Source organism: Lolium perenne, chromosome 5, assembly GCF_019359855.2.
Source record: "Lolium perenne isolate Kyuss_39 chromosome 5, Kyuss_2.0, whole genome shotgun sequence".
Lineage (NCBI taxonomy): Eukaryota > Viridiplantae > Streptophyta > Magnoliopsida > Poales > Poaceae > Lolium > Lolium perenne.
In genome coordinates, this window is record NC_067248.2 from 185,987,710 (window position 1) to 186,059,798 (window position 72,089).

The window sequence follows — 72,089 nt, forward strand, 5'->3', positions numbered from 1 at the left end:
TCCGTTCAGGAATCTCTCCTTCCTCTTTTCAACGGTGTCGGTCTCATCAGGGGCATACCTTTACAGTGTGAGAAACTTGTCGTGGTATTCTACCACCGTCATGCGACCTTGTTTCAGTTCACGGAACTCATCCCTCATCTTTTTGATAAGACCCGGGGGTACATGGTACTTGCTGAACTTTAGCTTGAAATCCTCCCAAGTCATGAACTGACCTCCGTTCATGGCATGGGTGCTTGTCCACCAAGCGCGGGCTGGTCCAGCGAGATAGTGGGTTGCAAACAAGACCTTCTTGTTGGCCTCCACTCCGGCTACCTCCAGATTGTTCTCCATAGTCTGGAGCCAGTCGTCGGCATCGAGGGGTTCCTCGGTCTTGCTAAACACCGGAGGGTTGGTGTTCTGGAAGTTCTTGAGCTTGGATCCAGGGTGGTCATGATTTCCATGGCCTTGATTGGCAATGTTCTCCAAGGCGTTGAGGTTGGCTTGGCGTTCAGCTCTTTCTGTCTCCCTGTCGGCAAGCAAGGTTTGCAACAGTTGCATCATCGCGTCGTTGGTGCGATTGGGAGGGGCCATCTGAAGATATAGAAGATCATGAGATAAGAGGGAACATTCTATGGTTCATTTTGGTTATGTTTGAAAACATTTGAAAACTTGTAATCTTTTCATGACAAACATAACATTCATTCATTCATTCAACACATAATACAAACTAACACACACATACTCCAATGGTTTTAAGAACCATTCTCATGCTACGATACAAGGGACGGGATACAACTCACACCTACATAAGTGAAACTAGTGCAACTACTCCTCATCCTCGACATCGATCGGGACGTAGTCATCGGGTCCTGCATCTAGGAACTCGTAGTCCTCCTCCTCGGTGAACTCGTCCTACTCAAAGTCTTCGTCGTCGCTGATACGTCCAAAACGTATCTACTTTCCCGAACACTTTTGCTATTGTTTTGCCTCTAATTTGTGTATTTTGGATACAACTAACACGGACTAACGCTGTTTTCAGCAGAACTGCTCTGGTGTCTCGTTTTTGTGCAGAAATCCAACTTTCGGGAAAAACCTCGGAATTTATGCAGAAGGCCCTATTTTCCCAGGAAACTAACGGAGCCAGAAGGGAAATTGAAGTGGAGGCCCGAGGGCCCCACACCATAGGGCGGCGCGGCCCAGGGGGGGCCCGCGCGGCCCTGTGGTGTGGCCCCCTCGGCCGGCCTCCGACGCCCTCCTTCGGACTATTTATCGGCCTCGACCTAAAAACGCACGGGGAGAAGTCGAAGTTGCCAGAAACCCTCCAGAACGCCGCCACATCGCGAAACTCCGTCGCGGGAGCCAGAAGTCTCCGTTCTGGCACTCACTGGACGGGGAATTGGAGGAGATCATCACCGCCATCACCGCCAACGCCTCTACATCAACCAGCCATGTTTCCCCCATCCATGTGTGAGTAATTCCCCCACTGTAGGCCGAAGGGGATGGTAGGGATTGGATGAGATTGGTCATGTAATAGCATAAGATTGTTAGGGCATAGTGCCTAGTGTCCGTAGTTGGTACTTTGATGATATTGTTGCAACTTGTTATGCTTAATGCTTGTCACTAGGGCCCGAGTGCCATGATCTCAGATCTGAACATGTTATTGTTTCATCATGATATTCATTGTTTATGGTCTTACCTATAAGTTGTATACACATGTCGCTGTCCGGAACCGATGGCCCCGAAGTGACAGAAATCGGGACAACCGGAGGGAATGGTAGCGATGTGAGGATCACATGTGTTCACGGAGTGTTAATGCTTTGCTCCGGTACTCTATTAAAAGGAGTACCTTAATATCCAGTAGTTTCCCTTGAGGCCCAGCTGCCACCGGCTGGTAGGACAAAAGATGTTGTGCAAGTTTCTCATTGCGAGCACGCACGACTATATATGGAACACATGCCTATTGATTGCTTTGTACTTGGACACCGTTTTATTATTATCTGCAAATGCCCTGCTATGATTGTTACATGAGTTTCTCTCATCCATGCAACGCCCGTCATCCGTCCCCGTGCCTACAGTATTTTAATCCTGCTGTTTACTAAAATCACTACTGCTGTCTCGTTACTCGCTGCCGTTATTTCACTACTCTATCTGCTATAAAACTGTTACTACTGATAAACTCTTGCGAGCAAGTCTGTTTCCAGGTGCAACTGAATTGACAACTCCGTTGTTAAGGCTTCCAAGTGTTCTTTGTCTCCCCTTGTGTCGAATCAATAAATTGGGTTTTACTTCCCTCGAAGACTGTTGCGATCCCCTATACTTGTGGGTCATCAAGACTATTTTCTCGGCGCCGTTGCCGGGGAGCATAGCTTTATTTGGAAGTTCACTTGGATTAATATTGTTCGCTGCAAATTCTCCATCATGGGTAAACCTCGCGATACTAAGATCGCCATATTACCATCCACTACAAGAAAAGGTACAATTCTGAATACCTCTGCTGCTCTTGATTCACCATCTGTGATTGATAAACTTGTTTCACCGCCACATGCTTCGCATGCGGGTACATCTGCTGAATCTGAACACTCTCATAATATTGATAATGTTTCTGCTTTGCTTGATGATAGTGGTTCATTGGGATCTTTTTTAGATGCTACAATTGCTAGGTCTAGACAAATTGAAAATACCGAAACTCCTAATGCTACTACACCTGTTAGTTCACCTGAACTTGGTTATTTTAGTGATGATCCTGAGGAAGATTATGTGGAGCTTAATGATGATTTTATTGAAAAATGCAATGCTAGTACTGATGCAAGAAAAATTAAAAAGTTGCTTGCGTAACATGCCGTTAGATATAAACTGTCTCTCGATCCTAAGTTTGCCACATCTCCTATAAACATTAGGGATAAAGATTATGATTTTTCTCTTGATCTATCTCATATAGCTATTGTTGAGAAAACACCCTTTTGTGGTACTGAAAAAGAAAGTGCTGTTGAACACATGACTGAGCTATCTACTCTTAGTAGCTTGTTTTCTGATGATGTTAAGATGCGTACTTACTTTGTTGCTAAAATATTTCCATTCTCATTAAAGGATGACGCTAAAACTTGGTATAATAATTTGCCACCTAATTCTATTAAAAGTCCGAAAGAATTGCTTGATGTTTTCTTCCGCAAATACTTTCCTGCTAGTGCTCAACATATTGCTTTGCAGAGAATTTATAATTTTAATCAGGGAGATGAAGAGAAATTGCCTGAGGCTTGGTCGAGATTCTGCTCTCTTATTAGAGCTCGACATGAGCATGATTTGGAAAAGCATGATTTACTTGATATATTTTATAGTGGACTAACCATTGAGTCTAGGGCATACCTGGATAGTTGTGCTGGTTGTGTTTTCAGGAAAAGAACTCCAGACGACGCTGAAGAATTATTGGCTAAAATAAGCCGGAATCATGATGATTGGACTACGCTTTGAACCGACTCCAACTCCAATATTGAAGAAGCGGGGTTTAATTAAATTGAATGATGAAGATATGAGGGAAGCCAAGAAGTCTCTCAAGGAGAAAGGTATTAAATCTGAAGATGTGAAGAATCTACCTCCTATTGAAGATATATGTGAGATAATTCCCCCTTCATCCATGATTGAGGTAAACTCCCTTCAACGCTTTACTAGGGAAGATATTCCGTATTCGAAACCTCCTGCACAATGCTTAGATGAGTTTGATAATTATATTGTTAAGCAAGAAAATTTTAATATGAGAGTAGAGAATCATTTAATGGAAAATTCTCAAGCTATTAGTGAATTGCATGATATTGTGGAGAGAACCTCCAATGATGTTAAGATGCTTGTTAAACATTTTCAAATGATTCAAACTCAAATTGATCAACTCACTAAAGTGCAAAATGACTTGTTAGGGAATAATTCTAAAGAGAAACATGCTTATGAAGTAACAACTAGAGGTGGTGTCTCTACCCAGGATCCTCTATATCCTGAAGGGCATCCCAAAAGAGTTGAACAAGATTCTCAACGCATTGAACCTAGTGCTCATTCTAGGAAGAAAAAGAAGAAGAAACATAAAAATGTTGTAGAATCCTCTGAACCTGTTAATGATCCTAATAGTATTTCTATTTCTGATGCTGAAACTGAAAGTGGTAATGAACATGATAATGATAATGATAATGATAAGAGTGATACTCCTGATAAAGAAGAGGTTGAAGAAGAACCTGAAAAGAATGCTAAAAATAAAAAGTACACTAAAGAAGATTTTATTGCTGAGAAACATGGTAATGAAAGAGAACCTTGGGTGCAAAAGCAAATGCCTTTTCCTGCTAAGAAATTAAAATCAAAGGAAGAAGAACACTATAATAAATTTTGCGATTGGATGAAACCTTTATTCTTGCAAATCCCTTTGACTGATGCTATTAAATTGCCACCTTATTAAAAGTATATGAAAGATATTGTTACTAACAAAAGGAAAATCCCCAATGAGGAAATTTCCACTATGCTTGCTAATTACTCTTTCAATGGAAAAATTCCAAAGAAGTTGGGCGACCCAGGTATACCTACTATTCCTTGTTCTATTAAGAATAATTATGTTAAAACTGCTCTATGTGACTTGGGAGCCGGTGTTAGTGTTATGCCTTTTTCTCTTTATAAGAGACTTTACTTAGATAAGTTGATACCTACTGATATATCTTTGCAAATGGCTGATAAATCTACTGCTATTCCTGTTGGTATATGTGAGAATGTTCCTGTTCAAGTTACTAATAACTGCTTAATATTAACTGATTTTGTTGTGTTGGAAATGCCTGAAGATGATAATATGTCTATTATTCTTGGGAGACCTTTTCTTAACACCGCAGGGGCTGTTATTGATTGCAATAAAGGAAAGGTTACTTTCAATGTTGATGATAGGGAGCATACCGTTTATTTTCCTAAGAAGATTGAGAAAGCGTGTGGAGTTAATACTATTTCTAATGTGAGAACTATCAAAGTGGGAACTATTGATTGTCCTATATATGAGCCTAAGGAAGAATATCAAATTCTCGTGATTGGATCCATATCAATACAATTCAAGGTAACATGATTGATTTGAGGTTTATTTCTTCTTATGCTATGTAAAATTTATTTGGTGACAAGACTTGATCAACCTTGTTAACGGATACTTTTTATATGCATAGAGGAGGTAAACAACATATCTTTCTTCCTCCACTTGCTCTAGTTGCTGTAGCACTTTTAATTTGCAAAGTTCTTTAGTTATTTGAAGATTTCGAAATTTTTCCTGGCCAGTAATAATAAACTAAATACCCAGAAATGTGCGTTTTTCAAAGTTTTCAAAAATTCACAAAAATTATACCGTTGGTCCTATTTTTCGACGAGGCACCTGGGAGCACCAGAGGATGACCTGTGGGGCACCAGAGGGCGCCAAACCACAGGCCGGCGCGGCCAAGGAGGTGGCCGCGCCACCATGTGGTGTGGGTCCCCCTCTGCCCCACTTTGTCATCTCTTTCGCCCAGAACAGTCTCTCTCCCGAAAAAACTCGTACCAAGTTCCTCTCACTCGCGTTTTTGCTCCAGAGCTCCGGATTTTTCGATCTCTTTGCTCAGCCCAGACTTCTGTCTGAAATTTGGCACATTTGCTCTTCGGTATGTGACTCCTCCACCCATCCAAGTAGAATTTCGTTTGGTTGAGTACATCTTGAATATTTTGCTACTGTAGGTAACATGTTTAGTGAGCTTGCATGCTTGTTCTAAGTGGTAGAAACTAGTTTTGATGCATGATTAGTACTCTAGCAAGTTCCTATGGTAGTTTCCCTCAATTATATGTCACCAAATCAAAAATTTTTATGTCATTTGTTGAAAATTTCAGAGAAGCTATGAAGAAGTTTAGCTTTGGAGAGTTGTTCAAGAAGGGGACAACCAGCACCGGGAGGCCTTCTAGGGCCGCCACCCGGATTAGGCAATCATATAATGAAGATATCCTCGCGCTTAGCTTCGCGCCTGAAGAGGACAACGGTCCTCCTAATGCTTCTACTTTTCCATGTTATGATTTTCTAAGGAATGCAGGGATACTGGAGGATTTCTTAACCCTTGTCAACAGGGCAGGGTTAACCACTTATATGGGCAATGAAAGGGAGCAATACTACTTGCTCACCAAAATCTTCGTCGAGAGTTTCCAGTTCAACAACAAACACTATGAGCCAACAGTTGCGTTCAGGATTTATGGTAATACTGTAACTATGCCATTGAAGGATTTTTGTTGTGCCTTGGATATTGCCCCTGTAGGTACAGCAAGTAGGATTGATGACAACCCCCGGGACTTGCTGGAGCTCTACCGTGGGATCACCGACGATGATTGTCGCACCATTCAGCGGGGCAAGATAAGGAACATTCAACTCCCCGCCATTAAATATTTTGCATACTACATTGCTACTAGCATTCTTGGTAGGGAGAACACTAGTAATATCTCTAGCTACCATCTTGCTTTCCTGAATATTGCACTTACTGGTCAAACCTCCTATCACCTTGGTGCTCTTATTGCTCGCCGCTTTGACTACCGGGGGGCCTATTTTGGAGGAACCATTGCATGCGCGTTTTAACATATCTTAATCTTCCTATTGATCCTAATGATGTGCCATTGGCCCCTAGGAGACTTGATATTACTGCTATGAAGAGTCATCATTTTGTTACTACTGACTCTACTTTAGATAGTATTGTGTATAGAATGTTGTTTTCTGACGGGGAGGAGAAGGAAATCCCTCTTCCCCAACCTAGTTTGTTGAGTATTGACAGGCAGTCATGGTCGTGCACTAAGGAGGAGGTGGATGAACATTTGAAGATAAGAGACTTCCACCAGCAACATGACTCCGAGGACGTCGGGACCTCCTACGACCACACCGTCACATATCCGGGTGCTTCTTCTAGCACATACCCGGAATACGACCCATCTTCATATTACGGAGACACTACTTCATGGGATCGATGGGATTGAACTCCACTTAGGCCAAAAGCCTAAGCTTGGGGGGAGGTATACCGGCATCACTCATTCTTTGCATATTATGGTTGCTGGATACTCGCACATACTTGTTTTGTTCGTTTGAGTGGTTTTCTAATGAGAGGAAGATGATATTTGGGGAAATGCTGCCTGAAAACAGATTCTGGAACGTTACTGTAAAAATCGTCAAAAATAGCCAGAGCGTCATTTTGAGCTGCAAATTTTTGTGTAGGTTCCCCAGGTTGTTATCTAACTTTCATTAGTTGAACACTTTTCGATCTGAGCAACGTAAGATTTTTGTTAAAATCGATTTCTGTACTGCTGTCAGGTTTTGGCAGATTTCTGCCATTTCGCTTTTCTGTGTTTCTTTTAGTTTGCTATTTCTTGATTTCGCTTTGTTTCCTTCCCAAAACACAAAAAGACCAAAAATATTTCTGTTATTTCTCTTCACCATTTGTTTGCTTTAGTTTCTTGCATTTGTTTCACTTTATTTGCTATTGCTAGTTTGCTATAAGAAAACCCAAAAAGATTTTGCTTTGTTTGTTTCTTTCCTCTTGTTCTTATTTGCAATTTGAAAACACCAAAAATATTTGCTGTTCTTCTCTGGTTTGTAAAGTTCTTTATGAGTTCAATGGTCTTCGGTGGCTGGAGCGTGGTTTTCATTTCATATTATCCAAGCTGCACAAGTGAAAAGGCAATAATGACGATCTACGACAATCTGATTGTGGTGAGAGGCTGGTATGAACTCTATTTGTTTTCATTTTTGTACATATACTCATCCATGTGAGCATGCTTAGTTGGTTCATGTGAGGTATATGTTATTTGAGAAAGTCTAGTAGTTCATGATCTCTCATGTTTAGCTCCAATTTATTAATATGAGTAGCATGTCATGTATGTTTGTTTGCATTGTTTTATTCATAAGTAAGTATGGCATTGTGGTATCCTCCTCTGAATAATTCATTTATATCGACTTGGCACATGCTCACGCATGCATATGACTGAACAAAAAGTCAATTAAGCCTCGATGATTTATATTGCTTCAGAGTTCTTGTATCACTTTTATGCCTCCGTTAATTTATTTTGCCGCAAGCATAATTATGACAGTTACTGCTCTCTTGATTTGTCGCTCCCTAGTCTATTGCTAGCCTTCACTTGTACTGAGCGGGAACGCTGCTCGTACTTCCAAACACATGAAAACCAAGTTATTCCAGAGTGTCCACCATAAATACCTATGCATGGCATTTCAAACCATTCCAAGTAAATTCTCATGCGCTACCTTTAAAACCTTCAAAATGCTTCTCAATTTGTGTTTATGTTTCATAGCTCATGAGGAAGTATGTGGTGTTTAGCTTTCAACCTTGTCATTTACTTTTGACGGACTCTCATATGGACTAGTGGCACATCCGCTTATCCAATAATTTTGCAAAAAGAGCTGGCAATGGGATTCCCAGTCCCGAATTAATTAACTTAATTAGACACTCCTCCATGGTTTGTGATTGTTGGACGGCACCCGAAGGATTCGGTTAGCCATGGCTTGTGTAAGCAAAGGTTGGGGGGAGTGTCATCATCATAATAAAACTAAAATAAAAAAGGCACTCCTTCATGGTATGAGATTGTTGGCAGGCACCCGAGGATTCGGTTAGCCATGGTTTGTGAAAGAAAGGTTGGAAGGAGTGCCAAATAAATATGCAATAATTCATGGGAGCCGCTCTTGAAAGTCCGGTTAGTGAGGTAGTTAGTGTACCCATTACCATTCGTTGACAACAACAAACACCTCTCAAAATAATTTTACTCCTATCTTTATAAAAATGAAAATCTCTAGCGCATGTTAATCCCTGCTTCCCTCTGCGAAGGGTCAATCTTTTACTTTTATGTTGTGTCTCCATTATTTCTTTGAGCACTATCTTGAGAGCACAACTGTCATTCTTAGTATAATATGCTTGTCTCAAAATATGATTGATTGTGGTATAACTTTGATGCATTTATCTTTTGACAATCACTACTTCTAGTCTTTCTATGAACTCCAGAGGTGCCCGGGCATTTATGTTTTGCCAACCAAATACAGGCAAGCGAGATACCACTTTATCATGCTCTCTTATGAACATTACAATTTTGCTTATACACATGATTCATGATGCTTCTTATTAATTGTTGGTACCTCTCCATGATTGACATAGCTGTTAGATGATCTTATTTGCATATATCTCATTATGAACTGCTCGAGTATTAGCCATAGCATGAGAATATATACATCATATGAGCAAATGTGTTCGTGAAAGTTCTTTTATCGCTCAGTTGTTAACTGAATTGCTTGAGGACAAGCAATAAGCTAAGCTTGGGGGGAGTTGATACGTCCAAAACGTATCTACTTTCCCGAACACTTTTGCTATTGTTTTGCCTCTAATTTGTGTATTTTGGATACAACTAACACGGACTAACGCTGTTTTCAGCAGAACTGCTCTGGTGTCTCGTTTTTGTGCAGAAATCCAACTTTCGGGAAAAACCTCGGAATTTATGTAGAAGGCCCTATTTTCCCAGGAAACTAACGGAGCCAGAAGGGAAATTGAAGTGGAGGCCCGAGGGCCCCACACCATAGGGCGGCGCGGCCCAGGGGGGCCCGCGCGGCCCTGTGGTGTGGCCCCCTCGGCCGGCCTCCGACGCCCTCCTTCGGACTATTTATCGGCCTCGACCTAAAAACGCACGGAGAAGTCGAAGTCGCCGAAACCCTCCGTAACGCCGCCACATCGCGAAACTCCGTCGCGGGAGCCGAAGTCTCCGTTCGGCACTCCGCCGGACGGGGAATTGGAGGAGATCATCACCGCCATCACCGCCAACGCCTCTACATCAACCAGCCATGTTTCCCCCATCCATGTGTGAGTAATTCCCCCGCTGTAGGCCGAAGGGGATGGTAGGGATTGGATGAGATTGGTCATGTAATAGCATAAGATTGTTAGGGCATAGTGCCTAGTGTCCGTAGTTGGTACTTTGATGATATTGTTGCAACTTGTTATGCTTAATGCTTGTCACTAGGGCCCGAGTGCCATGATCTCAGATCTGAACATGTTATTGTTTCATCATGATATTCATTGTTTATGGTCTTACCTATAAGTTGTATACACATGTCGCTGTCCGGAACCGATGGCCCCGAAGTGACAGAAATCGGGACAACCGGAGGGAATGGTAGCGATGTGAGGATCACATGTGTTCACGGAGTGTTAATGCTTTGCTCCGGTACTCTATTAAAAGGAGTACCTTAATATCCAGTAGTTTCCCTTGAGGCCCGGCTGCCACCGGCTGGTAGGACAAAAGATGTTGTGCAAGTTTCTCATTGCGAGCACGCACGACTATATATGGAACACATGCCTATTGATTGCTTTGTACTTGGACACCGTTTTATTATTATCTGCAAATGCCCTGCTATGATTGTTACATGAGTTTCTCTCATCCATGCAACGCCCGTCATCCGTCCCCGTGCCTACAGTATTTTAATCCTGCTGTTTACTAAAATCACTACTGCTGTCTCTGTTACTCTGCTGCCGTTATTTCACTATCTGCATCGCTATAAAACTGTTACTACTGATAAACTCTTGCGAGCAAGTCTGTTTCCAGGTGCAACTGAATTGACAACTCCGTTGTTAAGGCTTCCAAGTGTTCTTTGTCTCCCCTTGTGTCGAATCAATAAATTGGGTTTTACTTCCCTCGAAGACTGTTGCGATCCCCTATACTTGTGGGTCATCAGTCGCTCAGGAAGGCTCCTCCTCCCTGAAGGTCGATGCCTCCATCGTCATCCTCCAGCTCTCTGATTTGATCCTCCTGGGGCTTGACAGTGGCCTCGAGTGACGCGATCTTGGCGCGAAGGTGCACAATCGTAGCGTCCTTCTTGGCACGCTGCTGGCGAAGGCTCTTGCGGTCGTCGTTGAGTAGCTTGATCGCCTCACCCTGCTCAATGATGTGAGCATGGGTCTGGTTCGCGTAAGCGCGAGTGGCGTCGAGGTCCTTCTGAGTCTGGTAGAGCATGAAGTCCAGGTGCTCAGCATGGTGCCTTAACTCCGGGTGCGGCTGCAGCTCCATGGGCACTCCCATGGCATCACGCCTCACAAGATGCGCGAAGCGCGAAGCGAGGATGCGCACCACGTTCTGTCCACAGAGGTGCGCAAGTGCCTCCTGAAGGCCACGTGCGAGTCCGTCGAGCCAGTTGCTCTCGCGGAAGGAGAAGAGGATCCTCTCCGAGGTGGGAGGCTCCATCTTGCCCCTCAAGTCGGCAGTGATCACCCACTGCAACTCTCCTCCGGGCGTGTCGTCCAACTGAACCCCGTGGAACTCGGGGTGTGGGCGCCCAAGGAAGTCAGAGACGGCGTTGAGGTCGTTCTCGAAGATCAAGCTCCCTCTGTTCCCAAGCTGGTAAAACTTGGTGTTGATGGGTTCATTCGGCTCCATCTGAAAGAGAATTGGATGAGTAAGTTAGAGAGTGTAAAGTGTGGCAAAATTTTAAGTCGATTCAATTAAGATAGAACATGGTTCATCAAATTTTGGCAAAGTCTCAAAGAAAAGAGTGTAAGTAAATTTTCACAAATATTTTCTTTCATTTGATTTTAAAGTTAAGTTTTTTAGAACGCCCATTCTAACTAAGGTCTTCTAAGGTCAAACAATGGCTCTGATACCAACTTGTCAACACCCGGATTTTTAAGTCCGAATGCCTATTATGTCATACATCGCAATCCCAGGAATATTGTTGTTGCGAGGCATAATAGTTAAGTATCACAGTCATCATTCATTACAAACCATAAGGTCTTACAAATTGGAATCACATGATCCATATTACACGAATAGTTGATCTATTGATCAACGAACAAACACAAGTTCATAGCGGAAGCGTAAGATACAAGGACTCTCTAGTCCACAGGCCAACGCTTGACGTCGGAAGACTCCTAGTTGTCGTAGGCGTCCTGCTGGTCATCTCCTTGTTCATCTTCATACTCTGGCCATTTGAATAGCCAGGGACAAAGCCGTGAGTACTTTAAGTACTCGCAAACTAATACTAAGGTAAGTGCTAGACATTCTAGTAAGGTTTGCTAAGCTCTAGTTTATTTGCATAAAGCCAGTTTTAGTTCACAAGTATTTGAGAAAAGCTTATTCAAATGCTAACTAACTCAAGTGGGAACATTAGTGTCATTCCCACCATTCAAGTGGTGATTTCAATTCAATTCACCACAAGTCATTTCATCATCCTCTTTCAACATCATTTTCAAAGATATGACATCGGAAACTGTATGGCCTTTCCAACCGTCCGTAACCGTGGACGCGGCTATTCGAATAGGTTTACAATCTGCAGAGGTTGCACACTTGTGCCACAACATTTGATTTCATCCGTCGGGATTACCCCGAATCATCGTAACACAGTACGCGGATCATCAACCATAACCTTTCACTTACAAATCCTAGTATGAGCACCTCTCCCCATGAGCTTGGCCTCCCAGTGAAGACCAACTGTCAACCTGGGAACTGCATAGGGCTTGGCCGCACAATTCACCTCAATTTCACATCATTTCTCAACAACAGAGGCAGCCTCAAGCATAACCCCTATGACGTGTGTTCAGAGGGAACCCATACTAAGATGCATAAACTTCCAGTTAAGCCCTACCCATAATCAGGTATTGTGGGGGTACTTACTAATTGGAAAGGTATCGCATTCAATCCCACATCATGTTTATCCAAAAATCACCATCTTCTCTTTGTCATATTCACCTTCAAAAATCATTCAATGGAATGCATCATCATTCCAAGGTTTCAAATTCATTTCAATTCACATTGTTCCCATCTAGAGTAGTCAAGTTTTATTCATTAGCACTAGCTCTAAATCATGAGGGGTGCTATCTTGCTTGCTTGATGGAGACTAACTTTACTACTCTAGTAAACTTCTTTACTTTGACCAAACTAAACTATAAAAGCAACTTATTGAGAAAACAAGTGGAAAACTTGTAATGTATAAACTTGGGATAGGCTTATGTAAGAAAAGGTAAGATTCATGGTGCCTTTCCCCAAGGGGCTTTGCACTTTGCAAGAATATTAGCTTGCCTTGGTAGTTGATGCGCGTGGTTGACGTATTGTCTTTTCGTTCGACACGCGTCCGTTGGGAACCCCAAGAGGAAGGTGTGATGCGCACAGCGGCAAGTTTCCCTCAGTAGAAACCAAGGTTTATCGAACCAGTAGGAGTCAAGAAGCACGTTGAAGGTTGATGGCGGCGAGATGTAGTGCGGCGCAACACCAAGGATTCCGGCGCCAATGTGGAACCTGCACAACACAAACCAAGTACTTTGCCCCAACGAAACAGCGAGGTTGTCAATCTCACTGGCTTGCTGTAACAAAGGATTAGATGTATAGTGTGGAAGATGATTGTTTGCAGAGAACAGTAGAACAATTGCAGTAGATTGTATTTCAGTATAGAGAATTGGACCGGGGTCCACAGTTCACTAGAGGTGTCTCTCCCATAAGATAAATAGCATGTTGGGTGAACAAATTACAGTTGGGCAATTGACAAATAAAGAGGGCATGACCATGCACATACATATTATGATGAGTGATACGCGTTCAACACGCGTCCGTTGGGAACCCCAAGAGGAAGGTGTGATGCGTACATCGGCAAGTTTCCCTCAGTATGAAACCAAGGTTATCGAACCAGTAGGAGCCAAGAAGCATGTTGAAGGTTGATGGCGACGGGATGTAGTGCGGCGCAACACCAGGGATTCCGGCGCCAACGTGGAACCTGCACAACACAACCAAAGTACTTTGCCCCAACGAAACAGTGAGGTTGTCAATCTCACCGGCTTGCTGTAACAAAGGATTAACCGTATTGTGTGGAAGATGATTGTTTGCAGAAAACAGTAGAACAAGTATTGTAGTAGATTGTATTTCAGTAAAGAGAATTGGACCGGGGTCCACAGTTCACTAGAGGTGTCTCTCCCATAAGATAAACAGCATGTTGGGTGAACAAATTACAGTTGGGCAATTGACAAATAAAGAGGGCATGACCATGCACATACATATCATGATGAGTATAGTGAGATTTAATTGGGCATTACGACAAAGTACATAGACCGCCATCCAACTGCATCTATGCCTAAAAAGTCCACCTTCAGGTTATCATCCGAACCCCCTCCAGTATTAAGTTGCTAACAACAGACAATTGCATTAAGTATTGCGCGTAATGTAATTAGTGACTACATCCTTGAACATAGCACCAATGTTTTATCCCTAGTGGCAACAGCACATCCATAACCTTAGAGGTTCTTGTCACCCCTCCAGATTCACGGAGACATGAACCCACTATCGAGCATAAATACTCCCTCTTGGAGTTACTAGCATCAACTTGGCCAGAGCATCTACTAATAACGGAGAGCATGCAAGATCATAAACAACACATAGATATAACTTTGATAATCAACATAACAAGTATTCTCTATTCATCGGATCCCAACAAACGCAACATATAGAATTACAGATAGATGATCTTGATCATGTTAGGCAGCTCACAAGATCCAACAATGAAGCACAATGAGGAGAAGACAACCATCTAGCTACTGCTATGGACCCATAGTCCAGGGGTGAACTACTCACTCATCACTCCGGAGGCGACCATGGCGGTGTAGAGTCCTCCGGGAGATGAATCCCCTCTCCGGCAGGGTGCCGGAGGAGATCTCCAGAATCCCCCGAGATGGGATTGGCGGCGGCGGCGTCTCAGTAAGGTTTTCCGTATCGTGGCTCTCGGTACTGGGGGTTTCGCAACGGAGGCTTTAAGTAGGCGGAAGGGCAGGTCAGGAGGCGGCACGAGGGCCCCACACCACAGGGCCGCACGGCCAAGGGGGGGGCCGCGCCGCCCTATGGTTTGGGCTCCTCGTGGCCCCACTTCGTCTCCTCTTCGGACTTCTGGAAGCTTCGTGGCAAAATAGGCCCCTGGGCGTTGATTTCGTCCAATTCCGAGAATATTTCGTTACTAGGATTTCTGAAACCAAAAACAGCAGAAAACAGCAACTGGCACTTCGGCATCTTGTTAATAGGTTAGTTCCAGAAAATGCACAAATATGACATAAAGTGCGCATAAAACATGTAGATAACATCAATAATGTGGCATGGAACATAAGAAATTATCGATACGTCGGAGACGTATCAGCATCCCCAAGCTTAGTTCTGCTCATCCCGAGCAGGTAAAACGATAACACAGATAATTTCTGGAGTGACATGCCATCATAATCTTGATCATACTATTTGTAAAGCATATGTAGTGAATGCAGCGATCAAAACAATGTATATGACATGAGTAAACAAGTGAATCATATAGCAAAGACTTTTCATGAATAGCACTTCAAGACAAGCATCAATAAGTCTCGCATAAGAGTTAACTCATAAAGCAATAATTCAAAGTAAAAGCATTGAAGCAACACAAAGGAAGATTAAGTTTCAGCGGTTGCTTTCAACTTGTAACATGTATATCTCATGGATATTGTCAACATAGAGTAATATAATAAGTGCAATATGCAAATATGTAGGAATCAATGCACAGTTCACACAAGTGTTTGCTTCTTGAGGTGGAGAGAAATAGGTGAACTGACTCAACATTGAAAGTAAAAGAATGGTCCTCCATAGAGGAAAAGCATCGATTGCTATATTTGTGCTAGAGCTTTGATTTTGAAAACATGAAACAATTTTGTCAACGGTAGTAATAAAGCATATGTATCATGTAAATTATATCTTATAAGTTGCAAGCCTCATGCATAGTATACTAATAGTGCCCGCACCTTGTCCTAATTAGCTTGGACTACCGGATCATCACAATACACATGTTTTTACCAAGTGTCACAAAGGGGTACCTCTATGCCGCCTGTACAAAGGTCTAAGGAGAAAGCTCGCATTGGATTTCTCGCTATTGATTATTCTCAACTTAGACATCCATACCGGGACAACATAGACAACAGATAATGGACTCCTCTTTTATGCATAAGCATGTAACAACAATTAATAATTTTCTCATTTGAGATTGAGGATATATGTCCAAAACTGAAACTTCCACCATGGATCATGGCTTTAGTTAGCGGCCCTATGCATGCTTAACCATAAGGTGGTAGATCTCTCTTACTTCAGACAAGACGGACATGCATAGCAACTCACATGAAATTCAACAAAGAGTAGTTGATGGCGTCCCCAGTGAACATGGTTATCGCACAACAAGCAACTTAATAAGAGATAAAGTGCATAATTACATATTCAATACCACAATAGTTTTTAAGCTATTTGTCCCATGAGCTATATATTGCAAAGGTGATGATGGAATTTTAAAGGTAGCACTCAAGCAATTTACTTTGGAATGGCGGAAAATACCATGTAGCAGGTAGGTATGGTGGACACAAATGGCATAGTGGTTGGCTCAAGTATTTTGGATGCATGAGAAGTATTCCCTCTCGATACAAGGTTTAGGCTAGCAAGGCTTATTTGAAACAAACACAAGGATGAACCGGTGCAGCAAAACTCACATAAAAGACATATTGAAAAGATTATAAGACTCTACACCGTCTTCCTTGTTGTTCAAACTCAATACTAGAAATTATCTAGACCTTAGAGAGACCAAATATGCAAACCAAATTTTAGCATGCTCTATGTATTTCTTCATTAATGGGTGCAAAGCATATGATGCAAGAGCTTAATCATGAGCACAACAATTGCCAAGTATCACATTACCCAAGACATTTATAGCAATTACTACATGTATCATTTTCCAATTCCAACCATATAACAATTTAACGAAGGAGAAACTTCGCCATGAATACTATGAGTAGAAACTAAGGACATACTTGTCCATATGCTACAGTGGAGTGTGTCTCTCTCCCATAAAGTGAATGCTAGGATCCATTTTATTCAAACAAAACAAAAACAAAAACAAACCGACGCTCCAAGCAAAGCACATAAGATGTGATGGAATAAAAATATAGTTTCAGGGGAGGAACCTGATAATGTTGTCGATGAAGAAGGGGATGCCTTGGGCATCCCCAAGCTTAGACGCTTGAGTCTTCTTGATATATGCAGGGGTGAACCACCGGGGCATCCCCAAGCTTAGAGCTTTCACTCTCCTTGATCATGTTGCATCATACTCCTCTCTTGATCCTTGAAAACTTCCTCCACACCAAACTCGAAACAACTCATTAGAGGGTTAGTGCACAATAAAAATTAACATATTCAGAGGTGATACAATCATTCTTAACACTTCTGGACATTGCATAAAGCTACTGGACATTAATGGATCAAAGAAATTCATCCAACATAGCAAAAGAGGCAATGCGAAATAAAAGGCAGAATCTGTCAAAACAGAACAGTTCGTATTGACGAATTTTAAAATGGCACCAGACTTGCTCAAATGAAAATGCCCAAATTGAATGAAAGTTGCGTACATATCTGAGGATCATGCACGTAAATTGGCTTAATTTTCTGAGCTACCTACAGGGAGGTAGACCCAGATTCGTGACAGCAAAGAAATCTGGAACTGCGCAGTAATCCAAATCTAGTACTTACTTTTCTATCAAAGACTTTACTTGGCACAATAAAACACTAAACTAAGATAAGGAGAGGTTGCTACAGTAGTAAACAACTTCCAAGACACAAAATAAAAACAAAGTACTGTAGGTAAAAACATGGGTTGTCTCCCATAAGCGCTTTTCTTTAACTCCTTTCAGCTAGGCGCAGAAAGTGTGTATCAAGTATTATCAAGAGATGGTGTATCAACCTTACCTTGGGCTTTACCCTTACCTTTCTTATTGTTTTTCTTTCCCTTTGGTTTAGGAAATATATGATTTCCCCCCGGTATAGAGGTGAATTTTAGAGTGCCTTCTCCCATATCAATGACTGCTCCCAATAGTTTCAGCAGGGATCTTCCGAGTGTGATTTTTCCTGTCCCTTGCAGCGTGTCTTGATCTCCCCGGCAACGGCGCCAGAAAAAGCTGCTTGATACGCGTTCAACACGCGTCCGTTGGGAACCCCAAGAGGAAGGTGTGATGCGTACAGCGGCAAGTTTCCCTCAGTATGAAACCAAGGTTATCGAACCAGTAGGAGCCAAGAAGCACGTTGAAGGTTGATGGCGACGGGATGTAGTGCGGCGCAACACCAGGGATTCCGGCGCCAACGTGGAACCTGCACAACACAACCAAAGTACTTTTCCCCAACGAAATAGTGAGGTTGTCAATCTCACCGGCTTGCTGTAACAAAGGATTAACCGTATTGTGTGGAAGATGATTGTTTGCAGAAAACAGTAGAACAAGTATTGCAGTAGATTGTATTTCAGTAAAGAGAATTGGACCGGGGTCCACAGTTCACTAGAGGTGTCTCTCCCATAAGATAAACAGCATGTTGGGTGAACAAATTACAGTTGGGCAATTGACAAATAAAGAGGGCATGACCATGCACATACATATCATGATGAGTATAGTGAGATTTAATTGGGCATTACGACAAAGTACATAGACCGCCATCCAACTGCATCTATGCCTAAAAAGTCCACCTTCAGGTTATCATCCGAACCCCCTCCAGTATTAAGTTGCTAACAACAGACAATTGCATTAAGTATTGCGCGTAATGTAATTAGTGACTACATCCTTGAACATAGCACCAATGTTTTATCCCTAGTGGCAACAGCACATCCATAACCTTAGAGGTTCTTGTCACCCCTCCAGATTCACGGAGACATGAACCCACTATCGAGCATAAATACTCCCTCTTGGAGTTACTAGCATCAACTTGGCCAGAGCATCTACTAATAACGGAGAGCATGCAAGATCATAAACAACACATAGATATAACTTTGATAATCAACATAACAAGTATTCTCTATTCATCGGATCCCAACAAACGCAACATATAGAATTACAGATAGATGATCTTGATCATGTTAGGCAGCTCACAAGATCCGACAATGATAGCACAATGGGGAGAAGACAACCATCTAGCTACTGCTATGGACCCATAGTCCAGGGGTAGACTACTCACACATCACATCGGAGGCGACCATGGCGGCGTAGAGTCCTCCGGGAGATGATTCCCCTCTCCGGCAGGGTGCCGGAGGCGATCTCCTGGATCCCCCGAGATGGGATCGGCGGCGGCGGCGTCTCTGGAAGGTTTTCCGTATCGTGGCTCTCGGTACTGGGGGTTTCGCGACGGAGGCTATTTGTTGGCGGAAGGGCAGGTCAAGAGGCGGCACGGGGGCCCCACACCACAGGGCCGCGCAGCCAAGGGGGGGGCCGCGCCGCCCTATGGTTTGGGCTCCTCGTGGCCCCACTTCGTCTCCTCTTCGGACTTCTGGAAGCTTCGTGGCAAAATAGGCCCCTGGGCGTTGATTTCGTCCAATTCCGAGAATATTTCGTTACTAGGATTTCTGAAACCAAAAACAGCAGAAAACAAAGAATCGGCACTTTGGCATCTTGTTAATAGGTTAGTTCCAGAAAATGCACGAATATGACATAAAGTGTGCATAAAACATGTAGATAACATCAATAATGTGGCATGGAACATAAGAAATTATCGATACGTCGGAGACGTATCAATGAGTATTGTGAGATTTAATTGGGCATTACGACAAAGTACATAGACCGCTATCCAGCATGCATCTATGCCTAAAAATTCCACCTTCAGGTTATCATCTGAACCCCCTTCCAGTATTAAGTTGCTAACAACGGACAATTGCATTAAGTATTGCGCGTAATGTAATCAATAACTACATCCTCGGACATAGCATCAATGTTTTATCCCTAGTGGCAACAGCACATCCATAATCTTAGAGGTTTCTCTCACTCCCCCAGATTCACGGAGACATGAACCCACTATCGAGCATAAATACTCCCTCTTGGAGTTACTAGCATCAACTTGGCCAGAGCATCTACTAATAACGGAGAGCATGCAAGATCATAAACAACACATAGATATAAATTGATAATCAACATAACATGGTATTCTCTATTCATCGGATCCCAACAAACACAACATATAGAATTACAGATAGATGATCTTGATCATGTTCGGCAGCTCACAAGTCCCGACAATTAAGCACAATGAGGAGAAGACAACCATCTAGCTACTGCTATGGACCCATAGTCCAGGGGTAGACTACTCACACATCACTCCGGAGGCGACCATGGCGGCGTAGAGTCCTCCGGGAGATGATTCCCCTCTCCGGCAGGGTGCCGGAGGCGATCTCCTGAATCCCCCGAGATGGGATTGGCGGCGGCGGCGTCTCTGGAAGGTTTTCCGTATTGTGGCTCTTGGTACTGGGGGTTTCGCGATGAAGGCTATTTGTAGGCGGAAGGGTAGGTCAGGGGGCGTCGCGAGGGGCCCAGGAGACAGGTCAGCGCGGCCAAGGGTGGGGCCGCGCCGGCCACCCTCCTGGCCACCTCGTGGCCCCACTTCGTTGACTCTTCGGTCTTCTGGAAGCTTCGTGGCAAAATAGGACCCTGGGCATTGATTTCGTCCAATTCCGAGAATATTTCCTTACTAGGATTTCTGAAACCAAAAACAGCAGAAAACGGCAACTGGCTCTTCGGCATCTCGTTAATAGGTTAGTTCCAGAAAATGCATAAATATGACATAAAGTGTGCATAAAACATGTAGATATCATCAATAATGTGGCTTGGAACATAAGAAATTATCGATACGTCGGAGACGTATCAGCATCCCCAAGCTTAGTTTCTGCTCGTCCCGAGCAGGTAAACGATAAACAAAGATAATTTCTGGAGTGACATGCCATCATAACCTTGATCATACTATTGTAAGCATATGTAGTGAATGCAGCGATCAAAACAATGTAAATGACATGAGTAAACAATTGAATCATATAGCAAAGATTTCATGAATAGTACTTCAAGACAAGCATCAATAAGTCTTGCATAAGAGTTAACTCATAAAGCAATAATTCATAGTAGAAGCATTGAAGAAACACAAAGGAAGATTAAGTTTCAGCGGTTGCTTTCAACTTATAACATGTATATCTCATGGATATTGTCAACATAGAGTAATATAACAAGTGCAATATGCAAGTATGTAGGAATCAATGCACAGTTCACACAAGTGTTTGCTTCTTGAGGTGGAGAGAGATAGGTGAACTGACTCAACAATAAAAGTAAAAGAATGGTCCTTCAAAGAGGAAAGCATCGATTGCTATATTTGTGCTAGAGCTTTGATTTTGAAAACAAGAAACAATTTTGTCAACGGTAGTAATAAAGCATATGTGTTATGTAAATTATATCTTACAAGTTGCAAGCCTCATGCATAGTATACTAATAGTGCCCGCACCTTGTCCTAATTAGCTCGGATTACCTGGATTATCATCGCAATGCACATGTTTTGACCAAGTGTCACAAAGGGGTACCTCTATGCCGCATGTACAAAGGTCTAAGGAGAAAGCTCGCATCGGATTTCTCGCTATTGATTATTGTCAACTTAGACATCCACACCGGGACAACATAGACAACAGATAATGGACTCCTCTTATATGCATAAGCATGTAGCAACAATTAATTTTCTCATATGAGATTGAGGATATTTGTGCAAAACTGAAACTTCCACCATGGATCATGGCTTTAGTTAGCGGCCCAATGTTCTTCTCTAACAATATGCATGCTCTAACCATTAGGTGGTAAATCTCCCTTACTTCAGACAAGACGAACATGCATAGCAACTCACATGATATTCAACAAAGAGTAGTTGATGGCGTCCCCAGGAACATGGTTATCGCACAACAAGCAACTTAATAAGAGATAAAGTGCATAAGTACATATTCAATACCACAATAGTTTTTAGGCTATTTGTCCCATGAGCTATATATTGTAAAGGTAGAGGATAGAAATTTTAAAGGTAGCACTCAAGCAATTTACTTTGGAATGGTGGAGAAATACCATGTAGTAGGTAGGTATGGTGGACACAAATGGCATAGTGGTTGGCTCAAGTATTTGGATGCATGAGAAGTATTCCCTCTCGATACAAGGTTTAGGCTAGCAAGGCTATTTGAAACAAACACAAGGATGAAACGGTGCAGCAAAACTCACATAAAAGACACATTGAAAACATTATAAGACTCTACACCGTCTTCCTTGTTGTTCAAACTCAATACTAGAAATTATCTAGACTTTAGAGAGACCAAATATGCAAACCAAATTTTAGCATGCTCTATGTATTTCTTCATTAATAGGTGCAAAGTATATGATGCAAGAGCTTAAACATGAGCACAACAATTGCCAAGTATCACATTATCCAAGACATTTTAGCAAATTACTACATGTATCATTTTCCAATTCCAACCATATAACAATTTAACGAAGAAGAAACTTCGCCATGAATACTATGAGTAAAGCCTAAGGACATACTTGTCCATATGCAACAGCGGAGCGTGTCTCTCTCCCACACAAAGAATGCTAGGATCCATTTTATTCAAACAAAATAAAAACAAAAACAAACCGACGCTCCAAGCAAAGCACATAAGATGTGACGGAATAAAAATATAGTTTCAGGGGAGGAACCTGATAATGTTGTCGATGAAGAAGGGTATGCCCAAGGCATCCCCAAGCTTAGACGCTTGAGTCTTCTTGATATATGCAGGGGTGAACCACCGGGGCATCCCCAAGCTTAGAGCTTTCACTCTCCTTGATCATGTTGTATCATCTCCCTCTCTTGATCCTTGAAAACTTCCTCCACACCAAACTCAAAACAACTCATTAGAGGGTTAGTGCACAATCAAAATATACATGTTCAGAGGTGACATAATCATTCTTAACACTTCTGGACATTGCACAAAGGTACTGAAAGTCAATGGAATCGAAATATCCATCGAACATAACAAAACAGGCAATGCGAAATAAAAGGCAGAATCTGTCAAAACAGAACAGTTCGTAATGATGAATTTTATTGAGGCACCAGACTTGCTCAAATGAAAATGCTCAAATTGAATGAAAGTTGCGAACATATCTGAGGATCACTCACGTAAATTGGCATAATTTTCTGAGTTACCTACAGAGAATTTTGCCCAGATTCGTGACAGCAAAGAAATCTGTTTCTGCGCAGTAATCCAAATCTAGTATGAACCTAACTATCAACGACTTTACTTGGCACAACAAAACACTAAACTAAGATAAGGAGAGGTTGCTACAGTAGTAAACAACTTCCAAGACTCAAATATAAAACAAAATACTGTAGTAAAAAAACATGGGTTGTCTCCCATAAGCGCTTTTCTTTAACGCCTTTCAGCTAGGCGCAGAAAGTGTGTATCAAGTATTATCAAGAGACGAAGTGTCAACATCATAATTTGTTCTAATAATAGAATCAAAAGGTAACTTCATTTTCTTTCTAGGGAAGTGTTCCATACCTTTCTTGAGAGGAAATTGATATTTAATATTACCTTCCTTCATATCAATGATAGCACCAACAGTTCGAAGAAAAGGTCTTCCCAATATAATGGGACAAGATGCATTGCATTCAATATCCAAGACAACAAAATCAACGGGGACAAGGTTATTGTTAACGGTAATGTGAACATTATCAACTTTCCCCAAAGGTTTCTTTGTAGAATGATCAGCAAGATTAACATCCAAATAACAATTTTTCAATGGTGGCAAGTCAAGCATATTATAGATTTTCTTAGGCATAACAGAAATACTTGCACCAAGATCACATAAAGCATTACAATCAAAGTCATTGACCTTCATTTTAATGATGGTCTCCCAACCATCCTCGAGCTTTCTAGGAATAGAAGCTTCGCGTTCTAATTTCTCTTCTCTAGCTTTTATGAGAGCATTTGTAATATGTTTCGTGCAAGCCAAATTTATAGCACTAGCATTAGGACTCTTAGCAAGTTTTTGTAAGAACTTTATAACTTCAGAGATGTGGCAATCATCAAAATTCAAACCATTATAATCTAAAGCAATGGGATCATCATCCCCAATGTTGGAAAAAATTTCAGCAGCTTTATTACAGGCAGTTTCAGCAGTTTTAGCAGTTTCAGGTTGTTTTTCGCGCTTTGCATTTGAAGTGGAAATATTGCCAACACCAATTATTTTACCATTAATAGTAGGAGGTGCAGCAACTTGTGTAGCATTAGCATTACTAGTGGTGGTAATAGTCCAAACTTTAGCTATATTATCTTCTTTTTCTTTTTCTTCTCTTTCCCATCTAGCACGCAATTCGGCCATCAATCTTATATTCTCATTAATTCTAACTTGGATGGCATTTGCTGTAGTAACAATTTTATTATGATGATTTTCATGAGGCATAACTTTCGATTTCAAAAGATCAACATCAGCAACAAGACTATCAACTTTAGAAGCAAGTATATCAATTTTCCCAAGCTTTTCTTCAACAGATTTGTTAAAAGCAGTTTGTGTACTAATAAATTCTTTAAGCATGGCTTCAAGTCCAGGGGGTGAATTCCTATTATTGTTGTAAGAATTACCATAGCCGTTGCCATTATTATAAGGATATGGCCTATAGTTGTTACTAGAATTGTTCCGGTAAGCATTGTTGTTGAAATTATTATTTTTAATGTAGTTTACATCAACATGTTCTTTTTGAGCAACCAATGAAGCTAACGGAACATTATTAGGATCAATATTTGTCCTATCATTCACAAGCATAGACATAATAGCATCAATCTTATCATTCAAGGAAGAGGTTTCTTCGACAGAATTTACCTTCTTACCTTGTGGAGCTCTTTCCGTGTGCCATTCAGAGTAATTGATCATCATATTATCAAGAAGCTTTGTCGCCTCGCCAAGAGTGATGGACATAAAGGTACCTCCAGCAGCTGAATCCAATAGGTTCCGCGAAGAAAAATTCAGTCCTGCATAAAAGGTTTGGATGATCATCCAAGTAGTCAGTCCATGGGTTGGGCAATTTTTAACTAAAGATTTCATTCTTTCCCATGCTTGTGCAACATGCTCAGTATCCAATTGTTTAAAATTCATTATGCTACTCCTCAAAGATATAATTTTAGCAGGGGGATAATATCTACCAATAAAAGCATCCTTGCATTTAGTCCATGAATCAATACTATTCTTAGGCAGAGATAGCAACCAATCTTTAGCTCTTCCTCTTAATGAGAAAGGGAACAATTTTAATTTTATAATGTCACCATCTACATCTTTATACTTTTGCATTTCACAAAGTTCAACAAAATTATTGAGACGGGCAGCAGCATCATCAGAACTAACACCAGAAAATTGCTCTCGCATAACAAGATTTAGTAAAGCAGGTTTAATTTCAAAGAATTCTGTTGTAGTAGCAGGTGGAGCAATAGGTGTGCATAAGAAATCATTATTATTTGTGGTTGTGAAGTCACACAACTTAGTATTTTCAGGAGTACCCATTTTAGCAGTAGTAAATAAAGCAAACTAGATAAAGTAAATGCAAGTAACTAATTTTTTTGTGTTTTTGATATAGCAAACAAGATAGTAAATAAAGTAAAACTAGCAACTAATTTTTTTGTATTTTGATTTAGTGCAGCAAACAAAGTAGTAAATAAAACTAAGCAAGACAAAAACAAAGTAAAGAGATTGGGATGTGGAGACTCCCCTTGCAGCGTGTCTTGATCTCCCCGGCAACGGCGCCAGAAATTTGCTTGATGCGCGTGGTTGACGTATTGTCTTTTCGTTCGACACGCGTCCGTTGGGAACCCCAAGAGGAAGGTGTGATGTGCACAGCGGCAAGTTTCCCTCAGTAGAAACCAAGGTTTATCGAACCAGTAGGAGTCAAGAAGCACGTTGAAGGATGATGGCGGCGAGATGTAGTGCGGCGCAACACCAGGGATTCCGGCGCCAACGTGGAACCTGCACAACACAAACCAAGTACTTTGCCCCAACGAAACAGCGAGGTTGTCAATCTCACTGGCTTGCTGTAACAAAGGATTAGATGTATAGTGTGGAAGATGATTGTTTGCAGAGAACAGTAGAACAATTGCAGTAGATTGTATTTCAGTATAGAGAATTGGACCGGGGTCCACAGTTCACTAGAGGTGTCTCTCCCATAAGATAAACAGCATGTTGGGTGAACAAATTACAGTTGGGCAATTGACAAATAAAGAGGGCATGACCATGCACATACATATTATGATGAGTATTGTGAGATTTAATTGGGCATTACGACAAAGTACATAGACCGCTATTCAGCATGCATCTATGCCTAAAAAGTCCACCTTTAGGTTATCATCCGAACCCCTTCCAGTATTAAGTTGCTAACAACAGACAATTGCATTAAGTATTGCACGTAATGTAATCAATAACTACATCCTCGGACATAGCATCAATGTTTTATCCCTAGTGGCAACAGCACATACATAATCTTAGAGGTTTCTCTCACTCCCCCAGATTCACGGAGACATGAACCCACTATCGAGCAAAATACTCCCTCTTGGAGTTACTAGCATCAACTTGGCCAGAGCATCTACTAATAACGGAGAGCATGCAAGATCATAAACAACACATAGATATAAATTGATAATCAACATAACATGGTATTCTCTATTCATCGGATCCCAACAAACACAACATATAGAATTACAGATAGATGATCTTGATCATGTTTGGCAGCTCACAAGACCCGACAATTAAGCACAATGAGGAGAAGACAACCATCTAGCTACTGCTATGGACCCATAGTCCAGGGGTAGACTACTCACACATCACTCCGGAGGCGACCATGGCGGCGTAGAGTCCTCCGGGAGATGATTCCCCTCTCCGGCAGGGTGCCGGAGGCGATCTCCTGAATCCCCCGAGATGGGATTGGCGGCAGCGGTGTCTCTGGAAGGTTTTTCGTATCGTGGCTCTCGGTACTGGGGGTTTCGCGACGAAGGCTATTTGTAGGCGGAAGGGTAGGTCAGGGGGCGTCGCGAGGGGCCCAGGAGACAGGACGGCGCGGCCAAGGGTGGGGCCGCGCCGGCCACCCTCCTGGCCACCTCGTGGCCCCACTTCGTTGACTCTTCGGTCTTCTGGAAGCTTCGTGGCAAAATAGGACCCTGGGCGTTGATTTCGTCCAATTCCGAGAATATTTCCTTACTAGGATTTCTGAAACCAAAAACAGAAGAAAACAGCAACTGGCTCTTCGGCATCTCGTTAATAGGTTAGTTCCAGAAAATGCATAAATATGACATAAAGTGTGCATAAAACATGTAGATATCATCAATAATGTGGTATGTAACATAAGAAATTATCGATACGTCGGAGACGTATCAGCAGTTCTCAAAATTCTCCTCCTCCTCTTGGTAGCAACCTTCTTCTTCGGTGTACTCTCCGGTGCTAGCGTCTAAATTTGAATACGAGTATAATTACTCACTAATTCAATGGCTATTCCATGTATCACATATAAACACACAAACTATTCTATGCACACAAATAATCTAATTAGGGTGCATGGGTTGTGTTGCTTGAGGAGAATTTACTTCTTTTTATTTAATATGTAAATGATAGTTTCCATAGGGTTCTTGAGAAATAATTTCCTCTCATTGAAATCTTCTTAAGATTTAATTTCTCAAACAATCATATATGAACTTATATTGACCTAAGTCAAACATTCATCATTATCATTTGAGAAAATGATTTAAATGAGGTAGACCACCTCATACTATTTAATAGTGCTACATATGATTTAAATCTCCAAGTAATTCATATAAGTGAGTTTGGCCAGGGGTCCAAACATCACATGAATTCATGTGAGACAAGGTTTAAATGAAGTATAAGACTTCATATCCTTTACTTAATAGTTTTAGACAATATCAACTACATAAACTAGCCATATTGTCCATTAATTAAACTAGGGCATGATCATGCAAAGTGACCACACCATTTTATTGCATAATCAATTAGTGTAAGTCAAATGTGAGCTATTAGAGTTGGAATTAACTTAATATCTATTTTGGTTGATTTTTAATAATTGTTTGAATAGGGAAAAGTCCCTGCCTTCTTCTTTTTATCAAATTAATTCTACAACTAATCTTGGCATGGGACCAGTGGCATTGTGTAGATATTTTCATTAGATTTCCAACAACATAAAATTCATTGAATTTGGTTAAGCCAATTTGAATCTATTTAATTTCAAAGTTTGGGCAGTATTGAAATTGTTTGGAATTGTTTAAATGAGATTTGAATTAAAAGGGCCGGCGGGAAACTAAACTGGGCCAGATTTGGAATTAAAACGGCCCAGTCCAGCCCACCACGGTCCAGAGATGCGCGGGCTGCCTGATAGGGTGGGGTCCGCCTGTCAGCGACGTTTAAACGCCAAAACGGTATGGATTAAACAGAGGCGTAGGATTAGAACAGGATCGGACGGTGCCAGTGCATCATCTTCTCCGGTGAGATGCCGAGGGTCTGGCGGCGAGGGTAGGGGGTCGGAGAGCTTACGGCGGCTCCAGCGAGGGTTGGCAGTGTGCTCGGTGAAGTTGTGGACGACGGCGAGTCTCCTGGTAGCAGTGGCGTCGCCTGAGGTGGTCGGGATCGCCGGCGATTGCTGCAGAGCTTCTGCGGCGGTGATCTTCCGATTGGCCTTGCTCCGGTGGCGATTCGATGGGTGGAGCGGTGGTGGAGAAGCAGTGAGAGGTGGTGAGTGCGGTGGTGTGCTCAGATCGTCAAGGGGAGGTCTCCTTTTATAGGCGCACGAGGGTGCTACGGGGCAGTGAGGTGGTCGACATGCTCGCGGCGTCTCCGGCGAGCTAGCAAGCTAGGCGAGGGCGTGGCGTGATGGCGTGTAACTCACACGTTCGTTGGGAACCCCAAGAGTAAGGTATGATGCGCACAGCAGCAAGTTTTCCCTCAGAAAGAAACCAAGGTTTATCGAACCAGGAAGAGCCAAGAAGCACGTTGAAGGTTGATGGCGGCGGGATGTAGTTCGGCGCAACACCAGGGATTCCGGCGCCAATGTGGAACCTGCACAACACAACCAAAGTACTTTGCCCCAACGAAACAGTGAGGTTGTCAATCTCACCGGCTTGCTGTAACAAAGGATTAACCGTATTGTGTGGAAGATGATTGTTTGCAGAAAATAGTAGAACAGTATTGCAGTAGATTGTATTTCAGTATAGAGAATTGGACCGGGGTCCACAGTTCACTAGAGGTGTCTCTCCCATAAGATAAACAGCATGTTGGGTGAACAAATTACAGTTGGGCAATTGACAAATAAAGAGGGCATGACCATGCACATACATATTATGATGAGTATAGTGAGATTTAATTGGGCATTACGACAAAGTACATAGACCGCCATCCAGCATGCATCTATGCCTAAAAAGTCCACCTTCAGGTTATCATCCGAACCCCCTCCAGTATTAAGTTGCTAACAACAGACAATTGCATTAAGTATTGCGCGTAATGTAACTAGTAACTACATCCTTGAACATAGCACTAATGTTTTATCCCTAGTGGCAACAGCACATCCACAACCTTAGAACTTTATGTCACTGTCCCAGATATCAATGGAGGCATGAACCCACTATCTAGCATAAATACTCCCTCTTGGAGTTACAAGCATCTACTTGGCCAGAGCATCTACTAGTAACGGAGAGCATGCAAGATCATAAACAACACATAGACATAACTTTGATAATCAACATAACAAGTATTCTCTATTCATCGGATCCCAACAAACGCAACATATAGAATTACAGATAGATGATCTTGATCATGTTAGGCAGCTCACAAGATCCGACAATGATAGCACAATGGGGAGAAGACAACCATCTAGCTACTGCTATGGACCCATAGTCCAGGGGTAGACTACTCACACATCACTCCGGAGGCGACCATGGCGGCGTAGAGTCCTCCGGGAGATGATTCCCCTCTCCGGCAGGGTGCCGGAGGCGATCTCCTGGATCCCCTGAGATGGGATCGGCGGCGGCGGCGTCTCTGGAAGGTTTTCCGTATCGTGGCTCTCGGTACTGGGGGTTTCGCAACGGAGGCTTTAAGTAGGCGGAAGGGCAGGTCAGGAGGCGGCACGAGGGCCCCACACCACAGGGCCGCGCGACCAAGGGGGGGCCGCGCCGCCCTAGGGTGTGGCCACCTCGTGGCCCCACTTCGTCTCCTCTTCGGTCTTCTGGAAGCTTCGTGGCAAAATAGGACCCTGGGCGTTGATTTCGTCCAATTCCGAGAATATTTCGTTACTAGGATTTCTGAAACCAAAAACAATGAAACAAAGAATCGGCACTTCGGCATCTTGTTAATAGGTTAGTTCCAGAAAATGCACGAATATGACATAAAGTGTGCATAAAACATGTAGATAACATCAATAATGTGGCATGGAACATAAGAAATTATCGATACGTTGGAGACGTATCATGGCGCTGTTCTGCGGTTCCTGGCGAGTCGTTTGGCGGCGACAGCTTGGTCGGGCGGTGGCTGGTTGGGTCGCATTGCTTCCACGATTGTCGCGGCGTTCACGGGAACATGTCGTCGTCTCCGGCGCCGGCGGTCACGGGTCTGGGTTCCGAGCGTGTCTGGCGCGGCTGAGGTGTCACGGCGGTGCTCAACCTGTCGAGGGAGGGGCCAGGGGATGCTCGAGGTGGCCAGGCGGCACGTGTCCAGTGATGCCCGCGGCGTGCGCACGTGCGACGCCCACGGCATCCTGGGAGGATCTGGGCACGCGGATTCCGGCGACGGTCGCCGTCCTCCTCGACAATGGCGATGCTAGGTGGTGCTAGGGAAGCAAGGTGGAGCTCTGGGACATGGTGGCCGTGGCTGGAGAAGGAAGGGGGGAGGGGTGGCTCGACGTGTGGCATGTGACCGGCATGGCCATGCCATAGCTTGCTATGCCTCTCTCCTTAGGGTTCCTATGTGCCATTAAGGTTGAGAGGGAACCAGGGGACAATTTGGACTAGGGTTTAGGTAGAGTTGATGAGGTAGATCACTATTTCAAATAGTGTCAAATAGTTCCATAGTTGTAATTTGTGAATTTTGTCCAAATTTGATTTAATTCAAATGGTTGCCCAATTTGAAATGTGTGTGTTTGGTTGAGTTCTAAATGACCAGAGATGATGAGAGGTGGTGGTGGAATTGTTGATTTCAAAGTTTTGCAAAAATTGATAAGTGTGAGATTGTTACATATGTGAAAATGTTGCAACTTTGGTTGAGCATAGCTCATGATCAAGAAAGAATTTGGCATGGTGATCTTTACAAAAAGTGTTCACCTTGATGTTGTCTTGGATGAGGTGCAAAGAGTTAGCAAGGTTTGGTTTGAGAAAATTAAATTGTAATGGCTCAAAGTAGTGATCAGACTATAATTTGCAGTTTTGACCATTATCATATGTGAGCAAGTTTTGTATTTGAAATTCATTTGAATTGTGATCCTTTGATTCCAAAAGTTGTAATAAGTGTTTAGTAACATCATTCAACTAATGGTGAAGACCAAATTGGTCTAGGGTCAAAATTTATAAAAATGCCATAGAGCATATGTGAGGGTTTTTAGGGTTTTGCATTTATTTGATTTTCTTTCTTCTTTTGATTTATTTGGTTTGTGATCTTCTCATGATCACATTAGGGTTTTAGGGTTTAGCTTATACACATAATAACAATCATCATGGCATATCACTCAAATGCACAAGTCCTATGCATGGCACTATATGTAGTTTAAAAAGTTTTTGTTTGTTTGAAATTTTGCTCTCTGGAATTCTTCTAACTTTCTTTTATTGAAATTTGGGATGTTACAAAAACCTATGGAACCTTATTTGCATGCTAGTAGCAATGTTATTAGTATGAACGCAATTACTGCTAATGCTATGGAGAAGTCTAAGCTTGGGGAAGCTAGTTTTTATGATCTTTTTAGCTGCCCATCTTTAGGGGAGAAAATTTGCTCTGATAATACTTTATCTCCCATATGCGATAACTCTAATGATGCTTATGATATTTTAAATCCACCTGTTGAAAGTATTCCATATAAAATACCTATGAAAATTATTGAACATGTTATGGATAACCGCTATGAAGGGGATGGAACTGTCCATCCTGGAGATCATTTACTGTTTTTGCATGAATTATGCGGGTTATTCAAGTGTGCAGGTATCTCTATGGATGAAGTGAGGAAGAAACTATTCTCTATGTCGCTGTCTGGTAAAGCGGCGCATTGGTATAAGATGCTGAAGAATGGTCGATCTCTTGGTTGGGAGGAAATTGTACCTCTCTTTTATTCTAAATTTTATCCTCCTCATGAAGTGCATATTGATAGGAATTACATTTATAACTTTTATCCTCGTGATGGAGAGAGTATTTCCCAAGCATGGGGGAGATTGAAGTCACTAATGCTCAAATGTCCCATTCATGAGCTCCCCAGTAATGTTATTATTAATAATTTTTATGCAAGGCTTTCAGGACACCACAAGGACTATCTAGATGCATGTTTGGAGGGATCTTTCACAAGCAAGGAGGTTGAATCTAGATGGGATCTTCTTGAAAGAATTCAGGAGAATACTAAAAATTGGGAGAACGACAAAGGTAAAGAATCAGGTATAAACTATGAATATAAATGCATTAAGTCTTTCACTCAAACTGTTGATTTTCAAGAGCTTAGTGCTAAATATGGTCTTGATTCTCAAATTATGGTCGATTGCTATAGAGCCTTTGCTTCTCATATTAATGTTCCTAAAGAAAATTGGTACATGTATCATGAACCTGTCAAAGACACTTGCATGGAAAATGAAATTGTTGTTAATGATTGCAATAAACATGCCCAAACTTCTGAAAATACTATTTCTTATAAGCATGTTAATTTTTGTGGAATGCATAGACCTTGTGGAATCAATAAAATCGAAGATGAATATTGTATCCATCATAGGAATGAAAAAACTAGAAAGTGGTTTAGGGCTCTAGATGATCTTGGTGAAAAAGTGTGTGCCCTCTATCCTTTTATTTGTGAACTTTGCCATAGAGTGGGTCATTTTAATTTTCAATGCTCCTCCAAGGATAATTCGAACCCCATGAGTGCTGCAAATTTGTATTGTGATGATGAAAATCCTTCCTAATCAGCATGATGAACTTACTTTATTTTTGGGGTGTGAAGAGTTATCAAGAAAAATTTCTTTGTTACATATGAGTGATCTTGTTATTAATAGTGTCCTGCATGGGTGTCTTTCTTATTGCATTGATAATTGCCATACAAATACTTACATACAAAATATTTTAGAAGATGACACTTTGCCAAAATATGATAGGACCGCTGTGTGTTTTAAACTTATTAATGAAAAGGAGGAATCCTCCCAAGTTTCTTCTATTGTTTCTGGAAATAAATCAGGTTCTGTGGAGAAGCCTCCCTTCAAGCCTCTTCCTCCTAAAGAAGGGAACGAGGAGAAGGAAGAGAAGAAGAAGAAGAAGAAGAAGAAGAAGAAGAAGAAGAAGAAGAAGGGAACGAAAAAGAAGAAGAAGAGGGGAAATAAAAAGAAAGAGGTAACGGCATATCCCCCCGTGTATGAGATAACGATAGGTAACCGTAAGTATGTTGCTCCTAATGATTATTATGATAATGAATCTGAGTACAATGATCTTCCTATGCCCTTTACCTACATTAGTGATCATGATTTAGAAGAGCACACTACTTTTGATATTGAAAATCTCTGGGAAACTAATTCTGAAAATGATGATGTTAATAATTGCCATAGTATTAGTACTATCCATGCTTCTTCCCATAATGATATAGAAAGCTCTAAGCTTGGGGATGAGGTGTTTGAAAATCCTTTTGCTACTAATGATTATATGTTTGATGCATCTCCTTCTAGTAACGATGATGGTAAGGTTACAAATGAACATACTGTGGAAGATAACTATTCTATTTCTTATGATAACACTATGCCTCCAATCTTTGACAATTATTATAAAGAATTCTATGACATAGGTTATAATTACCCTTATGAAACTTGTCATAGTTATGATGGGATTGCCAAAAACAATTCCCTTAGTATGCAACTTGTTTATCATGTTCAAATTCTTGATAATGATCCTGCTCCAATTACTATTAATGAGAAGAATTCTTCTTATGCCAAAATTAATGATACTTTTATGCATATGAACCATGATAAGAATGTTTTAAGTGATGGTTATATTGTTGAGTTTGTTCATGATGCTACTGAAAGTTATTATGAGAGAGGAAAACATGGTTATGCATCTTAATAATATTAAGTTTCCCCTTTTTATGTTGAGAATCTTGAAGTTGCGCTTGTGTTGCCTTTTTATGCTTGTTGCATTATGCTTACATGACTTGTTTATTTACAAGATTCCTTTTCATAGGAAGTGGGTTAGACTTAAAAGTGTTTCTTATTTGCTTTTGATGCTCTCTTTTGCTTCAACTCTTATTTCTTGCGAGTGCATCATTAAAATTACTGAGCCCATCTTAATGGCTATAAAGAAAGCACTTTTTGGAAGATAACCCATGTTTTTATTTTGCTACTGTTTTGTTGTGTCTTGGAAGTTGTTACTACTGTAGCAACCTCTCCTTATCTTTATTTTATTGCAATGTTGTGTCAAGTAAAGTCTTTGATAGTAAGGTTGATACTAGATTTGGATTACTGCGCAGAAACAGATTTCTTGCTGTCACGAATTTGAGTAGGCCTCTCTGTAGGTAACTCAGAAAAACCTGCCAATTTACGTGTGTGATCCTCAGATATGTACGCAACTTTCATTAAATTTGAGCATTTTCATCTGAGCAAGTTAAGTGCCTCTAAAAAATTCGTCTTTACGGACTGTTCTGTTTTGACAGATTCTGCCTTTTATTTCACACTGCCTCTTTTGCTATGTTGAATGGATTTCTTTGTTCCATTAACTTTCATTAGCTTTGAGCAATGTCCATAAGTGTTAAGAATGATTGTGTCACCTCTGAATATGTGAATTTTTAATTATGCACTAACCCTCTAATGAGTTTGTTTTGAGTTTGATGTGGAGGAAGTTTTCAAGGGTCAAGAGAGGAGGATGATACAATATGATCAAGAAGAGTGAAAAGTCTAAGCTTGGGGATGCCCCCGTGGTTCATCCCTGCATATTTCAAGAAGACTCAAGCATCTAAGCTTGGGGATGCCCAAGGCATCCCCTTCTTCATCGACAACTTATCAGGTCACCTCTAGTGAAACTATATTTTTATTCCGTCACATCTTATGTACTTTACTTGGAGCGTTTGTGTGCTTTTATTTTCGTTTTGTTATTTTCATTCTATGAATAAATTCGGATCCTAGCAATCCATGTGTGGGAGAGAGACACGCTCCGCTTTTTCATATGAACACCGGTGTTCTTAGCTTTACTTTTAATGTTCATGGCGAAGGTTGAAACCACTTCGTTCATTGTTATATGGTTGGAAACAGAACATGCTTCATGTGGTAATTGGTATATTGTCTTGAATAATTTGATACTTGGTAATTGTTTTGCTCAATAGATCATGTTTAAGCTCTTGCATCATGTACTTTGCACCTATTAATGAAGAACTACCATAGAGCTTGTTGAAATTTGGTTTGCATGATTGGTCTCTCTAAAGTCTAGATATTTTCTGGTGAAGTGTTTGAACAACAAGGAAGACAGTGTAGAGTCTTATAATGCTTGCAATATGTTCTTATGTAAGTTTTGCTGTACCGGTTCATACTTGTGTTTGCTTCAAACAACCTTGCTAGCCAAAGCCTTGTACTGAGAGGGAATACTTCTCGTTCATCCAAATCCTTGAGCCAAAAACTATGCCATTTGTGTCCACCATACCTACCTACTATGTGGTATTTTTCTGCCATTCCAAAGTAAATTACTTGAGTGCTACCTTTAAAATTTCATTCCTTGTCTTTGCAATATATATCTCATGGGAAAATAGCCTTAAAAACTATTGTGGTAAAGAATATGTCGCTTATGTATCTTATTTCTTATAAGTTGCTTGTTGAGCGGTAACCATGTTTCTGGGGACGCCATCAACTATTACACCTTTGTTGAATATCATGTGAGTTGCTATGCATGTTCGTCTTGTCTGAAGTAAGGGTGATTTATCATGATTAAATGGTTTGAGTATGCATATTGTTAGAGAAGAACATTGGGCCGCTAACCAAAGCCATGTATCATGGTGGAAGTTTCAGTTTGGACATTAATCCTCAATCTCTTGTGAGAATATTATCTGTTGTTGAATGCTTATGCATTAAAGAGGAGTCCATTATTTGTTTTCTATGTTGTCCCAGTATGGATGTCCTTAGTTGAGATCTATCAAAAACGAGAAATCAAATGCGATCTATCTCATTGGACCTTTGTACAGGCGGCATAGAGGTACCCCTTTGTGACACTTGGTTGAAACATATGTTATACAATGATAATCCATGGAAATCCAAGCTAATTAGGACAAGGTGCGAGCACTATTGGTATTCTATGCATGAGGCTTGCAACTTATAGGATGTCTTATGCATAACACATATGAATTATTACTACCGTTGAGAAATTGTTTCTATGTTTTCAAAATAAAAGCTCTAGCACAAAAATAGTAATCCATGCTTCCCTCTGCGAAGGGCCTTTCTTTTACTTTATGTTGAGTTAGTTTACCTACTTCTTTCTATCTTAGAAGCAAACACTTGTGTCAACTGCGTGCATTGATTCCTACATACTTGCTTATTTGCATTCATCATATTACTTTGTGTTGACAATTATCCATGAGATATACATGTTGAAGTTGAAAGCAACTGCTGAAACTTATATCTTCCTTTGTGTTGCTTCAAAACTTTCTACTAAGAATTTATTGCTTTATGAGTTAACTCTTATGCAAGACTTATTGATGCTTGTCTTGAAAGTACTATTCATGAAAAGTCTTTGCTATATGATTCAGTTGTTTAGTCATTATCTTTACCATTGCTTTGAATCACTTCATTCATCTCATATGCTTTACAATAGTATTGATCAAGATTATGATAGTAGCATGTCACTTCAGAAATTATCCTTGTTATCGTTTACCTACTCGAGGGCGAGTAGGAACTAAGCTTGGGGATGCTTGATACGTCTCAAACGTATCTATAATTTCTTATGTTCCATGCTACTTTTATGACAATACCTACATGTTTTATTCATAGTTTATATCGTTTTGATGCATTTTCCGGAACTAACCTATTAACAAGATGCCGAAGTGTCAGTTCTTGTTTTCTGCTGTTTTTGGTTCCAGAAAGGCTGTTCGGGCAATATTCTCGGAATTCGACGAAACAAAAGCCAAACATTTTATTTCACCGCGACGGACCAGAACACCGAAGGGGAGCCGGAGAGGAGGCCCAGGGCCTCCAAACCATAGGCTCGCGCGGCCTACAGGGGGGGCGTGCCGCCCCATGGGGTGGGCCCCCAGGCACCTCCTTGCGCCGCCTCTTCGCCTATAAAACCCCTCGTGACCTAAAAACTTGATACCAATTGATGAAACTCCAGAAAGACTCCAGGGACGCCGCCTCCATCGCAAAACTCCGTTTTGGGGGACAGAAGTCTCTGTTCCGGCACGCCACCGGGACGGGGAATTGCCCCCAGAGTCATCTCCATCGACACCACCGCCATCTTCATCGCCATCGATGTCTCCCATGATGAGGAGGCAGTAGTTCTCCCCCAAGGCTGAGGGCTCTACCGGTAGCTATGTGGTTCATCTCTCTCTCCCATGGTGTGATCTTTATGTGATCATGAGATTTGTATCACTATTAATCTATGTGCTACTCTAGTGATGTTATTAAAGTAGTATATTCCTCCTCCATGATGTAATGTTGACAGTGTGTGCATCATGTAGTACTTGGCGTAGGTTATGATTGTAATCTCTTGTAGATTATGAAGTTAACTATTATTATGATAGTATTGATGCGATTTATTCCCCCTTTCATAGCTATTGTTGACAGTGTGTATGCTATGTTAGTACTCGGTCTAAATTGCAACGATCTATTATGCACTCTAGAGGTTACTTTAATATGAACTCCGGATGTTGTGGAGCTTGTTTACTCCGGCTTGAGGTGTGCTTTTATAGCCCTACACAATGAATGGTGTTTGTTATCCAACAAGAGAGTGTAGAGTAGTTTTATTATGTGATCATTGTTGAGAGTGTCCACTAGTGAAAGTAGGATCCCTAGGCCTTGTTTCCAAATATTGAATCTCCGTTTATTTACTGTTCTACTGCATGTTTACTTGCTGCCATATTTATTTCAGATTGTTATTACCACTCATATTCATCCATATCACTTGTATCTTACTATCTCTTCGCCGAACTAGTGCACCTATACATCTGACAAGTGTATTAGGTGTGTTGGGGACAGAAGAGACTTCTTGTATCGTAATTGCAAGGTTGCTTGAGAGGGATATCTTTGACCTCTACCTCCCTGAGTTCGATAAACCTTGGGTGATTCACTTAAGGGAAACTTGCTGCTATTCTACAAACCTCTGCTCTTGGAGGCCCAACACTGTCTACAAGAATAGAAGCGTGCGTAGACATCATTAGGTTGCTTCGAGATTGATCTTTTGTATCATTTCTTGTAAGGTTTCGTGAATAATCTAATAAAAAGTCGTGTGCATCATTTGGATGCAGAAGCTGGGGCGATATTTCCCCCATTTCAAAAAAACGTGGCTGGCTGCCGAACGCTCGGGCGAAGGACCTTTAGTACCGGTTCGTAACACGAATCGGTGCAAAATGTTTTTACCACGGCAGCATTTTGGTGCGCTTACCTGCCGCGGCAGGAAAGTTCACCAAAACGCTGCCGCGACAGAGTCTGCCTCCACACCCATTTGAAACACGTTAATGCACACATATAGAAAACCATTATATTACACAAAACATCGTTATGAATATATAGATCAAAGTGACCACTTTCATCGTGCTTAGCCACGTTCAAGCATATATGTGTACAATATAATTTCTATGGATCATCGTTTTCCAAAATTGATTTGGCGCTGACAGTATTCTCCGATTGGATCTATGACTTGCTCAAGTAAGAATCCCGCCAATTCTTTTTGAATTGCTCGTACACGCTCAGTTGCTAGAAGTTATTGAAACTAGAACCAAAGAGATGCGCGGGCTTAGCTAATAGTACTTACCGGTATATGTTTAAGTTCAAGCTCGCTTTTCCACACACCCGGAGCCTTGTTGGTAATTCGTTTCCATGCCCTGCCCGACAAAGAAAATTAATAAAAGAGTTATGAATTACTTGATATCGGGAAAAAACAAAAGTTGTCGATATACAGCCATAATGATTGAAATTACCTCTAGAGGATATCAGCCATGTCAACCCACTCCGCAAGGGGTTTACTTTTCGAGTCCATGACTTCTACTATTCTGGCATCAGGTTCAATGATTAGCAGGATAAAGTGAAACCTACGCACATGCGTAACTCATCAATTACACTTAACATGGAGAAAGCGAAATAGATTTAATGTGTTCAAGACAATAACACTCACGCGAAGTTGTAAGGAAATAGTATTTCCCTTTTGTGTGTGTGTTGCCTTAACGCCGATAGCAAGTTATCCTCCATGTCCTTGGCATAGCGTTGGACACTATGCTCATGCACGGTATATGGGTCAACGAACCCAATGTCATAGATTTGTCCTTTTTGACATTCACAGATCTTCATTCTACATAATATAGTGAGTATAATTATGCATGCAATGGACGAGCCGCAGTAGACTTAATTATATAAAAAAATACTTACAGACATTAGGCACTGATCAAAGATTTGTCGAGAGCGTCTTGATTGAATAACTGAAATAATTCAGAAAAATTGATGTTTATCACATCATTTCCACGTCCGTAGTGCTCATCTTTGATTTCCAGCATGATCTAGTTCCGACTTTCCTTATAGGCAGCCAAGTACCACTTATGCAGTTTTCACATTGTGTTGGTAGATGCTGCACCTCCTCAGATCTGACAAGAGGTTCCCCGTACCGGTATTTGTTTGCTAATTGGACATCACCCGTGGGGAAATCGAACTGGCTTAAGTACTCAGGAATACTTATGCCGTGAGCATCTGCCTCATCTTTGTGTAGTTCTACCATCTCCGGATCAAGGCACTCCAGGATATCGGGATACACTTGGAGCGGGGGGTACGAGTTACATGCCAGGTGCTATGACTGCAGCTCTTCTACCCAAAAGGATTCATGCCATCGGTACCTAGACCAAATCTTAAGTTTCTTGCGTCACCTGCAAAGTCCGGGAACTCTCTATCAATTTTTCTCCACTGCGACCCATTAGCAGGGTGTCTCAACATCTCGTCTTTCTTATGGTCTTCTTTATGCCATCGCAACAACCTAGCATGCTCTTTGTTTCTAAACAGACATTTCAACCGTGGTATTATAGGAGCATACTACATAACCTTGGCAGGAACCGTCTTCCTGGGGGCTCACCCTCAACATCAACAGGGTCATCTCGTCTGATCTTATACCGCAGTGCAGTGCATACCGGTAATTTTTCCAAATTTTCGTACTCCTCGCCGCGGTAAAGGATGTAGTCATTAATTCATGCATGTATCTTCTGCACCTCTAATCCTAGAGGGCAGTGAACCTTCTTTGCTTCGTACGTACTGTCAGGCAATTCGTTATCGTTTGGAAACTTCTTCTTCATTATTTTCAGTACCTTCTCAAATGTCTGTCACATACACCAGCCTCTGCCTTCCATTGCAGCAATTCTATTGTGGTATCGAGCTTTGTGTTGCCATCTTCGCAATTTGGGTACAACTTTTTTTTGTGATCCTCTAACATGCCCTTTAACTTCCGCCTCTCATTTGCACTTTCAGCTTCTCTATGTGCATCAGCGCTGGCCCGACGAAGATCATCAGCGGGCTCATCTAATGCCTCTTCATCTTCAGCTTCCCCTGCATCTTCATCTTCATCATGCCCTATTGTAGTATCACCATATTTACGGTACATATCATCATCCTCTTCTTCTTTATTGTCTTCCATCATAACCCCTATTTCTCCATGCTTGGTCCAACAATTATAGTTGGGCATGAAACCTTTCCACAACAGGTGGAAGTGAAGGACTTGCCATCTAGAGTATTGCTTTAAGTTCCCACAATCAACATGGACAACACATAAAACCAACTGCCTGTGGGTTTTCCTCAGCCACACAAAGAAAATCTTTCAGGTCCGCAGTGAACTCGGGTAGGCGTCGGTCAACGTACATCCATTGCCGCCGGTTCATCTACATCATATAATTAAGTTTATCAAAAAATCATTACCAAACATCATAAATAGTGAAATAACCACTGTACAAATGAAAGGGTAAAGTTGCTTACCTTGATCGAGGAGGAAAGGAAGAGGAGAAATCTTAAGTATCGCTCTGGCACCTCATATCATTTTTGTTTTGTGTGAAATCAAGCAGCATCATTCTCTCAGACATTTAATCGAGCACCTTATGTGCATAGGAAAGAAAAACAAACAAGCACACAATCATCGCACCTTCCACCAAGAAACAAAAAGAGAGAGGGTTGGTTGGGGTGAGCTGAATTTATAGGAAAAAGGGGGGCTTTAGCACCGGTTCGTGTATAGAAACAGTGATAATGTTTAGCTTTAGCACTGGTTCGTGTCACGAACCGGTGCTAAAGGTTTCGCCCCTGCCACGTGTCTGGCGACAACCCTTTAGCAACGGTTCGTGTCACACGAACATGTGCTAAAGCTTTATTGGTCCTCTGCGACGTCCTGACCGCACGAACCAGTGCTAATGCACCCTTTAGTCTACGGTAGTAGCATAACCGATGCTAATTCTCTTTAGAGCTAAAAATATAAGTCATATTTTCTACTAGTCTAATTAGTACCTCCTGGAACTTCCTTGTTCATACTAACTAGCTAGACTACTGTCTTTTTCTGTCTTAAATCGGAAAATCTCCAGGCATAGGCATTAGGCGGGATCAGCCATATGTGTGATTTTCCTTCAGTTATGTCCACTGAAATCACGTCAACAGCAAGGTAATATTAAAATTTTGAAAGCCACTTATTTTGGCATCTTTCATCTCTCTTTGGGTTATGAAGGAAAAAGAACACCATGTTCATTATTTTTTGTTTCTTCTTGATTGTTCTGACCTACATCAATGGGAATATTCACTTGCAGCAGGAGCTGGCTATTGCTTCAGATGAGGTTTTAAGTTTGGAGTAGCTACCGAAACGCGCTGTGATTCTTGGTGGCGGGTATGGTTCTAGATATACCCTGTACCATAATATTCTTTTCTATATTCAAGTCATCACACTAATTCTATTAAAAACATACCGATATAAACACATTTCGTCAAGTATTTATACTCTGTAGTGTACTGCATCGATTCTGGTATGATGATCTATGCGAGTTTTGCAAATGATTACTACAAACCTGCTGCAATTGTAGATAAGTTATTTTTGGATATCTACGTCGATCTGCCTCTACATTTGCAGAAATCTGCAACTTCAAAGTTTTCATATGTTTATTTTGCCTAGATGTCATGCTAATTATTTGTACTGATAGCAAGATATTTGCATGAGTTTTATTCTGATTAATGTATTATATTTAGAATCTCTCTAAGTTTTGCAAATAGACCTCTCGATGCATTGTTCTGCTTAAACATGTGCTGAGAGTAATGACTAACTTTGCCTTACTCATCTGCTTGATCTGAGCAGTATAATGATTTTTCTCAGGTTATTCTGCTCTGTAATTGTAGATAAGTTATTTTTTGTTTGATTAAGTTGAACTATCTGTAAAGATAGATTATGCATCATGTGTTTGGATTACTGAAAACTTACTTTTTTCGATAAAGGGAATATATTAATATCAAGAGATACCAATTACACCCAGCCTCTGCAACAACGCACCACCCTAATGGCACTACGGATGCGCACAGCCAAAAAGTAGAAAAGAAAACTAAGAAACAAAAGTTCCGCTACAGTATCTCGGGTCTAACAATAGCAATACATCCACCACCAAGACAACACCTGAAATACAGACTCTCCAAAAACGACGCCTTCAAGAAGGGAACAATGCTCTAACACCGTCGTCGTCCGATCAAAGATCTTAGGTTTTCACCCTGAAGATAGTCACCGCTCTCAAAACAATGCCTTCAACCAGTTAAGGCCAGACCTTGGGTTTTCACCCTGAAAGGTAGGACTCTGAACTTCACATGTGTTATCGTCCCCACTTTCATACCGCTGCTGGGAAGCCCGGAACACCAAGCAAGTCCCTCAACAGCGTGGAGACTTGAACCTCCCTTAGCTAGTCCTCCCATCCGGCCTTCATAAAATTCTCTTCTTCTGACTTTCATCATGGATCCATAGTCACTTGATGTCAACACAGAAAAAGAGCTTCGCGCCGCTCCCTCCAGAACCAAACTGTCGGAATAAAAGCATGGGTGCGCGCGACCGAATACCACCCGATACAGGCAAAAGATGAGTTGATGCATTCGCCGGCGGAGCCTTCCGGAACTCAACACTCCGGTTAGATGAAAAGGATCAGCATCCGGTAGGTCTTCATCTTCGCAGAAGAAGAACCCTAGGACCACCACCTTCAAACCCGAAGCAGACGAACATTCCCCCACGCCGCCATCCGCTGGCCAACGATGACGAAGGAGAATTCGGTGGACGGCGGAAGCCGCAACCACACCATCCTCGACCCGCACATCGCCGCCCCTTCCTCGCGCCGCCAGCAGAAGCCGACGATGGATCTCGGCGGGCACAAGATCCAACAGCCGCCACCACCACCATCCATCACCAGAGGCCGTGGAGGAGGAGCCGCCTCCGCACATCCAGGGAAGCCGCCCTAGACGCGGAGCACGTCGAAGCCGGAGGTCGCTGCCCAAGCCGCCACCGCCGGTCGCCGCCTCCAACAACCCCCCCGGGCACTTTGGCGCCGGGGCCTGCCGCCACCATGGCCAGCGCCGATAGCAGCGGCGGAGGGAGTGAAACGGAGGGAGGGGGCGGCGGAAGGAGGGAGATCGTTGATACGTCTCCGACGTATCGATAATTTCTTATGTTCCATGCCACATTATTGATGATATCTACATGTTTTATGCATACTTTATGTCATATTTATGCATTTTCCGGCACTAACCTATTAACGAGATGCCGAAGAGCCAGTTGCTGTTTTCTGCTATTTTTGGTTTCAGAAATCCTAGTAAGGAAATATTCTCGGAATTGGACGAAATCAACGCCCAGGGGCCTATTTTGACACGAAGCTTCCAGAAGACCGAAGAGAAGACGAAGTGGGGCCACGAGGTGGCGCCACAGTAGGGCGGCGCGGCCCAAGCCCTGGCCGCGCCACCCTAGCGTGTGGGCCCCTCGTGACTCTCCCGACTCTGCCCTTCCGCCTACAAATAGCCTTCGTCGCGAAACCCCCAGTACCGAGAGCCACGATACGGAAAACCTTCCAGAGACGCCGCCGCCGCCAATCCCATCTCGGGGGATTCAGGAGATCGCCTCCGGCACCCTGCCGGAGAGGGGAATCATCTCCCGGAGGACTCTACACCGCCATGGTCGCCTCCGGAGTGATGAGTGAGTAGTTCACCCCTGGACTATGGGTCCATAGCAGTAGCTAGATGGTTGTCTTCTCCTCATTATGCTTCATTGTCGGATCTTGTGAGCTGCCTAACATGATCAAGATCATCTATCTGTAATGCTATATGTTGTGTTTGTTGGGATCCGATGGATAGAGAATACTATGTTATGTTGATTATCAATCTATGTGTTGTTTATGATCTTGCATGCTCTCCGTTACTAGTAGATGCTTTGGCCAAGTTGATGCTTGTAACTCCAAGAGGGAGTATTTATGCTCGATAGTGGGTTCATGTCTCCGTGAATCTGGGGGAGTGAGAGAAACCTCTAAGGTTATGGATGTGCTGTTGCCACTAGGGATAAAACATTGATGCTATGTCCGAGGATGTAGTTATTGATTACATTACGCACCATACTTAATGCAATTGTCTGTTGTTTGCAACTTAATACTGGAAGGGGTTCGGATGATAACCTGAAGGTGGACTTTTTAGGCATAGATGCATGCTGGATAGCGGTCTATGTACTTTGTCGTAATGCCCAATTAAATCTCACTATACTCATCATATCATGTATGTGCATGGTCATGCCCTCTCTATTTGTCAATTGTCCAAATGTAATTTGTTCACCCAACATGCTATTTATCTTATGGGAGAGACACCACTAGTGAACTGTGGACCCCGGTCCATTCTTTTAATCGAATACAATCTAGTGCAATACTTGTTCTACTGTTTTCTGCAAACAATTATCATCCACACTATACATCTAATCATTTGTTACAGCAAGCCGGTGAGATTGACAACCTCACTGTTTCGTTGGGGCAAAGTACTTTGGTTGTGTTGTGCAGGTTCCACGTTGGCGCCGGAATCCCTGGTGTTGCGCCGCACTACATCTCGCCGCCATCAACCTTCAACGTGCTTCTTGGCTCCTACTGGTTCGATAAACCTTGGTTTCTTACTGAGGGAAAACTTGCCGCTGTACGCATCACACCTTCCTCTTGGGGTTCCCAACGGACGCGTGCTGTACGCGTATCAAGCTCTTTTTCTGGCGCCGTTGCCGGGGAGATCAAGACACGCTGCAAGGGGAGTCTCCACATCGCAATCTCTTTACTTTGTTTTTGTCTTGCTTTATTTTATTTACTACTTTGTTTGCTGCATTATATCAAAACACAAAAAAATTAGTTGCTAGCTTTACTTTATTTACTGTCTTGTTTGCATACTCTATATCAAAAACACAAAAAAATTAGTTACTTGCATTTACTTTATCTAGTTTGCTTTATTTACTACTGCTAAAATGGGTACTCCTGAAAATACTAAGTTGTGTGACTTCACAACCACAAATAATAATGATTTCTTATGCACACCTATTGCTCCACCTGCTACTACAGCAGAATTCTTTGAAATTAAACCTGCTTTACTGAATCTTGTTATGCGAGAGCAATTTTCTGGTGTTAGTTCTGATGATGCTGCTGCCCATCTCAATAATTTTGGTTGAATTATGTGAAATGCAAAAGTATAAAGATGTAGATGGTGACATTATAAAATTAAAATTATTTCCTTTCTTATTAAGAGGAAGAGCTAAAGATTGGTTGCTATCTCTGCCTAAGAATAGTATTGATTCATGGACTAAATGCAAGGATGCTTTTATTGGTAGATATTATCCCCCTGCTAAAATTATATCTTTGAGGAGTAGCATAATGAATTTTAAACAATTGGATACTGAGCATGTTGCACAAGCATGGGAAAGAATGAAATCTTTGGTTAGAAATTGCCCAACCCATGGACTGACTACTTGGATGATCATCCAAACCTTTTATGCAGGACTGAATTTTTCTTCGCGGAACCTATTGGATTCAGCTGCTGGAGGTACCTTTATGTCCATCACTCTTGGTGAAGTAACAAAGCTTCTTGATAATATGATGATTAATTACTCTGAATGGCACACGGAAAGAGCTCCACAAGGTAAGAAGGTAAATTCTGTCGAAGAAACCTCTTCCTTGAATGATAAGATTGATGCTATTATGTCTATGCTTGTGAATGATAGGACAAATATTGATCCTAATAATGTTCCGTTAGCTTCACTGGTTGCTCAAGAAGAACATGTTGATGTAAACTACATTAAAAATAATAATTTCAACAACAATGCTTACCGGAACAATTCTAGTAACAACTATAGGCCATATCCTTATAATAATGGCAACGGCTATGGTAATTCTTATGGGAATTTTTACAACAATAATAGGAATTCACCCCCTGGACTTGAAGCCATGCTTAAAGAATTTATTAGTACACAAACTGCTTTTAACAAATCTGTTGAAGAAAAGCTTGGGAAAATTGATATACTTGCTTCTAAAGTCGATAGTCTTGCTGCTGATGTTGATCTTTTAAAATCGAAAGTTATGCCTCATGAAAATCATAATAATAAAAAATTTACTACAGCAAATGCCATCCAAGTTAGAATTAATGAGAATATAAGATTGATGGCCGAATTGCGTGCTAGGTGGGAGAAAGAAGAAAATGAAAAAGAAGATAATATAGCTAAAATCTGGACTATTACCACCACTAGTATTGCTAATGCTACACATGTTGCTGCACCTCCTACTAATAATGGTAAAAGAATTGGTGTTGGCAATGTTCCCACTTCAAATGCAAAGCGCGAAAAACTGCCTGAAACTGCTAAAACTGCTGAAACTGCCTGTGATAAAACTGCTAAAATTTTTTCCAACATTGGGGATGATGATCCCATTGCTTTAGATTATAATGGTTTGGATTTTGATGATTGTCATATCTCTGAAGTTATAAAGTTCTTACAAAAACTTGCTAAGAGTCCTAATGCTAGTGCTATAAACTTGGCTTTCATGAAACATATTACAAATGCTCTCATAAAAGCTATAGAAGAGAAACTAGAACGCGAAGCTTCTATTCCTAGGAAGCTAGAGGATGGTTGGGAGCCCATCATTAAGATGAAGGTCAATGACTTTGATTGTAATGCTTTATGTGATCTTGGTGCAAGTATTTCTGTCATGCCTAAGAAAAATTATAATATGCTTAACTTGCCACCATTGAAAAATTGTTATTTGGATTTTAATCTTGCTGATCATTCTACAAAGAAACCTTTGGGGAGAGTTGATAATGTTCGCATTACCGTTAGCAATAACCTTGTCCCCGTTGATTTTGTTGTCTTGGATATTGAATGCAATGCATCTTGTCCCATTATATTGGGAAGACCTTTTCTTCGAACTGTTGGTGCTATTATTGACATGAAGGAAGGTAATATTAAATATCAATTTTCTCTCAAGAAAGGTATGGAACACTTCCCTAGAAAGAGAATGAAGTTACCTTTTGATTCTATTATTAGAACAAATTATGATGTTGACACTTCGTCTCTTGATAACACTTGATATACACTTTCTGCGCCTAGCTGAAAGGCGTTAAAGAAAAGCGCTTATGGGAGACAACCCATGTTTTTTTACTACAGTACTTTTATTTTATATTTGAGTCTTGGAAGTTGTTACTACTGTAGCAACCTCTCCTTATCTTAGTTTTGTGCATTGTTGTGCCAAGTAAAGTTGTTGATAGTAAGGTTCATACTAGATTTGGATTACTGCGCAGAAACAGATTTCTTTACTGTCACGAATATGGGCCTAATTCTCTGTAGGTAACTCAGAAAATTATGCCAATTTACGTGATTGATCCTCAGATATGTATGCAACTTTCATTCAATTTTAGCATTTTCATTTGAGCAAGTCTGGTGCCTCAATAAAATTCGTCTTTACGAACTGTTCTGTTTTGACAGATTCTGCCTTTTATTTCGCATTGCCTGTTTTGCTATGCTTGATGGATTTTTCAGTTCCATTGACTTTCAGTAGTTTTGTGCAATGTCCAGAAGTGTTAAGAATGATTATGTAACCTCTGAACATGTAAATTTTGATTGTGCACTAACCCTCTAATGAGTTGTTTTGAGTTTGGTGTGGAGGAAGTTTTCAAGGATCAAGAGAGGGAGATGATACAACATGATCAAGGAGAGTGAAAGCTCTAAGCTTGGGGATGCCTCGGTGGTTCACCCCTGCATATATCAAGAAGACTCAAGCGTCTAAGCTTGGGGATGCCCAAGGCATCCCCTTCTTCATCGACAACATTATCAGGTTCCTCCCCTGAAACTATATTTTTATTCCATCACATCTTATGTGCTTTGCTTGGAGCGTCGGTCTGTTTTTTTTGTTTTGTTTGAATAAAATGGATCCTAGCATTCATTGTGTGGGAGAGAGACACGCTCCGCTGTTTCATATGGACAAATATGTCCTTAGGCTTTACTCATAGTATTCATGGCGAAGTTTCTTCTTCGTTAAATTGTTATATGGTTGGCATTGGAAAATGATACATGTAGTAATTGCTATAATGTCTTGGATAATGTGATACTTGGCAATTTTTGTGCTCATGTTTAAGCTCTTGCATCATATACTTTGCACCCATTAATGAAGAAATACATAGAGCATGCTAAAATTTGGTTTGCATAATTGGTCTCTCTAAGGTCTAGATAATTTCTAGTATTGAGTTTGAACAACAAGGAAGACGGTGTAGAGTCTTATAATGTTTACAATATGTCTTTTATGTGAGTTTTGCTGCACCGGTTCATCCTTGTGTTTGTTTCAAATAACCTTGCTAGCCTAAACCTTGTATCGAGAGGGAATACTTCTCATGCATCCAAATCCTTGAGCCAACCACTATGCCATTTGTGTCCACCATACCTACCTACTACATGGTATTTCTCCGCCATTCCAAATTAAATTGCTTGAGTGCTACCTTTAAAATTTCTATCCTCTACCTTTACAATATATAGGTCATGGGACAAATAGCCTAAAAACTATTGTGGTATTGAATATGTACTTATGCACTTTATCTCTTATTAAGTTGCTTGTTGTGCGGTAACCATGTTCCTGGGGACGCCATCAACTACTCTTTGTTGAATATCATGTGAGTTGCTATGCATGTTCGTCTTGTCTGAAGTAAGGGAGATTTACCGCTAGAATGGTTAGAGCATTGCATAATGTTAGAGAAGAACATTGGGCCGCTAACTAAAGCCATGATCCATGGTGGAAGTTTCAGTTTTGTACAAATATCCTCAATCTCATATGAGAAAATTAATTGTTGCTACATGCTTATGCATATAAGAGTAGTCCATTATCTGTTGTCTATGTTGTCCCGGTATGGATGTCTAAGTTGAGAATAATCAATAGCGAGAAATCCGATGCGAGCTTTCTCCTTAGACCTTTGTACAGGCGGCATAGAGGTACCCCTTTGTGACACTTGGTTAAAACATGTGCATTGCGATGATAATCCAGGTAATCCGAGCTAATTAGGACAAGGTGCGGGCACTATTAGTATACTATGCATGAGGCTTGCAACTTGTAGGATATAATTTACATAACACATATGCTTTATTACTACCGTTGACAAAATTGTTTCTTGTTTTCAAAATCAAAGCTCTAGCACAAATATAGCAATCGATGCTTTCCTCTGCGAAGGGCCTTTCTTCTACTTTTATTGTTGAGTCAGTTCACCTATTTCTCTCCATCTCAAGAAGCAAGCACTTGTGTGAACTGTGCATTGATTCCTACATACTTGCATATTACACTTGTTATATTACTCTATGTTGACAATATCCATGAGATACACATGTTACAAGTTGAAAGCAACCGCTGAAACTTCATCTTCCTTTTGTGTTGCTTCAATACCTCTACTATGAATTATTGCTTTATGAGTTAACTCTTATGCAAGACTTATTGATGCTTGTCTTGAAGTACTATTCATGAAAAGTCTTTGCTATATGATTCATTTGTTTACTCATGTCATTTACATTGTTTGGATCGCTGTATTCACTACATATGCTTACAATAGTATGATCAAGGTTATGATGGCATGTCACTCCAGAAATTATCTTTGTTATCGTTTACCTGCTCGGGACGTGCAGAAACTAAGCTTGGGGATGCTGATACGTCTCCGACGTATCGATAATTTCTTATGTTCCATGCCACATTATTGATGATATCTACATGTTTTATGCATACTTTATGTCATATTTATGCATTTTCCGGCACTAACCTATTAACGAGATGCCGAAGAGCCAGTTGCTGTTTTCTGCTGTTTTTGGTTTCAGAAATCCTAGTAAGGAAATATTCTCGGAATTTGACGAAATCAACGCCCAGGGGCCTATTTTCACACGAACTTTCCAGAAGACCGAAGAGAAGACGAAGTGGGGCCACGAGGCGGCGCCACAGTAGGGCGGCGCGGCCCAAGCCCTGGCCGCGCCACCCTAGCGTGTGGGCCCCTCGTGACTCTCCCGACTCTGCCCTTCCGCCTACAAATAGCCTTCGTCGCGAAACCCCCAGTACCGAGAGCCACGATACGGAAAACCTTCCAGAGACGCCGCCGCCGCCAATCCCATCTCGGGGGATTCAGGAGATCGCCTCCGGCACCCTGCCGGAGAGGGGAATCATCTCCCGGAGGACTCTACACCGCCATGGTCGCCTCCGGAGTGATGAGTGAGTAGTTCACCCCTGGACTATGGGTCCATAGCAGTAGCTAGATGGTTGTCTTCTCCTCATTATGCTTCATTGTCGGATCTTGTGAGCTGCCTAACATGATCAAGATCATCTATCTGTAATGCTATATGTTGTGTTTGTTGGGATCCGATGGATAGAGAATACTATGTAATGTTGATTATCAATCTATGTGTTGTTTATGATCTTGCATGCTCTCCGTTACTAGTAGATGCTTTGGCCAAGTTGATGCTTGTAACTCCAAGAGGGAGTATTTTTGCTCGATAGTGGGTTCATGTCTCCGTGAATCTGGGGGAGTGAGAGAAACCTCTAAGGTTATGGATGTGCTGTTGCCACTAGGGATAAAACATTGATGCTATGTCCGAGGATGTAGTTATTGATTATATTACGCACCATACTTAATGCAATTATCTATTGTTTGCAACTTAATACTGGAAGGGGTTCGGATGATAACCTGAAGGTGGACTTTTTAGGCATAGATGCATGCTGGATAGCGGTCTATGTACTTTGTCGTAATGCCCAATTAAATCTCACTATACTCATCATATCATGTATGTGCATGGTCATGCCCTCTCTATTTGTCAATTGCCCAACTGTAATTTGTTCACCCAACATGCTATTTATCTTATGGGAGAGACACCACTAGTGAACTGTGGACCCCGGTCCATTCTTTTAATCGAATACAATCTACTGCAATACTTGTTCTACTGTTTTCTGCAAACAATCATCATCCACACTATACATCTAATCCTTTGTTACAACAAGCCGGTGAGATTGACAACCTCACTGTTTCGTTGGGGCAAACTACTTTGGTTGTGTTGTGCAGGTTCCACGTTGGCGCCGGAATCCCTGGTGTTACGCCGCACTACATCTCGCCGCCATCAACCTTCAACGTGCTTCTTGGCTCCTACTGGTTCGATAAACCTTGGTTTCTTACTGAGGGAAAACTTGCCGCTGTACGCATCACACCTTCCTCTTGGGGTTCCCAACGGACGCGTGCTGTACGCGTATCAATCGTCCCCCCGGCGGTGCCCTGGGGAGCGCCACGGGAGGGGTTAGGGGTTAGGTCTCACTGCGTTGGTGTCTATTCACTGAAAACTTACTATGGCAGATGGAATTTGTTTTTTGTCTGCAGTAGATCCTAGGTATATCACGCAGTACCATGTATGTCGAGGAGCTGGCTATTACTTCAGATGAGGCTTTAAGTTTGGAGGAGCTACCGAAATGTGTTGTGATTCTTGGTGGCGGGTATGGTTCTAGATATATCATGTACCATAATATCCTTTTCTATGTTCAAGTCGTCACACCAATTCTATTAAAAACCTATCGATGAAAACACATTTTGTCAATTATTCATACTCTGTAGTGCACTGCATCGATTCTGGTATGATGATCTATGCGAGTTTTGCAAATGATAATACAAACCTACTGTTTTTTGTTAGTTTGAAATTTTGATATCTATGTAGATCTGCCTCTACATTTCTAGAAATCTGCAAACTTCAAAGTTTTCATATGTTAATGTTGCCTAGATGTCATGCTAATAATTTGTACTGATAGCAAGATATTTGCATGAGTTTCTATTCTGGTTAATGTATTACAATCTGCTTTTATTTACAATCTCTCTAGTTTTGCAAATAATCCTCTCGATGCATTGTTCTGATCAAAGGGGTGCAGAGAGTAATGGCCAGCTTTGCTTTACTCATTTGCTTGATCTGAGCAGTATAATGATTTTTCTCAGGTTATTCTGCTCTGTACCTGTAGATAAGTTATCTTTTGTTTGGTTGCTAAGTTGAACTATCTGCAAGGATAGATTATGCATCATGTGTTTGGATTACTGAAGACTTACTAATATGGCAGAAGGAAATTTGTGTTTTTTTGTCTGCAGTAGTACCCTGTATGTCCAGGGTCTCCTGGCTTCCCTCCAAGCCCCACATATGCTCCTCCTGGTGTTTTCTCACATCAAGGACCAGTGTTGATTCATTTGATTGTTGACCCAGTGACCATGGCCAGACCACCTGTTCCACCTACATCGCCAAGATTGCGGCAACAGTGAACAATGATTTTGTTCTTTATCTTCTTCAGGTATTGTTACTTTTGCTTCTTATATGAACTTATAGTACTACCTATGTTCATTGAATGATCTCTTAAAAACGTATCACAAGGATTAAGTTGTTGTTCAAACTGATCTTTTCTTAGACCAATTGTGTTCTGGAAAAGCATATTACAGGATATTTATTATGGATACAAGCTTTTTTTCGAAAATGGGCACTTTATTACTTTAAGAAAATAGACCCGGCCTCTGCATAGCTAGGATGCACACAGCCGTACAAATATCTGTTACAAACACGAATAAAACCGACAACAAGAATCCAAAGAACTCGATAAACAAAACTAGCCAGGTGGATCCAGGCGAAGATCACGCTGCCACCCATGTTGAGAAAAAATATCCCTCGCCGTATCCTCCAACCGTGAAGACACCTCCATAATGAGGTCTCGATGCTCCATCCGCTGAAGTGGCACCCATGAGCGAAGCGTCGCTGTGCACCGGTATATGACCTGCATAAGAGAGGAAGAAATATTATTGAAAATCTTGTCATTTCTACATAGCCAGAGCGATGATGACCCACAAGTATAGGGGATCGCGGCAGTCTTCGAGGGAAGTAAAACCAAAATTTATTGATTCGACACAAGGGGAGGTAAAGAATACTTAGAAGCCTTAACAACTGAGTTGTCAATTCAGCTGCACCTGGAAAAGCACTAGTAACAGGGGTGATGTGAAAGTAGCAGTAATATGAGAGCAGTAGTAATAGTAACACAGCAGCAGTAATAGCAATATGAGAGCAATGGCACCAGAAAATAGTTGATACTACTTCCAATGACATATAGAACGAGTATATAATGATGAGAGATGGACCGGGGTTCCCAGCGATCTACACTAGTGGCAACTCTCCAATAAGTGACAAGTGTTGGGTGAACAAATTACAGTTGGGCAATTGATAGGAATCAAAGCATTAAGAAAGAATATCCAGATTATTAATTATGTAGGCATATTTTCCATATATAGTCGTACGTGCTCGCAATGAGAAACTTGCACAACATCTTTTGTCCTACCAGCCGGTGGCAGCCGGGCCTCAAGGGAAACTACTGGATATTAAGGTACTCCTTTTAATAGAGCACCGGAGCAAAGCATTAACACTCCGTGAAAACATGTGATCCTCACATCACCGCCATCCCCTCCGGTTGTCCCGATTTCTGTCACTTCGGGGCCTTTGGTTCCGGACAGCGACATGTGCATACAACTTGTAGATACAATCTAAGCAATAATTATAAAGCTCAAATCTAAGATCATGCCACTCGGGCCCAAGTGACAAGCATTAAGCATAACAAGATTGCAGCAACAATAACTTCACAAACTTTATAGATAGACTAATCATAATGTATCATCCATCGGATCCCAACAAACACAACACCGATTACATCAGATGAATCTCAATCATGTAAGGCAGCTCATGAGATCATTGTATTGAAGTACATGGAGGAGAGAATACCAACTAGCTACTGCTAGAACCCGTAGTCCAATGGGGAACTACTCACGGAGCATGATGGAGGCGGTGGCGTCGATGGAGATGGCTTCCGGGGGCACTTCCCCGTCCCGGCAGGGTGCCGGAACAGAGACTTCTGTCCCCCGAATTGGAGTTTCGCGATGGCGGCGGCGCCCCTGGAGTCTTTCTGGAGTTTTGTCAATTGGTACTGCGTTTTTAGGTCGAAAGGGATTATATAGGCGAAGAGGCGGTGCAGGAGGGTCGACAGGGTGGCCTCCCCATAGGGGGCGCGGCCAGGGTCTGGCCCGCGCGGCCCACCCTCCTGGTGGCCCCCTGGCTCTCCTCCGACTCTCCTTCGGTGTTCTGGAGCCTTCCGGGAAAAATAAGATCTTTGGCGTTGATTTTGTCCAATTCCGAGAATATTGCCCGAACAGCCTTTCTGGAACCAAAAACAGCAGAAAACAGGAACTGGCACTGTGGCATCTTGTTAATAGGTTAGTTCCAGAAAACGCATAAAAACATTATAAAGTGCAAGCAAAACATGTAAGTATTGTCATAAAACAAGCATGGAACATCAGAAATTATGGATACGTTTGAGACGTATCAGCATCCCCAAGCTTAGTTTCTGCTCGTCCCGAGCAGGTAAACGATAAAAAGAATAATTTCTGTAGTGACATGCTACTTACATAACCTTGATCATACTATTACAAAGCATATGAAATGAATGAAGTGACTCAAGGCAATAATCTATAGTTGCTAACAAATAGATAACATATAGCAAAACTTTTCATGAAGAGTACTTTCAAGACAAGTATCAAAAGTCTTGCACAATAGTTAACTCATAAAGCAATAAATTCAAAATAAAGGCATCGAAGCAACACAAAGGAAGATATAAGTTTCAGCGATTGCTTTCAACTTTCAACATGCATATCTCATGGACATTGTCAACATAAAGTAATATGATGAATGCAAATAAGCAAGTATGTAAGAATCAATGCACAGTTGATACAAGTGTTTGCTTCTAAGATGGAAGGAAGTAGGTAAACTGACTCAACATAAAAGTAAAAGAATGGCCCTTCGCAGAGGGAAGCATCGATTGCTATATTTGTGCTAGAGCTTTGGTTTTGAAAACATATAGAGAGCATAAAAGTAAAGTTTTGAGAGGTGTTTGTTGTTGTCAACGAATGGTAGTGGGCACTCTAACCCCCTTGCCAGACAAACCTTCAAAGAGCGGCTCCCATTTTATTTTATTTTTGGGTGGCACTCCTTCCAACCTTTCTTTCACAAACCATGGCTAACCGAATCCTCGGGTGCCTGCCAACAATCTCATACCATGAAGGAGTGCCTTTTTATTTTAATTTTATTATGATGACACTCCTCCCCACCTTTGCTTTCTCAAGCCATGGCTAACCGAATCCTTCGGGTGCCGTCCAACAATCACATACCATGGAGGAGTGTCTATTTTTGTTAATTAATTTGGGACTGGGAATCCCATTGCTAGCTCTTTTTGCAAAATTATTGGATAAGCGGATGAAGCCACTAGTCCATTGGTGAAAGTTGCCCAACAAGATTGAAAGATAAACACCACATACTTCCTCATGAGCTATAAAACATTGACACAAATCAGAGGTGATAAATTTTGAATTGTTTAAAGGTAGCACTCAAGCAATTTACTTTGGAATGGCGGAGAAATACCATGTAGTAGGTAGGTATGGTGGACACAAATGGCATAGTGGTTGGCTCAAGGATTTTGGATGCACGAGAGGCATTCCCTCTCAGTACAAGGCTTAGGATAGCAAGGTTGTTTGAAGCAAACACAAGTATGAACCGGTACAGCAAGACTTACATAAGAACATATTTCAAGCATTATAATACTCTACACTGTCTTCCTTGTTGCTCAAACACTTTTACCAAAAAATATCTAGACCTTAAGAGAGACCAATCATGCAAACCAATTTTAACAAGCTCTACAGTAGTTCTCCACTAATAGGTTTAAACTACATGAAAAAACTTAATCATGATCTACTTGAGAGCTCAAAACAATTGCCAAGTGTCAAATTATCCAAGACATTATGAGGCATTTTCTGTTTCCAACCAAATAAAAATAAGTGTTGTAGCTTCCAACTTTTATCATTGAACATTAAAAGTAAAATGAAGAACAAGTGTTCATATGAAAAAGCGGAGCGTGTCTCTCTCCCAAACAAGGATTGCTAGGATCCGAATTTATTCAAACAAAAACAAAAATAACAGCACACAGACGCTCCAAGTAAAGCACATATGATGTGACCGAATAAAAATATAGTTTCAATAGAAGGAACCTGATAAGTTGATGAAGAAGGGGATGCCTTGGGCATCCCCAAGCTTAGACGCTTGAGTCTTCTTGAAATATGCAGGGATGAACCACGGGGGCATCCCCAAGCTTAGACTTTTCACTCTTCTTGATCATATATCATCCTCCTCTCTTGACCCTTGAAAACTTCCTTCACACCAAACTTCTCATAAACTTCATTAGAGGGGTTAGTACTCAAAAAAAAATTGAATCCACCTTGGTCCTGTAGTGACACATTGCAAGTACTCAATAAAACATTAGCTACAGCTCTCCACGTCTAGAAAACCTCGCTTAAAGTCCACAAGAGACAATGCAAAAAACAGAGACAGAATCTGCCAAAACAGAACAGCCAGTAAAGACGAATTTTTAATAAATACTTCCGTTGCTCAAATCAGAAAACTCAAAACTAACGAAAGTTGCGTACATATCTTGGGAACACGCACGTAAATTGGCATATTTTTCTGAGTTACCTACAGAGAAAACAGCCCAGATTCGTGACAGATAGAAATCTGTTTCTGCGCAGAAATCCAAATCTAGTATCAACCTTCGATTAGAGGCTTCACTTGGCACAACAAAACACAAAACTAAGATAAGGAGAGGTTGCTACAGTAGTAAACAACTTCCAAGACACAAATATAAAACAAAGTACTGTAGCAAAATAACACATGGGTTATCTCCCAAGAAGTTCTTTCTTTATAGCCATTAAGATGGGCTCAGCAGTTTTAATGATGCCCTCGCAAGAAACAAGAGTAGAGGTAAAAGAGAGCATCAAAAAGCAAATCCAAAACACATTTAAGCCTAACATGCTTCCTATGCAAAGGAATCTTGTACACAAACAAGTTCATGAAGAGCAAAGTAACAAGCATAAGAAGATAAAACAAGAGTAACTTCAAAATTTTAAGCATATAGAGAGGTGTTTTAGTACCATGCAAATTTCTACAACCATATTTTCCTCTCTCATAATAATTTTCAGTAGCTTCATGAACAAACTCGACAATATAACTATCACATGCAGCATACTTTTCATGATTCATCAACACATAATTTTTATCAAGCTCAAAAATAGTGGAATTAAAACTTTCAAACTCACTTTTATCAATAATATGACAAGATGATTGATCAATCTCAAGAGATATGGGACTCATAGATAAAGTCAAGAACTCTCCAATCCCATTTTCATTAGTAGTACAATTAATATTATCAAGTAACATAGGACCATCATCTAAAGATTTATCATAAACATTTGCTAAGCAAAATTCTTTAGTACCATGCATTTCGACATCAGGCACAAACAAAGCATTATCATAAGATTTATCAAAGTAGCATGGATTATCATAAATAACAGTAGCATAATTATTCTCACAAGTATTACTCATAGGTACTATTTCAAGAGAATCCACAGGAACATAACATTCAACCTCTTTCGGTAAGCATGGAGGACAATCAAATAGTGTAAGAGATAAAGAGTTACTCTCATTAGAAGGTTGGCATGGGTAGCTAATCCATTCTTCCTCCTTTTGTTCGTCGCTCTCCTCTTCTTTTTCATCCAATGAGCTTTTAGGTTCATCAATTTCCTCCTCTTTTTCATCCAATGAGCTTTCAGGTTCATCAATTTCTTCTTCCACAGGTTCCTGCAAATTGTGAGTGCATTCTTGTGCATTAATGAGTCTCTCTTTATAATCAATGATATAAGGATTATCACTGAAGCATTCTATGCAACAATTAAGGATAGAAGAGACATAATCTTTAAGGTCCTTGCAAACAACACAAGTTTCATAATTCTCAACCATGAAGGATTCGATCTCAGAAGCTCTCATAAATACGACAAATTGTTCTACCTCTTCGAACCCATAATGAATATAGCAATTCCGATTATAGTTCTTAATTAAAAATTCCTCACTAAAGCCACATTGAAATTTAAGATGTTTAGTATCCTGTTGAGAGCAACAGTTTATATCATGGCGTTTGAGCAAGATTTTAGCAATTGTATTCACTTTTTCTATCATAGCACTCATTACTTCACCCGCTCTTGATTTCCTATAATTATTATAACATTCTATGAGCTCCAAGTAGGTTGTTGGTTCTCCCATAACAGTAGTTTTTAATTTTTAGATTTTTCAAATTTTTATGGATTTTTGGGTATATGAGAAAAATAAAACAAGAAAAAAAGAAACTAAGCAAAAGTAAACTAAACAAAATAATACTAGACAGAAATAAACTAAGCACAAATAAACTAGGAAAAAGTAAACTAAGCAAAACAAAACAAAATAAAACAGAGAGAGTGGTAGAGCATACTCCCCAGGTGAACTTATGAGTAGAGCTATGCCTCCCCGGCAACGGCGCCAGAAAACAGTCTTGATGACCCACAAGTATAGGGGATCGCGGCAGTCTTCGAGGGAAGTAAAACCCAAATTTATTGATTCGACACAAGGGGAGGTAAAGAATACTTAGAAGCCTTAACAACTGAGTTGTCAATTCAGCTGCACCTGGAAAAGCACTAGTAACAGGGGTGATGTGAAAGTAGCAGTAATATGAGAGCAGTAGTAATAGTAACACAGCAGCAGTAATAGCAATATGAGAGCAATGGCACCAGAAAATAGTTGATACTACTTCCAATGACATATAGAACGAGTATATAATGATGAGAGATGGACCGGGGTTCCCAGCGATCTACACTAGTGGCAACTCTCCAATAAGTGACAAGTGTTGGGTGAACAAATTACAGTTGGGCAATTGATAGGAATCAAAGCATTAACAAAGAATATCCAGATTATTAATTATGTAGGCATGTTTTCCATATATAGTCGTACGTGCTCGCAATGAGAAACTTGCACAACATCTTTTGTCCTACCACCCGGTGGCAGCCGGGCCTCAAGGGAAACTACTGGATATTAAGGTACTCCTTTTAATAGAGCACCGGAGCAAAGCATTAACACTCCGTGAAAACATGTGATCCTCACATCACCGCCATCCCCTCCGGTTGTCCCGATTTCTGTCACTTCGGGGCCTTTGGTTCCGGACAGCGACATGTGCATACAACTTGTAGATACAATCTAAGCAATAATTATAAAGCTCAAATCTAAGATCATGCTACTCGGGCCCAAGTGACAAGCATTAAGCATAACAAGATTGCAGCAACAATAACTTCACAAACTTTATAGATAGACTAATCATACTGTATCATCCATCGGATCCCAACAAACACAACACCGATTACATCAGATGAATCTCAATCATGTAAGGCAGCTCATGAGATCATTGTATTGAAGTACATGGAGGAGAGAATACCAACTAGCTACTGCTAGAACCCGTAGTCCATGGGGGAACTACTCACGGAGCATGATGGAGGCGGTGGCGTCGATGGAGATGGCTTCCGGGGGCACTTCCCCATCCCGGCAGGGTGCCGGAACAGAGACTTCTGTCACCCGAATTGGAGTTTCGCGATGGCAGCGGCGCCCCTGGAGTCTTTCTGGAGTTTCGTCAATTGGTACTGCGTTTTTAGGTCGAAAGTGATTATATAGGCGAAGAGGCGGCGCAGGAGGGTCGACAGGGTGGCCTCCCCATAGGGGGGCGCGGCCAGGGTCTGGCCCGCGCGGCCCACCCTCCTGGTGGCCCCCTGGCTCTCCTCCGACTCTCCTTCGGTGTTCTGGAGCCTTCCGGGAAAAATAAGATCTTTGGCGTTGATTTTGTCCAATTCCGAGAATATTGCCCGAACAGCCTTTCTGGAACCAAAAACAGCAGAAAACAGGAACTGGCACTGTGGCATCTTGTTAATAGGTTAGTTCCGGAAAACGCATAAAAACATTATAAAGTGCAAGCAAAACATGTAAGTATTGTCATAAAACAAGCATGGAACATCAGAAATTATGGATACGTTTGAGACGTATCAAGCGACCAAATAATAGCAATCGCTCCCATCCTAATAAGATGCTTAAACCTAACAGCCACACCATTGAGCCAATTACCAAATATATTGGTAACACTACACGGTGGGTATAAGGTAGACCCTATTTGGACAACTGACCATATAGACCTAGCAAATTTACACTGAAAGAACACGTGTTTAATAGTCTCGTCTTGGTGACAGAAGACACACTTTTTTTACTTTCATGCCAGTTGCGTTTCGCAAGATTATATTTAGTGAGGATGACTCCGCAATGAATATACAATGCAAAAAACTTTCGTTTTGAACGGTATCTTCATCTTCCAAATTTTCGAATTATTATCAACTGGAATGTCAGGCTGAATCAAAGCATTGTACATGGAAGCCACCGAGAATGAACCATTTCCGGTGAGATTCCAACGAAACTCATTTGACCCTGCGTCAATTGAACTATCTCAAGACGCTGTAGCAATTTAGGCCAGGAGGTTTGTCTAGGTCTGATGAGACTTCTTCTAAACGTCACATTCGGTGGGAAAGTTTCCAACACCTTAGCGATAGTATCACTTTTGTGTCGCACAATATTGTACAATGTCGGGTATTGTTCTTGGAGTGTGGCATTACCAAGCCATTTTTCCTCCCAGAAACGAATTTCCGACCCATCCTTAATAGAGAAAGATCCATATGGAAAGTAATACTTCTTTGTATCCATAAGACCTGCCCAAAAATGCGAATCTCCTGGTTTCCAAAGAACCTGAGATAAAGCCTTTGAGCCAATATACTTTCTCTTGAGGAGTGTTTGCCAAACTCCCTCCTCGGTAAGTAACTTAGAGAGCCATTTACCAAGTAAGGCCCTGTTCTTGACCTGGAGATCTTGGATGCCAAGTCCTCCATGGTCTTTGGGGCGGCAAAGCACACTCCACTTAGCCAATCGATATTTACGCTTCTCACTATCCCCTTGCCAGAAGAATCTAGAGCGGAAATAATCCAATCGTTTTAAGACTCCTCTAGGAAGTTGGAAGAAAGATATCATATATAGTACCATGTTACTTAGTACCACATTTATGAGAACCAATCTTCCTCCCAAGGATAGTAATTTGCCTTTCCAACTACTTAATCTAATTTGCAGTCTTTCCTCGATCATTTTTTGCATTGGTTAGTCTTCGATAATGAATCGGGATACCCAAGTACCTAATCGGAAATTGGCCTTGCCCACAGCCGAAAAGCTCAGCATATTCTGCAACATTGCATTGGGCCTCACCAAAATAAAACAACTCACTTTTATGGAAATTGATTTTTAGACCCGGAAGCTGCTCAAATACTGAAAGAATTAACTTTAGATTTTGAGCCTTATCGATGTCATGTTCCATAAAAAAGATTGTGTCATCGGCATATTGAAGAAGAAACAATCCTCCATCAACAAGATGAGGAATGACCCCTTCAATCTGGTCCTTTGACTTTGCACGTTCAATCATGACAGCGAGCATATCCGCCACTATATTAAATAGCAGTGGCGATAATGGATCACCCTGTCTTAGCCCCTTCTTGGTTTGAAAGTATTTGCCCACATCATCATTGACTTTAATGGCAACACTCCCACCCGAGACGAAACTATTGAGCAACGCACACAACTCACCAAGAGTTTGTTGCAAGAAAGACCACATAACCTTGTCATAGGCTTTTTCAAAATAAATCTTTAAAATCACTCCATTCAACTTCTTCCTATGCAATTCATGAACAGTTTCATGGAGGACTACCACCCCATCGAGGATGTTTCGTTCTTGCATAAAAGCAATTTGCGAAGGCCTGATCGCATGATCAGCCACCGTGTTGGGCCGGATCGTGGCCACCTTAGTGAATAGTTTAAAGCTGACGTTAAGGCAAATAAGACGGTATTGTTGTATCCTTTCTGCTTCATTAACCTTCGGAAATAAGATAATTTCACCAAAGTTGAGCCTAAACAAGATCTGCGAAAAGAGCTAGCAGGTCAAACTTGATGACATCCCAGAAATTCTGATAAAATTCAGCTGGAAAGCCATCAAGACCAGGGGCTTTATTATGCTCCATTTGGAAGACAGCTTTTCTTACTTCCTCCTCAGTGTAAGGAGAACTGAGAAAATTATTCTCCGCTTGAGAGACTTGAGGAATATCATCCGTTCTAGTCTCATCAAACGAGAAATTACCTTCCTCGGGAGCACCAAAAAGTCCCTTATAATAGCTCGTAATATACGACTTCAGCTGTTCATGGCCCTCGACCGTACCCTCATCCTGAACAAGAGAACGAATAAGTTTTTTCCTATGTCTGCCATTGGCAACACAATGGAAGTACCTCATATTTGAATCTCCCTCGAGAATAAATTGGACCTTTGATCGTCGGTACCATTTCAGCTCCTCTTCACGCAGAAGTTTTGCAATATTCGCATTCGATTGGCTTTTTTGCTCAATCTCTTGTGCAGAAAGAGGTCGAACTTCTGCTTTAGCTTCGAGGTCATCTATAATAGATGAGAGCCATTGTTTTTAAAAATCCCAGTTGTGTGTCGTGCCCAACCACAGAGGTGTTTGCGTACAATGTGCATCTTGTTATTCCACCTCTGTATTGGTGACAAACCTACAATCGGTCTTTCCCATATCCTTTTAACCATGGTCTGGAAACCTTCCCGATTCAATCAACTGAGTTCGAACTTAAATCGGCGGTTAGAGGGAGGTCTAGGTAAACCAGTGGATAATAATATGGGAGCATGATCCGAAAACCCAACAATACGTTCTAGCACGCGCACCGACACCATTGTGAATTTCAATTCCCACTCGGTATCCATGAGTACGCGATCTAGTTTTTCATATGTTGGTTCCGGAAGATGGATACAAGCTAGTTAGTTAGGGCATATAAAATGAAGGCTTGTGTGGCATGAGATCACATGTTCTTTGGGTTGAGGGAGTAGGTAGTAATGTGTATGTGCCTCTTTTTTGCCATAGGTCTGTGGAGTGGTAAAAAGTTGGGAGCCGTTCACAAACTCCATAGATGGAACTCGCACTGGATTTGGCTTTTGCAAATTTGAATTTGCCGAAGGCAGTCTTCGTGCAATGCGGTTGCTCAACAAACTGGGTGTTGATGGTCAAGAATTGGTGGTATGTCCTTGCTGCACGTCTGTTATGCTTGCATCTTTTGTAGTAAACTAGGATATATGATATCCTGGAAAGGAGATAACCCTATTTAGAGATGTTAGTTTCAGAATTGGGTAGATATTATGGTTTGTTATTACATGACATATCTCATTTTGTGGATAATAGGATTACTTAATTTTGAAAAGTATCGTGGTAACAATAGTAGACATGCAATAATTGAATTGGCGATGATAGGCCTACAGCCTTTGGCGACTTGAAGGATTTGGCAAGAGTGGTGGAGAAATGGCTTGGTGTGCCTCTCTATAGGCAGAAGGCCTGACAGGTATGCCCATGCGGTAGTGCGCGGAGAGAAGATTCTGTCATGTTGGGCCTTGGGGTATTTTCGTTATTTTACTTGTCAAGGGAGCACCTTTTTAGAGGCGGAAGAAGGGATGGCAGGTGGGCCAATGTGGCACTGAGTGGAGAGGATTCTGGCATGTGGGTCCTAGGCTCCTAGTGACACTTCTGTTTTTTTACTCGGCTTCTTGGGCTTGCGCCTTTCTAGAGGCATAAGAAGGGATGTTGTGGGTATACTTCATGGGTGTACCATCGACAGTGCCTAGATCCGGCAAGCCCGGGTGGCCCACAAACGGTGATGTGGCATGTGGCCCATCGGGCGGCCTAGTTGCTGTTGATCACGAAGGATGAAGTCCAGCCCAGGATAGGGAAGCCGGATCCTAACCGACCTTCGGAGGAAGCCGGATCCGTGAAGGCCCATGAGGGACCCGGATCCAGTACGACGTAGATGGAAGGCGGATCCTTGACGTACATGGCAAGACATTGTACCGTAGTTAGGCAAACCTATAATCCGGCTAGTACTCTCCATGTAAACCCTAGATCCGTGCGCCTTTATAAGCCGGATCCTGGGAGCCCTAGAGGCACAACCACAACTCATTGTAACAACGCGAAAGAGCCCAGATAATTCCAGACAAGCAGCAGTAGGCCTTGCCATCGTGCAGGTGTTCCGAAGCTGGGTAAATCGCGTACCACCATCCCGAGTGCACTCCGCCCTATGGCCCTTACTTCTTCTGCCCCTCGTGAGGATCCCTCCTCCGAGGTACCGTCGAATAGGCAACGATAGTTGGCACCCACCGTGGGGCCAGCGGCGTCTGGAGGCCGGAACCGGGAGGGTTTCGCCATGGGAAGCTACAACGACTCCATCGCTGTGGGGCGTGTCCTCTACGCCGGGAACTTTCCGATTGTCCCTCCGGACGAATGCTGGATTCCAGCTAAGACTGACCCCGTCAAGCTCTCCATCGTCCCAATTGGCGGCATTCACATCTTCATCGGCGAAACCGTCAATTCCGACGGGAACGCACTGGTAAGTAGCGCCGACGCGACCGCCGCTGAGCAGGACACAGTTGCGAAGATCCGATCTGAGACGCAAGAACTTCCTAAGGAGGATTCCGCCTTAGATCTGGAAAAATCAAAACCCACTCAATCCGCCCCTGAGCAGGAAATAAAGGTGGAAGACCAACGCAGATCCGTCTGGGTCTCCCAGGTGTTAGAGAAGCAACTGTGTCACTTCGTGCACTTCTTAGCCCATACCGCTGGAGCCGCCCCTGAAGAAGTCGGAGCTGGCCCCATGCAGGTTGAGCCACTGGAAAACAGCGCCGCTCTGGATCAGCAGGAGGCTGTCGGAGAAAGCGATGCTCCGAGTGAAGAATGAATCTTGGGCAACCTAAGCCCAATCTCCGGGGATACCTCCTCCATGGATACCGAAGAGTTCGATCGCAAGATGAAGGAATTCGGAGGCGGTTATCAGTCTGAAGTTGAGTCCGCCCAGCCTAAACAGGTTCTCGCAACCTTGGCGGCGCTGGACCAACGGGAATCAGAAGCTGAGAATACCCAATCCGATCCACAGCCATCCAATGCAGGATCTCCGCTGTTGCGGGAACGACCGCAGAAGGAAGTCCTGTCCCGAGAAGAACTGGTTGAACAGGTAGGCATGGAGGCAATCGCACACTCGGATATCCTCAACAAACCCATAACTCCTGAAGACGCAGCAGATGCGGAAGCTCTAGAAGCCAAAAGGCAGGAGATGCTGGCGACAGCCAAAAAGTTCGCCACCACCGCAGCAGCAATGCTAGACGAGAGGAAGGAGGCCGCGGACTTCGTGGAAAATTTTCTCAAGCGAGAGCGTCAGGTGGACGAGTCATTGGCAAAAGTAAAGCAACTCCGGAAGCATTGGGAGGACAAGATTACCGAGGCTCAACAGGAGGCTGATAGGATCAGGCGAGAAGTTGTAGCTCCCCGCAAGATCACCTTCGCAACTCCCACCGAGCAACAGCCACTCGCAACTCCAAAGGATAACATGAAGAAGGATGCGGAGATCTTGAAAAAGAAGGACGAGGAGATTGATATCGACTACGTCTGCACGCTTGTTGCCTCAGCAATGAAGCAGCAGAGCAAGGCAGATACTTCACGCAGGTTGGAATCCAACCCGGATCATTGCATGCCTACCGCGCAAAAGGACGCCCACGACAATCGCCATCGCGACGATGAATCGCGGACCGGTTCATTGGAACGCAGAAGGAAAACCAGAGAACACCCAAATCCAATCCATGTGCCATCAAAGACACCTCCGTCAGATCCGAAGAAGGGAAAGGATGCGAAGTACACTAGTAGGGTGGTACGTCTCAAACGTATCTATAATTTCTTATGTTCCATATGCTAGTTTTATGACAATACCTACATGTTTTATTCATACTTTATATCATTTTTATGCATTTCCGGTACTAACCTATTAACAAGATGCTGAAGCGCCAGTTCCTGTTTTCTGCTGTTTTTGGTTTCAGAAATCTTACACAGGAAATATTCTCGGAATTGGACAAAACAAAAGCCCACGGCCCTATTTTCCATGGAGGATTCCAGAACATCGAAGAAGAGTCGGAGAGGGCCAGCAGGGGGGCCACCCCACAGGGCGGCGCGCCCAGGTATGGGGAGCCCACCCCTGGCTCCCCCGATGCTGCCTCTTCGCCTATATATTCCTTCGTATCGGAAAACCCTAGTACCGAGAGCCAAAATACGAGAAAAGTTACTGAGACGCCGCCGCCGTCAATCCCATCTCGGGGGATTCTGAAGATCTCCCCCGGCACCCTGCCGGAGAGGGGAATCATCACCGGAGGGCTCTACATCACCATGCTCGCCTCCGGACTGATGCGTGAGTAGTTCATCCTTAGACTATGGGTCCATAGCAGTAGCTAGATGGTTGTCTTCTCCTATTATGCCATCATGTTTAGATCTTGTGAGCTGCCTATCATGATCAAGATCATCTATTTGTAATGCTACATGTTGTGTTTGTTGGGATTCGATGAATATGGAATACTATGTCAAGTTGATTATCGATCTATCATATATGTGTTGTTTATGATCTTGCATGCTCTCCGTTGCTAGTAGAGGCTCTGGCCAAGTTGATACTTGTAACTCCAAGAGGGGGTATTTATGCTAGATAGTGGGTTCATGCCTCCATTGAATCTGGGACAGTGACAGAAAGTTCTAAGGTTGTCGATGTGCTATTGCCACTAGAGATAAAACATCAATGCTTTGTATAAGGATATTTATATTGTTTACATTACGCACAGTACTTAATGCAATTGTCTGTTGTTTGCAACTTAATACTGGAAGGGGTGCGGATGCTAACCCGAAGGTGGACTTTTAAGGCATAGATGCATGCTGGATAGCGGTCTATGTTCTTTGTCGTAATGCCCTAAGTAAATCTCATAGTAGTCATCATGATATGTATGTGCATTGTTATGTCCTCTCTATTTGTCAATTGCCCAACTATAATTTGTTCACCCAACATGTTATTTATCTTATTGGAGAGACACCACTAGTGAACTGTGGACCCCGGTCCATTCTTTTACATCTGAAATACAACCTACTGCAATCGTTGTTCTCTGTTGTTCTTTGCAAGCAAACATCATTCTCCACACCATACGTTTAATCCTTTGTTTACAGCAAGCCGGTGAGATTGACAACCTCACTATTAAGTTGGGGCAAAGTATCTTGATTGTGTTGTGCGGGTTCCACGTTGGCGTTGGAATCCCTGGTGGTGCGCCGCACTACACTCCTTCACCAACAACCTTCACGTGGCCTTCATCTCCTACTGGTTCGATAAACCTTGGTTTCTTACTGAGGAAAAACTTGCTGTTGTATGCATCACACCTTCCTCTTGGGGTTCCCAACGGACGTGTGCTTTACCATCACAAGAAGCTACTTTCTGGCACCGTTGCAAGCCCTGTCACGCGCCAGCAGCTACTTTTCTGGCGGCGTTGCCGGGGAGATCAAGACACGCTGCAAGGGGAGTCTCTCACACCCAATCTCTTTACTTTGTTTATTGTCTTGCTTTATTTTATTTTCTATCTTGTTTGCTTTCTCTATATCAAAAACACACACAAAATTAGTTACTCGCATTTACTTTATCGGTTTACCCTTGTTTATTTCATTATGTTTCTCCCTAAGTTCACTTTGAAAGATATATCGGTAGGGAGTGGGTCTATCATTGGAAGAGATAATATAGAAGAATTTTTCAATCATGTTAGTAAGGTTGAAGATTTTGAAGATAGATCCTTGGTAGAACTTGCTCCTAATTATGAAATTGCTACTGCCTCTTTAGTGCACATGTTGGAAGCTAGATTTGTCAATCTTAATCCTATAATGCAACATATGGTCCTTACACTCCGTGATAGGGAAGAAGGAGAGAAGAAAGATTTTGTTTTAGAAACCCTTCTTAAAGAATTTGGTGATGTAGCTAGAGAAGCTAGAAAAGTCTTTATTCAACATAAGATGCTTGGGTTTTATATCAATGTTGCAAACACCCTTGAAAGGATGGAAAAAGATAAGCTAAAGTACACTAATGAAGGCAATTGTGAGGGGGATACTAAAGTACCAATACCTTATAAGCTCATAGGAATGCACGAGGCACTAGAAAAGAATTTTGATTGGATTGTTCCTGAAAATTTATTTGAGGAGGATAGTAAGCCTAAAAGCAATGAAAGAGGAGCCTCTGAAACTTACATAGATAAGATACAATACATCGTTGAGAAAACTCCCAACTCTGATGTTGATGCTTCTTCTCTTGATGTTACTTGATTTTCACTTTTTGCGCCTAGCTGAAAGGAGTTAAAGAAAAGCGCTTATGGGAGACAACCCATTATTTTACTACAGCAATTTTTGTTTTATATTTGAGTCAAGGTACTTGTTACTACTGTAGTAATACATTTGTATCTTTACTTTATTGCATTGTTGTGCCAAGTAAAGTCTTTGATAGAAAGTTGATACTTGATTTGGATTTCTGCGCAGAAACAGATTTCTATCTGTCACGGTTTCGCGTTTTTCTCTATGTAGAAAATTAGTAAAATCTTGAAAAAATTCATGAGTAATCCTCAGATATGTACGCAACTTTCATTCAATTTGATCTTCTTCATCTGAGTATGTTAAGTGCCTCGAAAAAATTCGTATTTATGGACTATTCTGTTTTGACAGATTCTGCCTTTTATTTCGCATTGCCTCTTTTACTGTGTTTGAGTGGATTTCTTTGCTCCATTAAATTTCAGTAGCCTTGGGTAATGTCCAGAAGTGTTGGGAATGATTGTGTCCTTGTTGAACATGTGAATTTTTGATTATGCACTAACCCTCTAATGAGATTGTTTTGAGTCTGGTGTGAAGGAAGTTTTCAGGGATCAAGAGAGGAAGATGGTATAATATGATCAAGAAGAGTGAAAAGTCTAAGCTTGGGGATGCCCCTGTGGTTCATCCCTGCATATTTCAAGAAGACTCAAGCATCTAAGCTTGGGGATGCCCAAGGCATCCCCTTCTTCATCAACAACTTATCAGGTCACCTCTAGTGAAACTATATTTTTATTCGGTCACATCTTATGTGCTTTACTTGGAGCGTCTGTGTGCTTTTATTTTTGTTTGTGTTTGAATAAAATCGGATCCTAGCAATCCTTGTGTGGGAGAGAGACACGCTTCTCTTTTTCATATGAACACTGGTGTTCTTCGTTTTACTTTTAATGTTCATGGCGAAAGTTGAAAGCTACTGTATTTATTGCTATTTGGATGGAAACAGAAAATGCTTCATGTGGTAATTGGTACATTGTCATGAATAATTTGATACTTGGCAATTGTTTTGATCTCTCAAGTAGATCATGTTTAAGCTCTTGCATCATGTAGTTTAAACCTATTAGTGGAGAACTACCGTAGAGCTTGTTGAAATTTGGTTTGCATGATTGGTCTCTCTAAGGTCTAGATATTTTCTGGTAAAAGTGTTTGAGCAACAAGGAAGACAGTGTAGAGTCTTATAATGCTTGCAATATGTTCTTATGTAAGTTTTGCTGTACCGGTTCATACTTGTGTTTGCTTCAAACAACCTTGCTAGCCAAAGCCTTGTACTGAGAGGGAATGCTTCTCGTGCATCCAAAACCTTGAGCCCAAAAAAACTATGCCATGTGTGTCCACCATAACTACCTACTATGTGGTATTTTTCTGCCATTCCAAGTAAATACTTCATGTGCTACCTTTAAACAATTCAAAAGTTATTATCTTTTATTTGTGTCAATGTTTTATAGCTCATGAGGAAGTATGTGGTGTTTTATCTTTCAATCTTGTTGGGCAGACTTTCACCAATGGACTAGTGGCTTCATCCGCTTATCCAATAATTTTGCAAAAAGAGCTGGCAACGGGGTGCCCAGCCCCAATTAATTAACTTTCATTAATAATTCTCTTCACATGTTTTGCCCTGATTTATCAGTAAGCAACTTAATTTTGCAAATAGACACTCCTCCATGGTATGTGAAATGTTGGAAGGCACCCGAGGATTCGGTTAGCCATGGCTTGTGAAAGCAAAAGGTTGGGAGGAGTGTCATCTATAAATAAAACTAAAATACATGTGTAAACAAAAGAGAAGAGGGATGATCTACCTTGCTGGTAGAGATAACGTCCTTCATGGGAGCCGCTCTTTGAAAGTCTGTTTGACGAGAGGGTTAGAGTGCCCACTACCATTCGTTGACAACAACAAACACCTCTCAAAACTTTACTTTTATGCTCTCTATATGATTTCAAAACTTGAAAAGGTCTAGCACATGATTTAATCCCTGCTTCCCTCTGCGAAGGGGCTTTCTTTTACTTTATGTAGAGTCAGTTTACCTACTTCCTTCTATCTTAGAAGCAAACACTTGTGTCAACTGTGTGCATTGATTCTTACATACTTGCTTATTTGCACTCATCATATTACTTTGTGTTGACAATTATCCATGAGATATACATGTTGAAAGTTGAAAGCAACTGCTGAAACTTAAATCTTCCTTTGTGTTGCTTCAAAACCTTCTATTAAGAATCTATTGCTTTATGAGTTAACTCTTATGCAAGACTTTTAAATGCTTGTCTTGAAAGTACTATTCATGAAAAGTCTTTACTATATGATTCAGTTGTTTAGTCATTATCTATTTGTTAACAAACTATAGACCATTGATTTGAGTCACTTCATTCATCTCATATGCTTTACAATAGTATTGATCAAGATCATGTTGGTAGCATGTCACTTCAGAAATTATTCTTTTTATCGTTTACCTACTCGAGGGCGAGTAGGAACTAATCTTGGGGATGCTTGATACGTCTCAAACGTATCTATAATTTCTTATGTTCCATGCTAGTTTTATGACAATACGTACATGTTTTATTCATACTTTATATCATTTTTATGCATTTTCTGGTACTAACCTATTAACAAGATGCCAAAGCGTCAGTTCTTGTTTTCTGCAGTTTTTGGTTTCAGAAATCTTACACAGGAAATATTCTCGGAATTGGACGAAACAAAAGCCCACGGCCCTATTTTCTCCAGAGGATTCCAGAACATCGAAGAAGAGTCAGAGAGGGCCAGCAGGGGGGCCACCCCATAGGGCGGCGCGACCTGGCCCCCTGCCGCGCCCAGGTATGGCTCCCCCGACGCTGCCTCTTCGCCTATATATTCCTTCGTATCGGAAAACCCTAGTACCGAGAGCCAAAATACGAGAAAAGTTACTGAGACGCCGCCGCCATCAATCCCATCTCGGGGGATTCTGAAGATCTCCTCCGGTACCCTGTCGGAGAGGGGAATCATCACCGGAGGGCTCTACATCACCATGCTCGCCTCCGGACTGATGCATCAGTAGTTCATCCTTGGACTATGGGTCCATAGCAGTAGCTAGATGGTTGTCTTCTCCTATTATGCCATCATGTT

General features: G+C 41.7%; 1 long non-coding RNA gene across 2 annotated transcripts; it reads left to right on the top strand.

Moving 5' to 3' along the window:
• Window positions 1-41,767: 41,767 nt before the first annotated feature.
• LOC127298102 (uncharacterized) lies at window positions 41,768-53,030 on the top strand. Of its 2 annotated transcripts, none has more exons than XR_007849605.2 (4): window positions 41,768-41,855; window positions 41,998-42,074; window positions 52,091-52,203; window positions 52,841-53,029. It is a non-coding gene; the product is annotated as an uncharacterized lncRNA (long non-coding RNA). The 2 variants fall into 2 exon arrangements; XR_011746037.1 differs by having other exon boundaries at window positions 41,789-41,855; window positions 42,001-42,074; window positions 52,841-53,030.
• Window positions 53,031-72,089: the final 19,059 nt, after the last annotated feature.